Source organism: Lottia gigantea, assembly GCF_000327385.1.
Source record: "Lottia gigantea unplaced genomic scaffold LOTGIsca_54, whole genome shotgun sequence".
In the NCBI taxonomy this organism is placed as follows: domain Eukaryota; kingdom Metazoa; phylum Mollusca; class Gastropoda; family Lottiidae; genus Lottia; species Lottia gigantea.
Window position 1 is genome coordinate 173,887 of NW_008709848.1, and position 71,362 is coordinate 245,248.

The 71,362-nt window shown below is 33.1% G+C and overlaps 6 protein-coding genes across 6 annotated transcripts in view; 3 read left to right on the forward strand and 3 right to left on the reverse strand.

Annotated features, from left to right (window-relative positions):
• Positions 1-11,605, forward strand: part of LOTGIDRAFT_234674 (hypothetical protein) — a gene marked incomplete at its 3' end in the record, with an annotated part of 12,586 nt that extends 981 nt beyond the window's left edge. Inside the window, exons 2-12 of the mRNA XM_009062877.1 lie at positions 3,951-3,998; positions 4,452-4,579; positions 5,335-5,463; positions 5,685-6,038; positions 6,379-6,449; positions 7,016-7,175; positions 8,012-8,117; positions 10,277-10,460; positions 10,777-10,822; positions 11,078-11,249; positions 11,450-11,605. Of these exons, the coding sequence (XP_009061125.1) occupies positions 3,951-3,998; positions 4,452-4,579; positions 5,335-5,463; positions 5,685-6,038; positions 6,379-6,449; positions 7,016-7,175; positions 8,012-8,117; positions 10,277-10,460; positions 10,777-10,822; positions 11,078-11,249; positions 11,450-11,605 (1,554 nt within the window). The remainder of the gene's footprint in view (positions 1-3,950; positions 3,999-4,451; positions 4,580-5,334; positions 5,464-5,684; positions 6,039-6,378; positions 6,450-7,015; positions 7,176-8,011; positions 8,118-10,276; positions 10,461-10,776; positions 10,823-11,077; positions 11,250-11,449) is intronic.
• A 7,370-nt stretch (positions 11,606-18,975) lies between these two features.
• On the reverse strand, positions 18,976-22,158 carry LOTGIDRAFT_165833 (hypothetical protein; the record flags this gene model as incomplete). Its single annotated transcript, XM_009062878.1, has 3 exons — positions 18,976-20,066; positions 21,652-21,753; positions 22,143-22,158. The coding sequence occupies 3 exons, from the start codon at positions 22,156-22,158 to the stop codon at positions 18,976-18,978; spliced, it is 1,209 nt and encodes a 402-aa protein (XP_009061126.1).
• Positions 22,159-27,316: 5,158 nt separating this feature from the next.
• LOTGIDRAFT_126485 (hypothetical protein) lies at positions 27,317-28,312 on the reverse strand (the record flags this gene model as incomplete). Its single annotated transcript, XM_009062879.1, has 1 exon — positions 27,317-28,312. The coding sequence occupies one exon, from the start codon at positions 28,310-28,312 to the stop codon at positions 27,317-27,319; it is 996 nt and encodes a 331-aa protein (XP_009061127.1).
• A 9,094-nt stretch (positions 28,313-37,406) lies between these two features.
• On the reverse strand, positions 37,407-38,205 carry LOTGIDRAFT_77329 (hypothetical protein; the record flags this gene model as incomplete). The annotated part of the gene is made up of 2 exons (XM_009062864.1): positions 37,407-37,536; positions 37,838-38,205. Coding segments are annotated over 2 exons (498 nt in total), but the record flags the coding sequence as incomplete, so codon positions are not given.
• Positions 38,206-41,674: 3,469 nt separating this feature from the next.
• Positions 41,675-43,474, forward strand: LOTGIDRAFT_193681 (hypothetical protein; the record flags this gene model as incomplete). The annotated part of the gene is made up of 3 exons (XM_009062880.1): positions 41,675-41,826; positions 42,110-42,315; positions 42,766-43,474. 3 exons carry the CDS (start codon positions 41,675-41,677, stop codon positions 42,873-42,875), a joined length of 468 nt encoding a protein of 155 aa, XP_009061128.1. The 3' UTR covers positions 42,876-43,474.
• Positions 43,475-44,386: 912 nt separating this feature from the next.
• Positions 44,387-52,227, forward strand: LOTGIDRAFT_219481 (hypothetical protein; the record flags this gene model as incomplete). Its single annotated transcript, XM_009062881.1, has 16 exons — positions 44,387-44,536; positions 47,206-47,271; positions 47,547-47,677; positions 47,883-47,985; positions 48,369-48,471; positions 48,690-48,952; positions 49,080-49,205; positions 49,631-49,739; positions 49,898-50,017; positions 50,121-50,221; positions 50,344-50,430; positions 50,540-50,605; positions 50,871-50,987; positions 51,228-51,339; positions 51,780-51,832; positions 52,018-52,227. The coding sequence occupies exons 1-16, from the start codon at positions 44,423-44,425 to the stop codon at positions 52,225-52,227; spliced, it is 1,881 nt and encodes a 626-aa protein (XP_009061129.1). The 5' UTR covers positions 44,387-44,422.
• Positions 52,228-71,362: the final 19,135 nt, after the last annotated feature.

Here is a 71,362-nt window from a genome sequence, read left to right on the forward strand (position 1 = left end):
CTTTCCCTTTTAATACCGAATCTTAATCGTTACAATATTAGGCCTATACGCTTATAAGCTTATTTTAGATTGTAACAGCATTTTCTATGGGAAATTTGGCTGAACATTCTCCGCTTCACACTATTACAATAAATTACTCCCATGAAATTTTGAGTAACGGACAATTTTAGTGATAGGAGTGGTACCATGTATTATACGGTATGCTGTTTCTTATTTTTGCATGTTTGAATTGATTTGAAATCTTTCTCTCTAAAGTATAATCTTAAGATTTGGCAACATGGAAAAAATTCTTACGAGGAAATCAAATTTATTGTGTAAGCCTAGTTCACGATAGAGACAAGGTTCAAAATGGCGTTCAAATCTTATAGAAACAGCTTTCAGCTTATTCTAATCCAATCCTCGATATTGACTTGTCTGGATTGAAATGTATCCTATCTCAGTGAATCAGGTGAGAAAGGAAGTCATGTTATTTGTATGTTTTTCTTAGACAAATTGTCTTAGTGGTTACTTCAAATAATGGTAGAGTTGGACAGTATCTGATTGATGACCAGCTGTTGACTATTATAGGTGACATGAGTTTGACCTATGTATGACTGAATCATGTTATCTTTCAGTCACTTGCAGTATTGGTGTGCTCAATTCATGATAACCACTGAGTGAATTATGGTCGTAAAAACCAGTCACTGCTGTCAAGCTCATTTTCACAGATTAATTAATTACTTTTTAGGAGGGATTAATAATCCCATTTTCTCCTAATGGATTATTGAGGTCATTATGGATTAATGATTAATTGTTATCATTCCATTGATGTCATTTCTTGTTGTTTGATAATAAAACCTAAGTAAGCTTATGTGAATTTAAATATTTGTTTAAAAAAAATTGACCTGATTTGTCATATCAGTGTTAAGTCAAAGACCTATTACTGTGAACTTAAAAATCTCTTGGTGTTAGTCGGTAATAGTTGGTAAAATTGGTATTAGGAATGGAAAGAAAGCTTGATAATTCTTTAAGTATCATTACATTAGTAATCTGTAGGGACATATTACCCTTATATAGGTCGATTTCGATATCTGTCAATTGTAATAAGTAGGTATAATTTTTATAGACAATCAGATCAAATTGATACAAAACCTGTCTGAATTATAAAAAAAAATTATATCAGTCTATTGTATTTTTATTTATGTTTTGTGGAGTAAATGGTTGGTTACTTATCAATATTTCCTTGTTAAATCAAATAATGTAACTCTACCCTAAATGACAATATCACTTTTGTGTTTTTTGAATTATAAAAGTAGGTAAAAAGTGAAAAATGGTTAAATTAATCTATCTTGACAATATAGGATGGTAACATTCAGTGACAGTGTGACAGTAAACTTATAACTTATTGGATTATTTATCAAACACATCAGCCATCTTTTCTCTAGTTTTTGCATCAAATAATTTATGGCTGTATTCTCCTTTTAGCATACAAAATGAAAGAATAGAGTGCATAATCTTAATGTAAGTAAATAGCTAGCTGGGAATGTGATTTTATCATGATACAGTATATACTATATAGGTCACCTAAATCAAAATATTATTGAGTAACTATTTGATGATATATTATGATGAAAGATGTTATTATATTGACTTGGTTGATAGTTTGTGGTTTTGAGAATAATACATAGACCTAGGGAATGAATGGGTTGGTTGACAGTGGATAGAATGTGCATTCACAGGTATTATTTGTCAGTTAAAAGGTGAAGAGACCCATAAATACCCACAAGTATTATGACGACTTTAACCTCATTAATAATCATGTTCGATATTTTAATACGAGGGAAAGATTAAATGCAATATGAAAATGTCCAAGGGGCAAAAAAAATTAAGTTTTATAGGTGAAGAGTTCATTTGGTTTAGCCCCCATGGTTAATTTCCTGCCAAAGTTCACCTTTTGCAGATGTTGTATAATACCATCTTGATATTGTTTATTTCAATCACCTTCTTTGCATGGATGCAGTTAGGCTGGGTCTTTAACCAAATTGAGATGGATTATCGACGGCAGGCTAAAGATCAATAAATGATTAACAATCAAATTATTTTAAGTGAGAAATCTAGATGTTTGATAATCAAATTTTTTAATTCCTGGCAACGATAATCGATTATTACCCAGCCTTAGATATAGTCCCAGGAGGCAACAACTAAGTTGCTAGAAAAATAAGCGGTTTGGATATATAGAATTAGTTGTCAAATAAAATTGATTATTGTACATGATACCTAATGCAATTATGCTAGACGGGTTCATTCAGTAGAAAACCCCATTAATTGGTGATTAAGGGAAAAAACATAAAAATCCTATCAAGCTTTCATTCCAACATGTTCCATGAACAACAGCTGTAGATTTTGCCTAATGATCCTTAAAAAGTCAGTATTCTATCATGTCCTCTTAAATATTCTTCAAAACTACTGACCTTATATCTTGACAGTAATGTTAAATAATATGTTAAGTAAGAGCTATTATAGTTTGTTTGTGTTGTTATACATTGATTGTCTTGTGTAGATTAGCCCATTGTTTAATATTGTATCAGTAAGATTTGCCATGTACAATAAACTTTCTATTGTCATATGCTATCATTTGATCATTTAATTCTATAGATGGTCATAAACTCTATTGTTGAGTTTCTTAATTGTAATAGATTTCTTTTATGTAGATGGCATTAGATATATTTAAGAGAAATCCAGAGAAAAGAATTATAGAAATCACAATAAGATTAAACTGTGTGAAGCTTATTTTGTTAAAAAGTCAAGAAAGACATTTGTAATTGAAAATGAAAAATGATAGAAGAGTGGCATTGAACTAGGTTATACTTAGTTGTTTTTTGTACATGAAAATTGTTTCTCAGAACTTGTTATTTGGACCTATATTAGGTCTTATAAGAGATTCTCTCATATAGAAACACTGGCCTGTATCATAAGAATCCAGGCTATGGAAAGGCATAATAACAGATCAATTTGATAAGAAATTACTTTCTTCTGGTGAGATTTTAATAACCAATGATGCAAATTTTACTTGTAATTCTCAATATCAGCTTGTAGGCCTTTATCATTGAATCAAGTTTCCGGGAAGTTTGGGTCTAAAATAGACTGTCAGTAATTAAAATATTCTATAATTAGTTATTTGGGGAGACAACAGTTATCTATAGAACATGATTATCTCTACCTATTTCCTGTGAGCTCGAGTTAAACTGATAATGATTCTCTCATTCTTTCTGTCTCCTTATCAGCCATGTAGTGGGAACAGCAGCTAATTTTAACTCTAGCGTCTGACTATGACAGTTGGTATTGATTGCGACAGTAAAATTATCAATTGATATTCTATGTCCTGTGATAAAAACCTATCCCTGTTCATTAAAGATTTATGTAGATACAATTGGAATATGATGTAAGCTCACGTATACTCCAGTCTTTAGAGTTTAAGGTTTATTGTACCATGACTTGTGCTTTCAAAAGTTTGTTCCTGGGTCATCTTCAGCTGTCTGCCTCCAAACCCTTCAGGTAGTGGACTGATTGTATTACGGTCATTGAAGTCTGTTTACCTCGCTTGACGTCCCTGCATGATTATTAATTTAGCCATACAGTTGAAAACCTTACATATGGAGATAGATATATGGCAGGTATATATATCAGTGTTAATCTTTTCCAAATTTAAAGTAGGGTAAATTATATTACAAACAAAGCAAATATATTTATATCAGGTACTAATATGACACCAACACATCTTCGACATCCTATGTCGATACTCCGAGTAGACTGGGACTAGTTGATAAGTATAAATAAGCTAGACAATTTAGATTTATGATGTCTCGTCAGTTCTGAAGATGCAGGTCCCTGGTTTAGCTTCCCTTTTCACCGGTAAATCAGTTAAGAAAAGATTGGGCAATGATTAATCCTGGCTGTTATTTTTATTTCAGGTAGGAACCAATAGAAGACCAACCATTCAATTCAATGGCAAAAAAGGAGTAAGTAAATTTTATCTTTTATCAAAATGATAAATAATTATATTTAAGCTTCTGTCTCTTGGTGCAAAACAGTCCTAAAAACAGTGTTAGATATTAAAACCCTAGGACATCCTAGCTCTAAGATCGTTTCGAGAATACAGGGCCTGAATTCTCAACTACAAGATTCAATATAAGCAGTGTGTTGATTCAGGATTATGTTACTGTTATGAAGAAGTGGTAAAACTTCCGTGTGGATTGAACTTTTCTCAATACAAATATCGCTTTTCTTTAATTCAGAAAAATTTGTATTTGTAATTATTGCATTTTTTATTTTAGTCCAATATAATTTGATTATTATGCTTACCATTTACGATTTTCTTCTTTGAAATCTCGAACCACAATATTTTTGAACAAGTTTTGTAGCTGTTGAATTTAGTACCTTTGTAATGAAAATTTGCTTTTACATTATTTCAGGTGCTACAATTTCCATGCAGATCAACATCAGAAGATCCAAAACCAGTCAACTCATTCCATTTCTTTATATCTGAAACTCCCAAAGATCCAAATGGAAGCTTTGACTGCATTGAACAATCCAATTTGAAGTGAGTATATTTTTGTAAGCCAATGACTTGTAAGAGTTCCCAAAAAATGCCCTTGTTGATGAATGCCTTATAATGAAAATAGCTAAGTAGAGTTTAAAAACAGTCCAACTGGATTTTCGCAATATTCTTAATCTTGTTCCTACTCAAACTATTTTATGAAAGATCTGCCTAAAATAATATTTTACCACAAAAAAAGATAACAGTAAGCTACCTATAATATTTGTTATCATTGTGATTTGGCCTTTTGATAACATAGAGGATAACTGGTGATTGAACTGATTATGGTTTATCATTATAAATAATAGCATGTGTGGTTTATTTTGAAATCAAACCTTAAAAGCTGGATTAATCATGACCTATATGTGTTTGAAATCTAAAGGATATAATATATAAGCTTTTCAAAAAGTAGGTAAAAGGACCACTTGTGTTCTGTGATACATTTTACTAATGGCCACTTTATATATAGATTTGTTTCTTAGTTCTATTATGAAAAGGTATATTTCTGACCCTATATTGATAAATCGTCAGAAATCATCAATAAGCTTAATATTGTGAATTTTATAACATGGCCTCCCTGCTTTGAGTGATGTAGATCTGAGTGAGGGACAGCTATTTGGCACAGTGTACTACAGGCTGTGCATCCTAATCCGTCACCAGTATGAATTGGAAAAGAGTAAGCTACTGTTTCTATCCTTGAAATATTAATTTTCATTATTTGTGTTTCGATTTGAACATTTTTCTTGATGCTATTTCAGAAATAAAGGTAAATTGGAGAAACTAGCAGGTAGTATGCAGTATAAAATGGGTATTCGAGCCACTGATGATGTTTATAAAGCAACTCGTGAACGAATGACCATTGCTGAAGAAGAAAATAAAAAAATATGGTAAGTTAACATGACTTTTGCTACAAAAATTACACAAGAACAGGAATAAAGATCTCAAAATAATCATCATAGATCTAAAAGTAATCAACAAGCTCTTGTGGGAAGATCCCGGAGACGATCTTATTCCTGTCATAGAATGTATGACTAATGTCTTATTTTGTAAGTTGGTACATCAGTAAATTGACTGTTATTGCAGCAACATCGTGGTTTTATTTTTTTAGTGCCAAAGAAATCAAACCAAGTGGTCGTCACATCAGTAAAAAAGTGAAAAAAGTGTTGCCAAATACCAGTGTCAGTACCCAAAAAGTGCAAGCTGCAAAACCATCATGTGCTGTTAGACCAGTACAGAAACCTAGTAGCAATCATAGTGTCTCGAATTCATCCAATCATAGACTCTCTGGTTCAAATGTAACCAATGGGAGTTCATCTCATTCCCCAAATAGACCTTCTAGTTTAACTCACTCACCGCCCAGTGCGAATACATCTTCAAATGTGTCATCTGGAGCAAAACCAAGTCAAACATCCAATGCTGCTAACTCCAAAGTGAATTCAGCTGTAATGGCGTTACCTTACAGGTACATAATTCTCTTCCAATTCTTTTCTTTCCGCTGTTATCTAGGTTCTCAATCAGCTGGTTCTTCAAATATTAACAAAGTTGTTATAAGTATATTTTGAGGATCAAAGTGCTATAATAAGCTCATGTTTAAAATAAGAATATTGACATGTGAATATATTTATCGAAGAAGGTCTTTCTCTTGCTGATGATTTGAACACAATTATTACAGTCATTTACTCTGGTACCTGTCTGTTTTGATGTATTCTCAGAACATTTTCATACATTATATTAAGTACCAAACAAGCTTTTTAAATATCTAACCTTCTTTCAGAGTATTAAATTGGGATTTCTGTTTTCAGAGATAGGATAATCCATTTATTAGCTGTTCGACCTTACAAAAAACCTGAATTATATCTTCGATTACAGAAAGGTAAGAATATAGTTAATTTTATAATCCTTACAAGTCAAAACAGATTTTTTTTAAGAATTATTCTTTATTGATATCCTTTACGATTTGTTTTTTGACAATGTATTCAAAATGAAAAGCAGGAAATTGGTAAACTTCCCTCCCGGCTTGTATATGACAAACTGTCTGTTTAGAATGTACAGAAAACATGACGAACTCTATCCATGTATTATTTATCAGCTTATATATGTTGCATAATTTTTGTGTTATTTATGAAGATTACTGTACAATATATATTAACTTTTTTTCTTCTTGCCCCGAGCTAAAGTGAACTATGATGTTAATTTACATCAAATTCCATTTTCTTTTCTAAAAAATTATTTCAGGTTATCACTTTATCTATAAATGTTTCATGATTGGTTTCTTATATTCCCCTGATGCTTAAAACACAGAATAAATCATATCATTATTTCAAACATAGCTTGTAAATAAAAGAGTGATTATATCATGTGCTTCATGAATATTAATCAATTTAAATTGCCCATGGGTGTACTTGTTTTGATAGCTCTACTTACATTTTCTATTTGTAGATGGAATTAAGGATAAAGATAAAAATTCATTGGGCCATGTTTTACAACAAGTGGGAGTTATGAATAAAGACCAAAGTTATAGTTTAGCTAAACATGTGTATATGGATGTACGACAAGATTGGCCCCATTATACTCAGTTAGATAAACAATTGTTGAAAAGGTACATTATGGTTAAAATCTTGCAACTTGCTTTCGTGACATTTATTAAGATTGTAAATGACAATGACATCTCAAATCTTAGTTAAGCTTAATATAACCTTTCATTGGAGACGATTGCATCACCTATTTAGAGCAGAGCTTCATAGGTTTCCTATAGATACACTTAGTTTAAATGATTTATTATCAAATCTTACTGTATGTGATTGATTTACAGTTTACATTTCTGAGACAATAGCACGTCAATCTGCACCAAGTTATTTGTCCTCTCGTGTCTTAGGATAATTCTTGATGTTTATTTGCTTTGGTTATGTGAATCATAATTGGACAAATGAAAGCTACAAATCTGTCCATGGCTCAGTGAGTTAGACGCTTGATCTCTAATCCAAGGGTCCAGCTTTCAATCCTGACATAGGTCAAGATAATATCTTTAGATTGTTCAATGGCTGACATGGAAAAAGCATCTTGTTGTTCAGATGGTAAAATAAGCCAAGGCTGCCTGTGCTACAGGCTGTAAAGATCTCTTGACAGTTGAAAATCAAAAAAGAGTTGGCAAAATTCCATGTAAAAAACTCCATTCAAATCATTTCATTTCATTCAAATCTAACCATTTATTGCTCAAGTATCTGTATTATATATCAGTAAATGCCTATTTGTACCTAATATGTAATATAAAGATGAAATTTGATGAATATGGTTACAATCAATTCAATCTTTGACAGATGTATGAATTACTGCATCACTTTCTATACCAGCTTTATACAATCAATCCCTAGCTTACTTTCTATTTATAGATGATAATTTATTCATAATTATTCTGAAATGAATTTTGTATTTCAGAAATTTACAGACAATTCAACAAGGTGAAAATCGAAGTGCCTCCAATTCTCCAGCCCCATCTCCTGCTAGTGTAACCAGTAATCCAGAAAGTCCTACATCATCGCAGGTAAATTTTATACCCATTTGATACCAGTTAATGTCTGCTCTGACTATAATTGTCATCGTTACTATATAGTTAGTTTTTATTTCCTTATCAACATGAATAACTATTGACACTTCCTTGAGAGATATGAATATAAGGCAACAAAGTACATTTGACTCAGAAAGGATATTAACTGTACTTGGCTAACATTCAATGTAATTAAAAAGCAATCTTGCTTTAAAGGAATTTTAAAGAGTTTCCTAAAAAGATTTAGGTGTATAGCATCGATTTGTGTCGTTCTATTTTTAAATCAAAAGTCTGTGTTTCCTGCAGTTCCATTTAAACTATGCCTTTACTAACGTCTCTAACGCAAAGGTGTTTATATATCAATAGGATCTTTTGCGATAGTGACGTAATAAAACACTTACTTTTGGTGTAATTGCAAGATGTCTGACTGTAAATTTGAATGATACAATTTGCTTGTATCAGTGTCCCCAATACACATACAAATTTATGGGAACCTCTTTACATTCCCTTTAATATTTTCTATGTGGTTGGTAGTTTATTCAGATTGTCATGGTTGAATAAATGCCAAATTCAATATCACAATATTAGCATACTAACTCTACCGTGGTTAGCATATCACTAGTGATATATTAATCAAGGTTGAATCACTGTTTAAAATATTGTATTAGAATATGTAGGTATATTATTACATAATCTGCTACCTTACTAGACTACTACCTAATTTGGAGGGGTAATTAGCCAGTAATATTACATTAGGTTATATAATGTTACATTAGTGTCAGTTATTACAACCTATTACCTTTTATTTATTAGTATTACTTTCCTTTCATTTTTCATCTCACAATGGTCCAAAATTGGTTGATTTTCATATTTTTAACCTCAATATTTTATATATTAACACTATGGCATCTTGCTATGCTTAAATACACCTTTTTCGGTTATCAGTAATATAAGTTAAATGTAAAATTGATAAACACCTTTTTATTACAGGCTGGAATTGATAAAATAGATTATAGTGTTACTTTCTCTTTGTGATATTTTAATGAGTTTTCTGAAAATAGCTTAAAGGGCTAAAAATGAATTCATTACAATAAGTGGCTACCTTGTCATGCTCTGATACCCTTCTATCATAACAAACTGTATGATTATATATCACTGACAAACACAGCTTGTCGGCACTATAAAATATTGACTTCGAAATATGCAAATAAATAGGTAAATATGTATGTTGATACATAAAAACCATATTTAGAAAGAAAAATTGTCATATTCAGATTTTAAGTACATATTGCCTATAGCTCGGTACAAAAATAATCCTCTTAATCAAAATGAAGTCATATTATAATAAAAGTAATCCAACTACTCAAAATAATCTTTAGATGACATTTATATATTTAGTAGATAGAACATGAATTTTGAAAATTGGAGTCAACTAAAACCTGTGTTATTGTTAAATTTATCTGATTGAGACTTTAGTAAAATATGATTTCAAATATAAATCATTTTCAGAGATATTTTAAAAATTTTGATATAATCTTGGTGAATCTTGTTACTTATACAAGACTAGTATGGTAACTAATCTGTAAGTAAATCATTCAAGGTTGAGTATCATTACATAGTCACATACTTTTCATGTCTCTAATAGTTTGTCATATTTTACTATTTCTGAACTAAGTTTTTAAATATTGATGATAAAATGTCCAAGCTGTTGTAATTGATATATCTGAACAGGGAAACAGCATGACGTTATGTATAACATAAACATTTTACATAGATCAAGGTGTTCACTATGCCATGCTGTACAGTTCCTAGATTGTTGATACACAATGCTGAAATTTATTTTTAAATTCTTCAGCATGTGGTATTTTTCTTGTGAATTTAGATAAAGCCTTTTCAAAAAAATGTAAATAGTAATAGAGAATATATCTATATTGCTATACAATTGATGTATTGAGCACTATTTTAACAGTAAAAATATTTTGTCACTGTAAATATAAATTTACAATATGTTCAGATACCTAAGCTAATATGCTTGTCTGCCCACTATAATGAATGGCCAAATTATTCTCTTTATACAAGGCATGATATATCAGCTAATAATAAGTTAAACAGTGAAATATGGAATACCATTTCATTGTCACCTATTCTATTTTCAGAAACGTCAAAATGAAGATAATGTGGAGGGGCAGCAACCCAACAAAAAGATCCGTATTTCACATCATAAGAAGAAGAAAGGAGATCGTGAGGAGTTGAAGCCTATTAATGGCATCAATAATGTTGTTAGTGTACCTAAACCAGATAAAGTTTCCCCTGATTCTACTTCTGACACTAAACTAGATGGTAATATATTTATATTCACTGGATAGGATGTGTAAAATATTTGCAAGATTCACTACAAATGTCCAACTGAAAATTGAAATGATGCAACAGATGCTATAATTTCCCCCCTATACGCTTTATAAGTTTACTAAACCTCTTAACAAACCGTTTAAAGTAGCTTTAGCCCCTTGTCATACTGTGCATGATTGATATTACCCACCATAACACCATACCCTTTCTTGCCATTGTTTCTGTAATTGTTCACCATTTATTTCATGCTCATTCCCTCCCTTTATTTATCCCATGTGCGGAAATGAATATTTGAATTGTTTTGTAGATAATGCCAATCAAGTAGCTGCTGATTCCCTTCCTAAATATCTTGGGTAAGAAATCTTTGTTGTTCAGAAGATAGAAATCTAGTAGGATGAGCATGCTGTGTCTTTATGATTAGTGAAAATGAGCCTTTGAACAAGAGAAGACTAAACCCATAGCACAAATACTTAACCAAGAATTTGACAAACACTACACCAAGAAATTATTGTACTCAATGGTAGTTATGGATTAACACCAGAGTATTAAAGTGAAAGTATTAATTGTACAAAGGGACTTAATAGATATTTATATATTTTCTTTTTCAGTTCATATACTAATATTACCAACACTGACCAAAGATTGCAATATAAAAAAGATTTCAATACCCAATATGAAGAGTATAAACAACTATATTCCAAAATAGAGTCTGTGGTTGCTAAATTTGAGGAGATGAAATCACAAATGAAGTTAAGACAGCAGGGGACCAAGGATTTTGAGGTTAGTAAGGTTAAAAGTTGTACCATAACTGGTAACTTTGTCATAGGACTCCTGTAAAGTAGAAAATAGCTTGCCATGTATTGAAGGACAACATACATTTACATATTTTGTTTGAGACTTGATGAAATAGTTGCCTGAAGATCTCACAGTGTGAAACTTGTCAACAAATATTGGTTATATATATTTTTTGCTATTTGTAGGAACTAAAGAATAGAATAGTAAAGGAGTATGAAGCTCAGAAAACAGATCCTAAATATGTTGAACAAAAGAAACGCTATGACTACCTGCATAAGAAATTAGGCCATATTAAACGCCTTATTATTGAATATGACAATGCCCAGTCGGTTTGTAGCTAGCAGTGAAAGGATGATATCTGGACGGATGAATGAATGGAAGAACGGATATAAAGAGATTTTTGAGTGCCTGATACTTCTAAATGGATCTGGATAAGTGGATTATGAGATCTTAAATTTGGTCAATACAGTATTCCCACATCTTGTTTTGAGATGTTAAAAGAAAGTCCTACTTTAATTTTGGCAGTGTGTTGTTATTAATGCTTTGTTATTGAAGACAGATATCGCTGTTAGAAGTGTGGAACCCTCAGTGGTAGACGTCAATTCCTGTTTTAGAAGAGTGTCATCTTCTCAAAGTAGCGTTAGTGATTTGATTGGCTAGTAGTGATGCAATCAATTTAAATTTGAGCCAATCAAAAAGAATCAATTGATATGAGAGAAGTGTACAGTCGATCTTTCTTTTTACGTAATTTATTTATTTGGCCGATGCTAATTGTAAATATATTTACTAATATGCATTAATTATTAATTAATAAGCTAAAAGTAATATTAATTTTCATTGGTGTCACCGTACGCAGTAATTTTGTTGTAATATTTGATTCACTCTAAGGGTCATCAATGAATGATAAAACCTTTATCATTGCATCTTTGACTTGAGAAATTGCAAGTAGTAATGTACCATTGATATACCAGCTTGTAAAACCTACAAGAACATCAACATAGATTAGTTGTCTTATTTATTTATTGATGACCCTAAAGAAAAGATTCAGAATATAAGTTCTAGTCATAATCTTTGAAAACGGTAAAGTTTGAGTTAATTTGAAAATTTCGAGACCATAATGTGTTTCGAAGCCAGGGTAATTGCCTGTTGTCATCACTAAATTAAGGGGAGTTGTATTAAGGGGAGGTAAATAGGGCCTGAGTTTTGATATGTGAAGTATGGAGTACATTCTTCTCCAATCTATAGAATGGCCTGTATGAGCTCAGTAATCAGTTATTCCCTATTTATTACCTGAAATATTTAAATATTGATATACTGGCCATGTAGTATTTGATAATGTTATAATTTGCTAGAAAAATAAATGCCCCTACTCTGTATTAGAGTTAAGAGAACAGTTGAAGTGATCATTACGATGATTACTCACCATTAATTTGATAATGAAGTTTTAATGGTATAAATTGAAAAAGAAATTCCTAAAAAGTTGAAATCCTGTGAGGCAGGAAGAAGAGTTGAAAAGAAGAAAAAAAACCAAAATAACAAAAAAATAGTAACGGTTCTGGGCAGAAAAATATAAAAAAAAGGAACAAATTTTTTGATGTTTTATTTATGTATTTATAATCTATTTATGATAGGTGACTGTTTTCAATTCTTACATAAACTCTTTCTCTTTCAACTATTTATACAAATTTTAAGGTTACTTCAAAGTTTATCTTACGTAATAAAAAATAATGATTTTCTTAGTCTCTTAACTTTATTTAATAAAATAGATGAAGACATGTCTAATGTGAAATTGAATAGTTAGTTTGTATTAGTCAAAATATATATATATGTATATTTAGGACCATCAAAACAATTTGGAGATAGCATAAATGGTAATAGTGAATTTAACATGTTTAGTTTCACACGTTAATCAGTGAAATTAAGAGAACTGGTTGTTTTGAAAAGCTCCCAAATGCTCATAAATATGTTGGACTGAATGCAATAATACAAGATTCTTTTATAATGTTTTATGAATATTTGTGCTTGAAATTTACCTGAAAATTTGTAATGTACTAGATATATATTGAAAAGAAAATACCTTGGCACAGGAACTAAGAATAATGTGATGCTTTGGATAGTGATAGTGAACTGATAGTATAAATATATGTAACAATATAACCACAGTCAAAGCTATTAAAGGGATTGTAAAGAGGTTTTCTAAGCTGTTATGTGTATTGGGGACACTGATTGAATCAATTGGCACCATTCCCTTTTTCATTCAAATGCTCAGTTTTAGTGGAATTGCAGGTACTACAAATGTCCTTCTGGAATTTGAAATGGTGAAAATGATGCTATTAGTGTTCCTGATACACATATAAAGTTTTTAAAAACCTGTTAACAATCCATTTAATAGCCATAAAACCTCAATCTCAAATGGTGAAAAATATGTGTGCTAATTAGTCTATGAATTCGTTTGGGTTGTCATATACTGACAGACCATGATTCACTGCATATTCCTAGATTAGAATAATAACACTGACATAATGACTAATATATACCTCCTCCCATGTATTATAGGGCTCAAATACATTAATATCAAAATTGACTTTACTGTGGTCAGGTACGAAGTTAACCTAACCTGGGGTCTCAAAAACTGAACATAAAATCTTCCTGTAATCTGATTGGTCAAGCACTAAAATTAAGTTTTATTACCCAATCAGATCACTGTATTTCTTAAAATGTGGATTTTATCCATGTAATCAACATCGAATAATCTACAAAATGTGGGAAACATTATTTAAAATTTATTTTTTGAATTTCATATTAGAATAGTGTAATGTCCACCGTTCTACTGAAGGTATTCAAGAAGAGGGGTGTTAAAAACTAGNGAATCCCTTAATATGGCATTGACTCTTTAACCAAAATAGTTATAAAAACTGTCGTAAACATATATAATTTGCTTATTTATTTGATATATCTAGCCCTTTTGATCTTGCTAACACTAAATTTCTACTACTACTAAGTCTGACCACAGTAAAGTCCATGCTTAAATCTGATTAATATACTCAAAATCATTAAAATTCAAACTTCGTTGTACTTTCATTGAAACTATCAAAATATGTTACTTAAATAGTTTGTGTTCTTTGAAACCAACCAGGACAAGAACTGTGATAGAATGATGTGCATTTCCATGATAACAGTAATGAATATCATGGTAAGAATATATTATATTGTGAATATTGGGATACTTCTATGAAGATAAAGCTCCGACCACATCCATGAGAAAATTTCATCATATTTGTGCATTATATTTTGTGATAATACAAAAATACGATAAAAGGATAAATTTTATGTTTATAGTTGAAAACTTTATGTGCTGAACATTACTCAATACATAAAAACTGCTAAACAATATTTGCCTCCAGCTTTATAATTTTTTTTTTTTCATTTATTTTGTGAATTAGCAATTTAAAAAGACAAAAGTCACTTGTCTTTATTTGATCTCCCATAGATATGTTGTATGATTTCTGTATTTAAGGGTTTGTTTTGGCATTGTAATCAACATTGAAAGGTTGCAAGCTTTTTTCTGATACATATATTTGTTTCTTATTCTTATGAAACAAAATTAAAACTGTTTGACAGCTTAAATCTGTGGTAAAAATTTTCATGTATGGAAAGAAGTGATCTAAATATTGATGACTATCTTGCCAAACCCTCATATTGTGCTTTTATTCTCATATTGCCATAATATAGTTTATGTTGTAACTTGGATTCTGATGCATAAATTTGCCACCATTTCATTACAATTTTATAGTGACAGGATTGTCTAGCAATAGTTTTAGTTTAATACCAAATTACTTTCAGAATCAACCATTAAAACTCTACATCTTGCTACTCAAAACTGAAGATTGTTTCAAAGTTTTTATTGACATCAATCCAACATCATAGACTGATCTTGCTTATGGTCTATAGGGAACAGCCCTATAGCTTTTCTGACTTAATTAATGTATCTGCCAAGTAGGCTTATTATGTGTACATGATGTATGTAATTTGAAACCCAATTTGGGCTCGAGATAAGTTGAATTTGAAAAAAGTTGATTCTGAAAATTCAATATGGTATGAACTAGTACTTTTGCGATATGCTGAACACTGGAAATAATCTCAGAATGTGGTGAAAGTTGAAAGCTATCTGAGTCAGATAATCAGAGAACTGACATCAAACTGATATTCTGATAACAAATAGTAAGGGTATTCTATAATTCAAGCAGAAGAGTTTTATTTTTTAAAGTTTTCCATTAGCTAAAAGTCAACAAAGCGTTGACACCATCTTTCATACTTCATGTTTTAACTGTCTAAAATCAGTCTTACTGATCACCAACTGATAAAGAGGATATTGTGGTAAAGTTAGAAAATATTAGTGCCTCTGGTTGTATTTTAAAGCACAAGCGTACAATTTATACAGTTATTCGCTGTATTTTCTTCATCTCAAAAAGTAAGGAATTCTCAAGAATTTAAACCATGATCTTAATAAAAAATGTTTTGATGTTTCACCTTAATGTTAAAGAAATATCTATAGGTAAAGAGTTGATGATTATCAATTGAATATGTTGGTGGCTAGTACAGGCAGGTGGTGACATTGAAAGACGTAAAATCTGTGATATAAAGTGCCATGTAGAGTTTTGATAAGATGGTGTTTTTTCCGATATTAGCTGAAGCTTTGATTGATGTTTGCTTAACTGTGCTTTGTTTTGCAATTTCCTTCTGTATATTATGAAATACTTGCTTTGAATATATGATACCCCTGCAAATTACAGAGTTCAGTTGATCTTGAGTCAAAGAATTAAAAGGTAATGTCCAAAGATGAAAAAAATCAAAGATTTGTGTTTTTCAAGTGACTTGTTTGATATCAGTTCTGAACTTAAAGGTGATATTAAGACTTACTTTATTATTTTGTAGCTGTATAAATGCATTTCCACCTGTCTGAGAATTGGGATTCAAAGATATCTTGACAGCAAAATATCATATGAGAGCTGAAAACAGATTTCATGATGCTTAAATTATAGAATCTGTCTTAATATCACTTTTAATTTTTTTTCAAAACCACCTTGAAGATAAAAGGATTTATTTTGTATATTGATGTGTTAATTGTTTATTGAAATCAGCCTCCCTGTAATGACACTGGTACCTTGCCACTATGATATCAGTTATTTTATTCCTTTCTGTCTATAACTGGTAAATATTTGTCACCATGGGGCCTTATCTTGAATGAAGGCCATGTATTCTAACAAATTTTATTTTTGAATCTAGAATTAGAAAAATAGAGAAATATATTTGTGATAAATATTTTGCACAAAATGTAAATAGCAAATGAATTTAAAACATTCCTGTATTCTAGTGAAGCCATATATAGTACAAACAATTATCAGCAAAATTTGTACAGCTGTTCTGACATTTTTCCTTTTTTTAAACAAGACTACAATATCTCAAATATTATTATGAGCTAATACATATGTTCATATCAATAAATTACTATTTAAGTTTGGAATGTTATTCAATAGATCTGATATTTTCCATGACAAAACTCAATTTACAGATTAGTTTTATCACAGGTATGACAAAAAAAAGCCAAAATTTTCAAATTTGCTGGTACAAGTACACCTGTTATTTGTCTAGTGACATAAGTTTTTTTTTTTTAAATATAGACACATAGTACTATTTATGGCTTCTAAAAGGTGATCAAATTATGATGAAAAGTGCAAAGAAATGACCAGAGTATTTTAAAATGAGAAGGAATCTTTTTGAAATGTTTTTAATCTTATATTTTGGGGTTGTTTTAAAATGTTTATTTAATTTGTCAACAGATTAGAAGGATTTTCTATACTGACTGAAAAATATGGAATTATTTATTAAAATTATATTAATTAAAATTATTTGCTTGCATCGTTATTTGCATCAATGTCTATTTCCTGCTTATTTATTCCCATAGTCTTGATTTGATAAGAATTTAGTTTTTGATGTAGTCTTGATTTACTAAGTCTTTAATTTTGCTTCAAGTAAACGCACTTATGTCAACAATGCCCAAAAGATGCTTGGCCTATTCACTTGTGTTTATGGCAAATTTATATATTCCGAAGCATCATCTCTCTTCAGCAAGCTATTTTATTAATTTTCAAACACATTTGTATACTATGACTGTAAGTTTTCTTTATACATTATGAAACCAGTATCAAAATCTAAATTTACTAATAAATCAAGACTACAAATTCTAAAATAGAAACTTTTGTTGGCATCATGAGAATGTATGATAGTCAGTCACGTGACCAAGTGATATGTGTGATTATACCAGTCTTTAACGGACATTTGGAGGATTTGCTGGAAACATCATTGTAAGATGAATGCTGTTAATGATGCCAATTTGGCTGTGGTTTCAGTTCATAGCTGAATAATGAATTTAAGACATTCACATGGTTCTTGTCTCCAGTAGAACAAAAATTACTATAAAATTGTATTTGAAAATTATTACCCTGCAGTGCTGTGCTGCCTGCAATAAATGTACAAAGTTTATGCAAACCTTTATAATGCAGATTATGGGGCATGTTTCTAAATGAAATAAACTTGTTTATGTAAAATATTAGTTATTCTGCTGCTGTATTAAAAACAATTCCTTTAGGGTGTGAATGGACATTCACAGGACCTGCTCCTTACATGTCACTTATTGATGGTGAGAGTTGAATTTAATTGGATTCTTTATAGGATCATGTATATATTTATACCACTGAAAAGTATCATCTAAAGACAGCAACTCGTTACATTTGAGAGGATGCTCATTGGTCAAATTATCTCCACATATCCAATCATTTCAACTCCCTCTTCAATGATGTGATTACTGCATCAAGAGCAGAGTGACATGTAATGGCAATGGATGAATTGCTTGGTTATTCATGTTTTCAAGGGATGTCCATTGCATAGGTAATGTTCGTAAAAGAGTGAGAAGGCACCATTGGCATCATTTTTCCAGCTTGTTATTTGTGTCTTGCTTCAAAGTTGGACTTGCAGTTTGTACTTAACAGTAGGCTAGGCTAGTTGTTCCTTTTGCATTGATTTGTTAGCAGCTGCCTCCTTCGAACAAAGACCAGATGTTATTCATTACAATGGGGGATAAAGGAAATTAATTATTCCGTTTGCATAAATAAGTGTATTCAAAAAATCATTAACAATATGCAACACTCAAGGTTACTGATACAGAATTACAATATGACTTGCATTTAAAAGTAGAATGCATTTTAATTGGAGAACAGACTAGAAATGGAGGAGACCCATCTCCGAGATGATAACATTTATTTTTCTATCTATGGCTGATATTAATGCATATCTGAGGAGAGATGCAAGAACCACTTACTTCAATTTGAAATATAATAGGCCTACAAATGATATACCCAATGCTATTTAAACATGTAATATAACTGCATTTTCAAAGCCTAAAACTCATCTTGTTCGTGCATAAAAGCGCCCAACTTAGATTATGACTTGACCAAACGACTTAGTTCATGTCTTAAAGACATTGCTTCGTCATGCCAAGACGTGTGTCACATGGAAACTATTGCACATGCATGACTTGATAAAAGAAAGTTTTGGACAACCCAGATACATCCCAGAAAACAACCACCATATTTAGTGTGATAATATATATCTATCTGAATTAGCCCGTATCACAGGAAAACTATTGTCAATATCAACGACGCGACAGTCGTGTACACGAAGAACTTCGTGTTCGTGTTGAACTGGGTCCAATATGTTCCGTTTTGGCACAAATAATTCCAAAATTAGACAGTTTAGACGCAAGACCAGCTTCATCCCGAGGCGTGAACGAGAAAGTGGTAAGAATGCCATCATCGACCTCCTTCACCTTTATCGGAGGGGAAGCTCGGTATTCTCTGTATTGTTGATGAGTTCGGAACATATCTTCAACATTACTTTCATCTTTGGCCTGTTGTAGAGATTTACTATGTTCTACTAGATTGGCACTGCGTGATTTTAATAGTTTTATCTTTTCGTGGATCTTGCTCTTTTCTTTAGACACTTCACTGTCTGCCATATCGCACATTTCCCTCTCCCTTTCGGCTATACTCAACCGTATTTTGTTAAATGCTTGATGAATCTGCTGAAGAAGGTCGACCTTGGTGCGATCCAGCCTTCTCAGAGAATCTTCCAAAGCAACGCGCTTTTCATCCAGAGATTTAGACTCTGATTGCATCTCAGACAACGCACGGTTTAGAATGGGTGTGTATTTTTGCATCGCTTGTTCGAGATCCATGACTAGATGCCCACCATTTTCTCGGTGGTCTATCACAGTACAATCACGACACACTGGTTTTATACACGGTTCACAGAAGAAGTTCAGAGGTTGCATGTCGTGCTTAGAACAGAATGTAACTGTATATCGGTCCGTATTCTTCACAAAGTCCATCAACTGAACAATACGATGATCTGTAGGAAGCTGTTTCAGATTGTCCTCCGTTGATATGAAACTGTGCCTACATGTTGGACAATGCAATGTAACAGCCGTAGGCATACCACGTAAGGAAGGGGTGAGAGTGTGACGGTATTCACATTCGGTTTTGAATAACTGCAACAAACAGGCCAAGCAGAATGAATGGTGGCAATTCAGAATCTTGGGAGATTTGTCCGGTTCAGAAAAGCGATCTTTACAAACATTACATCGGAGAAATACGTCTTCAAAGTTTTCTTCGTCCAAAACCATGCTCCGTTTATTGAGAGCCGTTAGTGAAGAGTATATTCCTTCATTCTTCTTCAAACCATGATCTGAAAAAAATGAACATAAAAAGTTAAAATAGTACGAATGCCAAGCACTGTACGCTTTTGTACCAGTCAGCTATCATCATTGGTTACGTATTGGTTTCTTTCGCTATTTTTAGTTTGGCGGGAAAACGTCATCACAACGACGCGATTGTGTTCTTCCATTGACGGTGATTGGGTTGGTGAGTTACTTTCTGCTATTAAAATACGTTAGTTCGATAGCTACTATTAATCTTCCTGAGCAGATTGCTGTTCTCCCTGCATGCGTGGTTACCATATTATACCTTACTCTTATAACGCCTAGCTATGGCGCTTTCGTCGCAGGTTACAACAGAGGCTTATGTCCCTTGTTTGATGGTGCATTATCTGGGCAATCTGAGCACCATGATTCAAACCCTTACAGAAAGTCTAGGCTTTCATAATTAAGTTTTCCATTTGGAAGGTGCATAAGATACACCCGCCTTATTATTATTAACAATTGATTGAATTCGGAGCACAACTACACCTTATATGACATAGAAAAACAATCCGGATAAAGTTTTTGTACGAAAGAAACCAATGCATCAGCAGAATGAAAAAACTTTGAATTTACTGAAAAATGAGTATATGTAATCACTTACCACCATTACCACAAGCCATTATAAACAATGAAACGATTTAACACAATTTGAACATACACAAAAGTATCCAGTGAGTCGTACTGATACGTAAAAATGATATAATTTAGCAAATTGCCAGATGATACAGTTCATAAAATTTTTATGTCAAATTCACTTAAAACTGACTCATCATATTCGCTGCTACCACAAACCTATCCATGTCTAAAATATTTAGATGCATTTCAGATAAAAACCTACTAATATTCTATTGAAGTTCAAAACACTGTTTTTATCTAAACGATAAAATTAAATCGTAATATACAAAGCATCACAACACAAATCAACACATGCACAGCTGTTGACAAACCAAAAATAGGTCATATTCAATATGAATACCTACCCATACAATGGCTTTTAAAAAATCGATCAAACTTGTGACAAGTATATCTATATTTTATTCGATCAAAGTAATTCGGTGTATTTATATCGTCAAAATAATTTTTCCAACGTTTTCATGTACCAATTGAAAGTTGAAGTGGGGTTAATAAAAACAAACTGTGCACTGTGCATGGAAAACGCACACAAAGTGAAACAAATGACACAAAAAATAAAAAGAATTTGAATGATTTCACAACAGCATAAACAAATTTTAGTCAATATCTTCTTACCTTTTATCAAATTGCGAACTACAAGTTTATAAAAGAATTCATTTGTGATGAAATATTTGTGTGAGAAAAAACAAATGCTTTAAAGAGATTTTGTATATAAAAAGAAGTTAATGAGGATAGTGATCATCCTGATCACACCAAAACTGCTATTTGACCAGAACAGATGCATGGATACATTAGGTTACGGCTATGGTATACCCCGACAGATCAATAGTTTTTCAACTTCAATAGATTGACAGCAGTGAGAACAAAAGAGAACGTAATAGTAGAATCTATTTACAGGTTATTTCCAGATAAACTCGACTAATATTAACCAATACTTACTGGATTCTTTAGCAGCCAGCTCTTCCTTCATAGCAGCTTCTTCCCGCTCATAATATGCTGCCTTAGCCATTCTCGGTAATGTGTTTGGCCTACTTTTACACACTGAAAATAAATTCATAAAAAATATATAAAATATATGTCATATCACACCCAACATAACAAGCTGACATAGAATTAATTCATTACACGACCCAAAACTAAATCAAAACAGGTGAGTTTCACATTTCAAAACTCATTCTTTTTTGGACTATTTAAAAGGTAACTGACTCAATCCTAAAATGACATTCCTAGTTCACCTAGTCCGGTATGTTACCGTTTTGTATCAGTAGGTTAATACACCGTAAACTATTTGTATCCTGGTAAAACTAGTAGTTTGTTTGTCCAAAGATCAAATTTTCAGTTGGTCATTGTTGGGGTAGAATTAATCACATGGCCTCAAATTCACCGAGAAAAGTTTTCAACATACGATCACAAAAATATAGAGGTCATACCTTTTGAACGCAACATCTCGTGCAATTGAGTTGTGAGTTCGATATTCCTAACAACTTTCTCAACCATACGCCTATGGTGTGAGGGCACCTTTACTTTGATAATTCTTTTTTTTATAATTAATAACTAATTAAGATGAATATTTCATATACAATCCTTGCCTAGAATGTGAAACGAATATCCCAATCCTAAATGAATGCACAACTGACACACATTTGTAACCAGGTGCTCCGACATGGTAAAAACTATCTCGTCAAGAATTCATTCAATACCATGTGATTTGGGCGTGATTTTAACAGTTCTTGTTCCTTGAAACCCAAATAAGTAAACTGTGTAGAGTAAAAGTGAACAAAGGAAGTGTAACCGTATAAAACAGAAGTAATATTATATTATTCAACCCACGTTAAGTATTTACTTTGATATTTTATATATAGCGTGCTCGTTTGATTAACGCAAAACGATCGTACAAAGTAGCATGTAACATTTGACAGACTTGAAAGATTTAATGATATGCATTGATTTAAGATTCGAAAATGGAATGTGTGACAAATATACTTTGCCATTGACGGAAGCCAACCCAATGCTTATTCAAATGGAATTGAGATTTGTGACATTGTTAAGCTTAAAGTGTTTGAATCCTCCCCAGTTAATCAATAGGTTTTTGCCAGGTGTTAGGTTTTCAGTTAGTCTGCAATCCATCTGTAGTGGGTTGTGCTTTTTTCAGAAACGTTGTGGTTCTGTTTACCAAAATTAAGTCAAATATCATTTTCTCAAGAGATTTGACTAATTGACTTGACAACCAAGTTCTCTATTTGTTAAAGCTGAAAGATATCCCCACATTAACTTGAACCCATCCCATTTTATTTTCAAGGTTGAAAACTGGTCAATCGTTAAATCGAACTCGTTATCATTTTCTTCACAATATTGTTTTATTTCAAGAATGTTTTTGTCAAAATTGATAAATTTCGATAATGACCATAAAAATGGCTGGTTTGGCTAATCACAGAGCCTTGGGCAAGTTTATATCTACACGTCTCATGTTTGGTAACATCTTTTATGTTGACAGACACTTGACCAAACCTGCTGCTTCATAAAAAACTGAATCACAAACTCTAAAGATATCATCATACACAGTTTAGTTCATTTTCGTTGCCAAACATGGTTGACATTGACATTTTGCGTTAAACTATAACGAGTAATTTTAAAAAATAGTCAAATTTTCAAGATATTTCTGAATTGAAATGACGTTTTATGAACCGAATTTCTATCTTAAAATTCAGTTTTAACTCTGTCTTTTAGACTATTATAATAGATGTTTCAAAATTTACCACGTTAATCGGCGCATATACTCCCACTCACTCTTCATTATTGAGCTTAATTCGTGTAAAACCGTCAGTTTGAGGGTACCCGGGCTATTCAAGGACTAATTGAATCGACTGTTGCTTTAACCTGTTTAGTAAAGCATTGCATGTGCATACGAAAGCCTTATTACGAATATCAATAACATGTTGATATACTAATACAATGGATTAAGTATAACGGACTATATGCTTCATATATTTAACATAATACAGGTAATGTCAAGCTTGCATACACCGCAAGTAGAAAGTCAATTAAACAGTTTATTAATAGGTCATATTACGAATATGCTTCACATGATTGATCTGTAACAGTAACTTTAATACAGTTAAAAAGTTTTAAATCACAATTTGAATAAAAACAAAATGTTATCAATGTTAAGCATGATCAATTGAGGTTTATATCAAAGCGTCTGTACAAACGTATACTAAGTAATTGTAGTATGAAAAGTAATAATGTACCAGTTATATACATGTTGCTCGGAATCTTTTTGGTCTCATACTTCCTAGTTGCATGCACTGTGATAATATTTATGTGGATTAGACAAAAGCTTGATGTGCAGATTATGTCATAGTGTTATCCTATCTAGATCTGTCTTTCAATTCGATAAAGAAGTAAACCAACATTCGATATATAAAAAATCTTTGTTTAACCTCGCTATCAAAATAATATGGCGTATTGTGTGATCTGTCCCTTAACCACCTGCATTATATGCCGCCGTTTAGGAAACGAAGATGTTTCTTTGTGTTCAAAGAGTTAGCATGGCGTACAAGTGGTGATCTTCTAGTTAATAATATGTATGATATTTAAATTGTTATTTCATGACATAATGAAAATGGTATGCAACAGTTGCGTTCACAACACAACACATATCTACATATTGTGTATCCAATGAAATGACAATACATGAAGGTGTATACTTACATGCTCCCTGCCAGGTCCGCACAATATATAAACACCAATTAAAAAACCCGTATAGAGGATAATTTATTTGTCCAGCTCCTGTTTTCCTCATAGATTTACTGTTTACTATAGTCAATATTCAAACGTTCCATCTCGTCTGCGCATGACTACATTAATAAAATACACCTAATATGACCCCAAAAGGTTAATAAACCTTCGGTTAACCAGTGCGTTAGTTGATCCCAATGTAGTCATTGGAGAACGTTGCTGTGTCTTGGTTATCCAGTTACTCTACTGAAACGTTCAGACAAATCGGATTAAGTTGATATTCAGTATCGTATAGTTTGAATGACTGGGCTGTTCATTTGTAGTCGTTATGGATTAACTCTTGTACAACAGCCTATACAATATAAGCTTACTTATCTTGCCTCAAGATAATATCTAGCCATTTCATTATAAAGTCTATGGTCCAATGGCGGTAATGTATAAGCCCTTCTTGAAATGAATATTCGACATTTAAAGATATTCTTACCTCAAGGAAGTTACAATCTGCGCCCATTCTTACTTTTCAGAAACAAGCAGGCTTAAGCTTTTACCTTTCTCCAGGTTATCTCCCTTTGACCGAACAGATCGGTATCAACCTTTTTGACCGATCAGTTGCTTTCGCTCTCATAGTACCCGTTTCATGTACCTTGAGAAATATAAAGAACCAAACCGCTCGTATGCAAGATTTTTACAGAAAATGATATGTACAAAATTGGTGAATTGTAGGATAGTCGACCGATGTATCTGAATAAGATCTAGATTAATATCATTTATGCACTAACGGTGCTCTTCATCATAGATTCAGCTTTACGGAAACTATCGAGAGTTTTTTTCCAGAACTTCCCATGGTGTTTTATAGTAGCCATATCCTATGTTGGGTATTTCTATTTTCCTAAATATTTGTATTTGTTGATATGTTAAAGTATCACTTAAGAACAAAAGAATATTCAACCGAAATGCCTACGCTCTGACACAACAGAATGCTTTTCATTGGTTTAGGGCTTGTTGCTTGAAGGTGGCAACTAATTTGTATTCAGTAAAGTGATTATAATGACGATCGTTAATCGTCAAAAGTTCCTTCTTTTAGGTCGATTGAATTGCCCGAATGCAAGCATTAAATCTATTTCGGTTTCTGAAAATTTATTTGACCCTAGAACTCCAATTCACTGCCAATGTAGATACTTCTCTGATACAGTTGTACTAATCAAGGGAATTGTCGATTAATCATCACAAAAACGGTTTGATACAGTTCTTTCAGTGTGTATCTGTCTTGGAACTGTAAGAAACCTTTACACTGTAACCAGTAGGACAATATACAATCACATCGTCTTAAGGAACTCTTGAGGATAATTATTTCAACATAAAGCAATTGACTTGAGGTAAAATAATATATTCTACTTTAATACAATACAACATAAATGTACCGACACATTACATGGACAGAAGTAAAATAAATAATAAGCTAGATATAGGCAATAAGTACGAGAAGAAACTGCTTTCAGTTTACAGAAAAAGTAGAATTTTTCTGAAGACGTTGAGATATATCGGCGTCAAAGTCATCCGAGCTGAATTTAAGTCTGATCCTGAAGCTATAAGAACCATATCCATAATATCCTTTATTGGTAAAATAATTCTCAATTAAAATAAAGCTGTAGTATTAGAACTATGCCTTTATGAAATTGGGGTTTTATTCTATTACTTTGTTTGCTCTCTGCGCTCTAACTTCTTCGCATACGGAATATTTCCTTTGTCAACTTTTAAGGCAAACCTTCTTAGTACACAAAAAATTGCTACGAAAATGTTACGAGCCTAACTTACATATTATTATGCTAATGATTTTCGATTCACATAAATCTACAATAATGTACAAAAAACAATAATAAAACTTATGAGGTATACCATTTAGGAATATTTATCAGGCTTTTATATAAGTTTATCACAATGAAAGATATCGAAACGGACCGGAAACTACTATTGCACATAAAGAGCTCCTAGAAGGCAATATTTGATAGGGAAAAATAATTTTGTGGAATGAATTTTAAGCGGTAACCGCTTATATTTGTAAGTTACATTTTATTTAAATAGTAAGATTACAACCCATTAGACAGACGATGTTTGGGACAAACAGCAAAGACAGTATTTTCATGAAGACATCAAATACTCGAATGCTGATGAGACCAACAGTCAAAACGCCATTGAAAGCATACAATGTAGAGTATACTTTCATTATTATAATCAGTATATTTCCATTAATATGATATATAATACTTGAAATGTGATATAAATGTATCTAGAAGATTTTGATATATCTTGATTAATTTAAGACATTTGAAGGCTATATCTTAAATGCCATTATTGTATTGTACTTGGATTATTGGGTTTGATATCCTATTAAGTTATAACTTATAATAATAATCTATTCATAAAGTCTATATTATTTGGGAAATTCGCAATAAATCATAAGAAAACGTTGTTACATTATTTGTAACCTTTAAAAATAATATGGGATATCCTTCCAACAGTTTGCAGAACATTTGATTGTAAAAAAACTTAATCCCTGTTTTTTTTTAATATGCCTGGTTTTCTCCAAAAATAAAAGTTCCCCATAGCTAGTAGAAACAATTTTAACTTATTTTCAGTGTCTAAGAACACAGCACTTCTCTAATCCTGTCTTCCTGCTGACTGTCATTTTCTTACTCCATATGTGCATGTTCTCTTCATAGCTCATTAAAACGATATTTATAGCACCAACTTGGATCATTGGATCATATATACACCGAAAGCATACAAATGCATAAGTACCAAATCCACAGTTTAAATAATTGTTAACCATTCTTGCTGAATAGTTTCTTATTTAAGCTGATTTCATTCACGATGTAAACACTATTTCACCAAAGTTTTGAAGCTGTTGTCTAACGTTCAGTTCCTGACGACTATTAAACTGGAACGAAACACTGAATTCATTGGTGGTATCAGGAGGTATATAAACTGTCTTATCCAGGATCTTTTTAGATTTCTTGTGACCAGTGAACAAAAATCCAATATCTTTTTCTTGTAAGGCTGTTTCTAAACCCTTCAGTTCAGCGGCCAGTTCCGTTTCTCTGCTAGCTAATGCTTCTCGTCTTCGTTCCAGCTGATCAGCCTTCTTCTGGATTTCATTCTCTGTTGAATCAAACAGTTCTTTTTCACGTTCAGCCAAAGTTTCTCTGATACGATCAAACGTCGACTGTATTTGACGATTCAGCTCAGATTGTATTTGTTCAAGACCTTCATTAGACTTGGCAATAGCATCTTGTTTTGTGACCAGCTCGTCGATATCAGTTTTAAGGAGATCTATGGTTTCTTCTACTTTCGGTGTGTATTTCTTCATGGCTTCATCCACATTGACTACATAATGTCCTGACTTTTCCTTGTGGTCTATCACAGTACAATCACAGCAAACAGGCTGGATACAAGGCTCACAGAAAAAGTTTAGAGGTTGAAGCTGATGTTTGGAACAGTATTGAACATCAGTTTTACCAGTAGATTTGACAAAACACACTAGTTCCATGATTGTGTGATCACTGGGTAGACGACGCAACTCTGGTTCAGATACTATGATGCCATCTCGGCAAGATGGACACTGGATCTTGACGGCTGTAGGCATTCCACGGAAGGCTGATGTCAACGTTTGACGGAATTCTCCTTCAACACGAAACATTTGTTGCAGACAATCGAGACAAAAGGTATGATGACAAGGCAACATTTTCGGTAACTTGTCAAAATCATTGAAATTTTCACGACATATCATACATTTTAAGAATGTTTCCTCGAATCTCTCCTCGTCAAAAATTAGATTCCGTCTTCTCTTCTCGAGTTGAGACATAGTCTCTTTAACACTGACTGGCGTTTGATCTGGAAAAAAGAAAAATAATAGAATGTTATGACATAATTTGCATAAACATACACATTTGAAATTCGGATGTATAATGTCCTGTTATCATCATAATTATGAACTTCACCAATTTTATACCTAACGTAAATGTGTGAAAAATTCAAAATATGAATTTTGAAATGAAAATTTCAGCATGTATTATAACATGTTTAAATGTGGTTTGACTTGAATTGTTACTATTTCTGCGTTGACTAGCATGTGTGTTGAATTTTAAATAACTTTTCAAGAATATTCTACAACAAATCACACTAAAAGAAAGGTCTGTCTGAAACTGTAGTGCTATTCTATTTCTTATCATTGGGTTCTTAATGATGCATGGTGCCATGATCTCCTGTTGACAATTCTATGGCCCCTACTGCCACCCCTACCCCTATACACACACCCGATGATTCCTGAACGTCACTGTGCACAAGCATGGAAATTCTTGCTGTGACCTACCTTTGTTCTCCTCGGCATCCTTTTTGAATTGTGCCAGTTTTTCTTCCAGTCGTGGGGTCTCATCGTTGTTTTCACCCATGGCTGTGGTAGTAGTCGCAGTGGTGGTGGTGGTTGTAGTTGTTGATGCTGTACTCTCTGGGAGAGTTTCTTCTGGAGTTTCAGTATCTTCGTCCTCTTGCAGTCCGAAATGTTCTGAAATGATAGAAAAAGACAATGAAAATCTAGATTTTGATGACTTATGTATCTCATTCATGTTCTTTAAACTAGCACTCTTATACCGACAACATAATTATGCGATCTTCTTTATTTAGCTAAAGTCAACAATGAAAATTTGTCAAAAAACATTCATATCATGTGAATAAGGAAAAAACAAAGACGAAAAATACATCCCTGAAAATGAAAGATATTAATATAATTATGGTAAAACCAAGAAAAAAAAGATGTGTTTAAGCGAGTCAAATGTCGACATAAAACCACTGGACCTGATAACCCAAATATTACAAACAATGAGCATAACATTTAATGGTGATTTAAGAGGTTTTTTTATCGTGTAATCTTGTAAGATATATCTCCAAAGAAAAAGGCATAGCTTGTTGAGATAAAAATGAACATATATTATGGATGCCCCATCTCAAATTCTCTAGGGGTACACATTGGAAATTCATTTGAGATAATAACTTAAATGTATTGATCAATAAATGGGTTTTAATCGTGATTATTAGACGAGGTCCCACCAAATTCAAAGCAGCACATTGATCACAGTGTGTTGGTGAAAACATTTTACACCCAAATTGATATTTCTCATGCGAGTTACAAAGTCACCATTTTATCTGAACATCAAATATAACAAGTTACACATCTTCGGACAAAAGTTTGCATTGAGTTTAGGTTTGTGGTCCGAAAGGTCCACACCAGAGTCACCTGCATAATTTGTTTAAATGTACAATCTAACAGAACTTTTGTTGTCACAAATAGTCTATTAGAACTTTCTATAGATATACAGCTATTGTCATATACCATTTAATTGTAACGTATAAATTTATTTCTAATGATTATTCAATCTTACTTTCCAACCAACCCATGATATGACTCATCCTCTAGACCGTACAAACGTATACACCATTTATTTGCATAGCTGATATGGAGGGCCATAAACAATTTTGAACCTCTCAGAAGCACAAGTTTATAAAAATTGTCTTCACTGAAGTAAAATTGTATTAATTGAAACCGATCACATTCCTTTCGAGTCTTATTATATTAGTAGTAAAGTGCATAATAGTACAACTACAATGTTAAAAATGTAGATTACTAAATGCAATATATTGAATATCTATTTAAAAATAAAATACCACTTTGTTTAAGGGCATAGTAGTTGTCAAATACAAGTTCAAACTCAACAATTTATATTGCCCGGGGCAGATAATATGAAAAAGTTCAAAAACAATAAATCACACGAATCCACACCGAATTTAAGATATGAAGTCTCACCGTCATTGTCCTCTATATCAACTCTTATATTGCTGAGAAACTCCATGGTAAAATATAAGTCCACGACACATGTAAGAAGGATAAAGATATAAACGATACCCTTTTAAAGATCCTTTAAGAGATCAAATACAAATGATGTCACAAAAAATATATAAATTGTCATTCTTGATTATCCAGGAGGGCTTACATACATGAATTCGGCCTTGTGATAATCGAGAAGTAAGCTATCCTACAATAATGACGTATGGGGTAAAGAGAAAAGAATGGGTGGATATATATTAAAGTATATAAACATATATTGGCTAGAGCTATTCGTTCATGAATTAAAAACGCTCGGGTATTTATTGTACTCTAAAAGTGAGGACCTATTGAAATGTCTCTCAATAGATATATATCATTTTAATTATGAAGACTAATACATTCAACTTACAAATAGCCTGTGACTTTTTTCTCTAACAATGGACACCTAATTTAGGACTTAACTGTGGCTTTATTCGCTTCACTTGAACGAATTACCAAATCCTTACTCCGTTCCACAACTTGGTTGCCATTGACCAAAGTCCGATGTCTATAGAAGATATCAGCGGGTCGAAAAATTAGGACCCACCAACACTTTGTCACCTGGTGAATATAATCCAGCGTAGGATAAGTAGATAACCATTGCAATGAAAGAAAATTTCAAATCAATATTTCAGAACTTATGAGAAAGTACATGTCCATGGCAATTTTACAAGAGGTGGTCACTTTCTGTTTGGAATATCATACAACCAACCTTTGATCACGAGTATGAGTTCGAAGTATCAAGACACTGATCATTCATCTTCATATGAACGAAATTACTACGATTATGGCACATTATCAAAAGCCGCCACTAAAGCTTCCCCAAATGATACGGATTAGTCTTGTTAACGGTCACTTACCAAGATCCTCACTATCATCATTATGTCTCAAGGTGACTGACTGACCCCAGTGCGTATTAACATGGGTCATCTAGTGTATGACCAATTTCGAACCTTTTAAACCTTTCGTGCCCCTTTCTCTTAACTAAAACAATGGGACAACGAAGAAAGAGACAAGCACTTCAAATACGGTGCAATGCAAAACCCTTCTGAAATCGTTCCTAAATAATTACTATAAACCACTTTTTTCTTTGCGGAGATGTCTTTTTTTCTAGCTGATTTCTGACAAGTTGTAACCGATATGCCTACCGAAAACTAGTGAATATTTAATTGCTGTCTAATGATCTATGTATAAAAGTGTCACCAGGTCGATTGCTATAAGGTAGATTTACCTTTCGAGTAAATAAACTTGTTAATCTTTGACATTTATCTTAGTCGGGTAAAAACACATATATATATAAGATAAATAAATAATATTTACTTATCAATAATTTCGTGAATACTTTCAGAATAGCACTGGCTAGAAGATTTTAGGAAGCACAGAATCAGGTTTTCTCTGGTAAACATCGAGAAATTTTTCTAGATGTATTTAACATTGGTAGAAATAGAAGAATGATGAACTCAATACCGGAATTTGAAACACCATCAAAGACAACATTACATAACAACTGAAGCCGCAACCACACAAGAAGTTCTCTGTTAATGATAGCCTAAATGTTCAGAATCTTACGTTACATCCCTTGTTGAGAGACTATGCATTCATCCAACAAATCTACCGGGCTATATATCTACCAAACAACTGTTGATGTGTTAACCAAAACCAAAGCACGAGAAAATGAGGATCATTTTTCTTGACGGTTTAATGAAGTTACAAACACTTACCCATTTTGAATAATTCCAGAAAAACAATGCAGTGATAAAAATTAGTCCTTTAAAACTAAATAGTCTCCTTTAACTGTGAACCGGGCTTCAGGCGCACCTGTATAGATGTGGATCACATGACCGTCTGAACTCCATCATAAAAGAAATGTAATCCACGACGTATTTCAAATATAAACTGAGGTGTGACAAGACACGTTCTGAATTCTTTTATAAATAAAAACAAAGATAAATTTACATTTTAAATGTCACTAAAGGTTACGTTAGTATAACCTGAATTGCATTTCTCTCCGCGGTTTCATCAAGATTCGTTCAATTTTACTCTTTAAAATGGAGTGAACCAAACCAAACCAAACTAGAAGCAGTAATTAAGTACCACTGCAAAATCATATACTGCGAACACAAAAACAATAGTCACTAACAATGTTCATCACCAACAGTGAAAAAAGGGAAAAAAAACAGAGATCAAGGATCAGCAACTTCATACCATATACCCAACTTAGATCTGAACCAATGCAATGGAGAAAATCTATAAACTACACAATGTATGCAACTGTCAAAGAATTCGGATAATTAAATGAGAATAAACATTTAAACATTAAAAACGAGACAAACCCGTCTGGGGCAACATTAACAATATCAAATAACCTTAAATTAAATACCTGGCCTAATATCCACAAAAGGATCAACTTTACAAACTAAATCTACAATAAAATGGTCTGTCGGAGATCTTTCCTATGATCATCGAGGACGTTACGTAGGTCACAGACATTGATGTTCTTCCAACCGATATTTTCACAAGGTTCTCCGAGTATGACTCTCACATGAAACATCTAGCTAAATTAACGATATGGCTCGAAAAGTCGTTCTTCCAACCATAATATTCAAAAATACGAAAAAATCGAGTTCAACTAGCTCACAGATTGTGATTGGCTTCATGGTAGTTTTTTGTGGTAAGACTCGTTCGACGTTGAAAACTGATTTCTACATTAAAACCATGCAGTACATATAGGCTCCAATGAAACAACATATCAAATCAGGCAATCCGTGTTATATTCACAGAATTCTCCTAAAAAGTGTCTTGGAGAATCACCACGACACTTCTATAAGCCAAAAAGCTTTAAATATTACAAGACAACCTAACAACCAAAGATAACTTCCTCAAATTGAATCATTGTCAATAAATATGCTCTAACATGTAAAAGAGACTAGAACGGGTTTAAAATTCAAACTTTCAATCTTACCCATTTTGTTTTCCTGTACTTGATCAAATCTCTTCTGTTTGCTTTGATGCAATACAGACAGCAAATATCTCAACTTATAAATACGAAAATCGTATGAGCGAGAATTAATGTTGAATTTACTTCAATAAAATGCTCTAGTGATTAAGTATAATATATAGGTACGTATGCCATTTATCTTGACCTATATATCTTATAATATCATATGCCTATTTAGTTATAATGATACTCGTTGTCAATTTGTTTAATAGCCCTTAATGTAACTTCATTTGAAACATAATAAGAGTGGGGTCAAATGATCACTCACTACACAAATTAATAAAAACTTCTGAACCCATTCAGAGGGTTTATGCCATGGTATATTCAGCCTTTCATAACATAATAAATGATAATTCAGGAGTGTCATCGAGGCCAAATATTTCCCTTTGTGACGTATACGTCTTGTCGGTGGAAATTTCCAAACTGACAGTAGGTTTCGCATATAACAATGAGAACATTCAATAACACTGATAGCTATGCACAACAACTCATATCAACTGAAAATATATTGACAATTAAGTATTGCTGATTAATGAAAGATTGTTTGATACTCCCCAATATAGCCAATTATATTGCTCAGTTCATCTAGAGTAGACTCTTTAATTAAATTATGTTAGTTAAATTCAAATCCAGTTCATGGTGCACACACATATAGACTTATATGCCATTTTATGGAACATGTCTTCGAATTGCGGTTTTTATTAGGTTAGGTATGTCAGTTTTGTTCATTGTTAAGTAAATGACAGTTATAAGGTTACTATTGAAGATTATAAAAGAGCATATAGTAGTCACAAAAGGGTGTAAATTCGAAATGTAAATAATGTTAGTTTCTTGACAAAAACTAGCCATTGATGTTACATATTTACTTAATACTTAATAGTGGATACTGTCGGATAAAACTACCTCGAAAATCACGTAAACCAGTAGTACCCTTCAATATCCATGAAAGCAATTCCAGTGTTGTTAAGAGAAAGAAATCGACTAATCAACAGATAACTTCAAAGTTGTTGAAGTGATATTGTGGTTGATGAACTCAAATGAATTCAAATTTGTACCCAATGTCAAATGTAGCACAAGGAAAGATAATCTACCATTAGCAATAAGATAATAATCCACAACCGACGACTTTAATTCGATCAGGTGCCTACTTTTAGTTTTCTGAAAATCAAAAGTACTAGATGCCACCACAATTAGATCAACAAAATCAGAAAGCATGAAGTAATTAATTCATTGACCTAATTTCATATCGAGTCAACATCTGTGATGAAAATGCACACGCATTTTGAATCCAAGCCATCAAATAGAGAAAAACTTCAAAAATATAAATATTTTAATACTCACAGGAAAGAGATAACCAACAAGAAACTGGATGTTGAAAACCGACAAGAATAATGAAGAAATTTGAAAGGAGTGTCGTCGAAGACCTATAAATCATAAACAAGTCATGCGGCTAAAAGTGAGACCTGTATTATAATACTGTATATATGATAGATATAACAAAAGAAGATATAATCCGTGAATGTAGTTATTAAGTCCGGCCTACTCAAGATTATCATATGATTTGTTATGACACATATAACATGTTGTAATGCAAGATTTTAATGGATGATATGAAAATTTGTCACACCCACTCCACACCTATTATACACAAACCAAGAGTCTTCACCTCAAGGATATACGGCCCACGCACGTGTGTCCTTCTAAGTATTCACCAATGGACAGTCAGTGGCTCAATCAGATCGAGTTGGAATCAACTGGGTTTAAACGGTTAAAACCCTACGAAGTCTAGAGAAAAAGACATGACTTCTTTCCAAAGTCGCTATTTCATCAACTCCAGTGCGTATTTGCTGAATCATACGCTCATATATAACTGAATATGTGACCTAAAACATCATAGTAAGAAAGAGACAATATAAACTGAACATACCCATTAAATCTGTCAACCTCTTTCAAGTTCGAAGCAATACGCTTCCAAGTTTTCAGATGAAAATCGCGCACAGGATTTGAAAAGAAGAGCAAGGAAGTTGAATACTAGTTGAGATATTTACTATAGTATACTCGCTGTTAACAAAGTAAATTATCAAGATTTGTTTTTAGGGTGGGACTGGACATTGAGTCAACATTTAACACCATGTATCTCAACAATTAAACCTACTCGGCTTGTTTTAACACAGATTGAATAATTCTTTTAAATAATTCTACTTTCTTATTCTAGTCATACTTGGTGATTGGTGAGCCTAAAGATGTATGTTGACAAAATAACGCCAGCCTTCGTGCATATGACAATGCATATAGGTCAATGGGCTAAGGATGTTTGTGCACATACACAGACTGTTATACGTATACAGTTTCAATAACTGCTTATTCTGGTTCTTAGGCAGATGTACATAAAATATCTTTGTACAGTATGATAAACGTAAAGAAAGTACCATTTTGGGATGCCGACATCACGTATAACAGTATAAACGAGGTACAATAATACTGATAGGAATTTAAGTTTGGTTCAAACGAACTTGTTTCACATTTATTCTCCTCAAATGACAGTTTATTTTATAAATGTCAATTCTGGCTACTCCATGTACCTATTTAAACTAAACGTTGATATTTTTTGGGAATAAATAAAAGAAATAAGAACTGAATAACTGTGCAATATGTCACACATATTATGGTTACATCACGTTTTATGTGCACGTAGAACTGTAAACAAATAATTTGTATGTATAAACACGAAACAATTATCCCTTGTTTGATAGGATTACAAGATTGGAAGAAGGGAATTTCCATCAGATACTACCATGCAATGTGACCATAAACCATAAGTAGTAAACGGAAGTGCAATATAACTATAATAGTAAATGTACGTTAACATATATATTTGAAATATTGGTTTCAATCAGATGGCACTGATAAAGTTTAGTTAAAGAATGTATCCTTTACACCAAACCTCTATGGTTTAAGCAACGTGATAATGAATCGGCCAAAGATTTCCCATAATCCTACAGCAATATTGAGGTACAAAAGGAAGTAAGAAGGCTACTTCCTGCAATAGGTTAAACAGTTTAACCGTTAACATAACAGACAGTTGAAAGTTAATGAGGAAAATATGTCAATTTTGTAAAGATTTTAATATTATGTCAATGTGTACATGTGCTTAATTTAAATGTTTATGTGGCTTAAATAATTTACATAAAACTACCAGAGCAGTATTAATAGAAGGTGGTAAACCTTTGAGAACAGGTCGGACGAGACGAACAGGATATAAAACAACCTCTATAAACTTACGATAATAAGACTCCTCGATCTGGTACTCGTTGGTTTACATACCTCTTTCATTAATAACTGTCCTGTGTTAAATCTGACCGATCATGTCCAAAGATGGTCAAGTCAGTCAGAGAGGATAAGATGTCAAAGATATTTTCAGTTCCTTTCAAAATCCTTTCAAAAGACATCCATCTTGAAGACAAGTCCAATCAATGGTGGAAATATGCTAACAAACGTTAAAGCAACCAAGATGGTACGCTTTCTCACAGGACAAGACAAGCGCCGACTTTGTGTCAAAACTCAAACATATATACAAGAAATTCAAGCCATTTAATAAATAAAAGGCATAGAATTGTTGTTTTGTGTTCAAAGAATGTATAGGGCAAAAAATGGCCTTCGTGGGCTTTGAATAATATCCAGATCACAATGCAATGACATTGAACAAGATATAATATTATTGTGGTTGAATAATATTATTCAGAGTAAAAAGGGATGGGTCATCAGTCACTGATTTTCTGCCCACCCAAGAGCATTATTGGTAAACCACAAAGAATATAAACAAACACAACGATTGTATCCTCCTAAGGACATTGGATCGGAGAAAATCGCCAGCATGACAGACTGTAGATAAGATAATGAAGGAATGAGAGACAGTAGATAAGATAATAAAGGAATGGGAGACTGTGGATAAGATAATGAATGAACAGATGACCGTAGATAAGAAAATGCCAATATAAACAAGATAAAGAAAAAAAAAAAATACCCACTGTGTCCATGAAGGAATGGGAGACTGTAGATAAGATAATGAAGGAATGGGAGACTGTAGATAAGATAATGAAGGAATGAGAGGCAGTAGATAAGGTAATGAAGGAATGGGGGACTGTAGATAAGATAATGAAGGAATGGGAGACTGTGGATAAGATAATGAAGGAATGAGAGACTGTAGATAAGATAATGAATGAATGAGAGGCAGTAGATAAGATAATGAAGGAATGGGAGACTGTGGATAAGATAATGAAGGAATGAGAGACTGTAGATAAGATAATGAAGGAATGAGAGACTGTAGATAAGATAATGAATGAATGAGAGGCAGTAGATAAGATAATGAATGAATGAGAGGCAGTAGATAAGGTAATGAATGAATGGGAGACTGTGGATAAGATAATGAAGGAATGGGAGACTGTGGATAAGATAATGAAGGAATGAGAGACTAGATAAGATAATGAATGAATGAGAGGCAGTAGATAAGATAATGAAGGAATGGGAGACTGTGGATAAGATAATGAAGGAATGAGAGGCAGTAGATAAGATAATGAAGGAATGGGAGACTGTGGATAAGATAATGAAGGAATGAGAGGCAGTAGATAAGGTAATGAAGGAATGGGGGACTGTAGATAAGATAATGAAGGAATGGGAGACTGTGGATAAGATAATGAAGGAATGGGAGGCAGTAGATAAGATAATGAATGAATGAGAGGCAGTAGATAAGATAATGAAGGAATGGGAGACTGTGGATAAGATAATGAAGGAATGAGAGGCAGTAGATAAGGTAATGAAGGAATGGGGGACTGTAGATAAGACAATGAAGCTGATAATGTAGCTGAGACAATGATTGTGAGATAATAATCAATATGCACCTACAGCAGGTGTGGCATTTAAAATCATATATTCTGTGGTACCTGCAACAGTTAATTTAACTATCAAAGCCCATATTTTATAATTCAATTGGAATTATGTCAAATAACTTGTTAAAGCCTGTGACAAGCAACACGTTCTACATTATAATATTCAGTTTAATATATCTATTTATTGATTTTTAAGGGAAATAATAGTAACAGTGTGACAAATATAGAAATATCAAAGAGCTTAACCTAAATTAATTTGATACATACATCCGTTAATGCTAAGATCTGCTTCCATAATCGGTTCTTATGTAGTAGATGTACTACAATAGGCAATATCGTGCACGACGTTATTAACAGCACAACATGAGATATTGGACATTAAACAAAGAACTGTGTACAACGACACCAATGATGTCCTGCTTTGTTATACAATGACAATCGTTGTTTTACTCTAAAAAGTAAAGTATATATAAATTTGCATTCCGAAAATTAACTCTACATCATATCACACTGTATAGGGTTACACGGTCTTAGTAATATATATGACACAGCCCAGAATATGCCTTAGTAAAGACATGCTGCTAGTATAACATAATACCAACAACATAGATAAAGGAAGCTCACCTGTAAATCCCGAGCTGATGAAGATAATCCTCAGATAATCCTAACACAGGATTAACATTCAGGTTCTTAGCAAACAGTGTGTAAATCGAAACACTACAAGATTTAAAAGTTGGTTGATAAAACTGAGACCCGTTATTTTCGTGTCGGTTCAGTTAACAACAGTAAAATATGGCTTGAATCTAGACATTTGATTGGCTACCTTATGAGTTTACAGGTTAATATGTCCCGAAGGAAAATGAGGTCACATTTTCAAACATCAATTTGAATAGCACAAAAAGTAATGTTCGTGTCATTTTCATGTTCGTTTGACGGATATGTCCTTTTAAGGTAATAATCGGAAATTTCCGAATCAAAGGTAAACCTCTCGTGTGAAATTGTCTTACTCACGTCTTTACAGTTTAATGCTTAGTTACTTTAAATCACAACCATGTATTGGTTATACATACTGTATAGGACTTTTTTTTCGATGTGTTTCAGAAAAGATATGTCATAGGTCATAACAAACTTATCGAAGTGCAGCTCAATATATATTTTCTCATCTTGCAAGGAAAAGAATACAAGACATTACTGTAATTAGCGTAATAACATGATCTACGTTCATATTTTCATTGCAAGAGTGAAAAAACCATTATTTTTCTAAACACCTTTTTCTTAAATTGAAATTTCCTCCTTGTGTCACAAAATCTTCTATTTGCAAATCATAATGATTTTGCTTTTACATCTGAAACAGGTCTCTGTACCATACAATGAGTTTTTGTCGAAGAAGTTAACGATTTTATACTTACGTCTGACTCTCATTCGGAGAAAGGCTCCTGACAGCATTGGAAAGCATGGTGTGTGCTGTACCCGCAAAGTTCTATTGTCGTCATCATCTTGGTATCGACGTCTGTAGTTCGCCAGCTTGAAAGATAATCCTGGAATACTTCCTTCACTAAATGTTATAGGAACAGGTGCATGTATTATCAGTAAGCTATATGGAATATATTAATCAATGTCTCGTTCCATTCCATACTATATCTCCATAGCAACGAAACCGTTCCATATATAGAATACCATGACTCACAAATAACTAGCTGATGTTGGTCATTCGGGTGAGGTTGACACAGGCATCACATAAAACACTGAAAGTATTGTTTACATCTTTGAAACAAGCGAAACCAACATTAAAATCAGTTAGACCATCTTGAGATGATTAAGATAAAGATGTTTGTTGTCTTGATATTGATCGATCAGAATTCCATTGCTGTGGTCGAGACTTGAGATACTAATATTGATCTTTAACCATTTCATCAACACATTCCTGGTGATTCGAACACACAGCACTCAATGGCTTGCAGCTCGGCTTAGGTCAACAAAGTTGTTTTTGTCTCACTATCGATTGATCAGCTGATCATATCAAAAAAGTAAAAACACAATAGCACTGACCGTTAGATCACCTTCTAACCTTGAGAAAAATTCGAAAGATAGCACCTTGTCGCCAAGAGGATAACCGTTAATGTAACCGTGTAGGTATGTTTGATTATGTCCAGAAATGAAATGTGCTATGTGTTGACCTAAAACTTCTATTAATCCATAGATACATAGCTTATCATATTATCATAATATTACACTTAAACCTTATTACACCTCGCAATCTCAAGATATCAGTAATGGCGATGTAAAAACATTGGTCTACTGATATTAACCTACATTTACCGGTCACTAATAGTCTATGCGTTTAAAACTAAAAATCCGAGAGATCTGCGAAACAAATCATTATCCAGGATCCAGCTAAATATATCAACATTCACTATGAAGATCGTCTAGGACTTCTACTATATCTTTAACTCTGGGTAAATAAATCCGTATATTTATTAATATTATCTTTTATACAGATATTTTTGATTAAGAAAGGCTATCCAAATTTGTATATTGTGAGATGCTTACGAAGTGGGCTCGAGGCGACTGGCAACTTACAACAACTCATCGGATCCTCAGTCTATAGCCGAAACAAAACGATCATATCTAAATATTGACCGACTACGAACAATTGCGACCAACTAGATGATCGTAGATAATGACAGCTCGGGTCGAATCCAAGGTCCAATATTTTTTATGAAGTAGCCAAGAACAAGAGAAACTGATTGCAGCTGGCGGGAATCGTAATTTTCTTGTCTTCAGTGCCCCAGGCTCGACTTAATCCAGAGGTTGTTCTCCAACTTGCTGTTAGTCGTTAGAAGTCGTTGAAACATCCAATTGCTCTACAGTTCTGCAAGTCGCACTTCAAATCCCTTTCTTATAAGCTTATTCTGATTCTCATTTGTCTTGGACAAAAAAGCACCCATGAGAACTTATTTTTGAAAATACCACATCATCAGTTCATTAGCCATTCTTGTCGTGCATTATCTCATAATGACAATGAAAAGTTATATTAAAGTAAACGAGCAATTGATTTCATTATGAAAGTTTTAGATGGCGTCCAAAGAATATGTCCAAGAACACAGAGTTTTTGACTGAATGATGTAGATATTAAGGGAAAGATTTCTCAGCAAATGTTTGTCCTAACCAATACAAGAATGACACTGAAAGAGAAAACTTGGCTTATAGACTATACAGCATCATCTGATATATTTGGTATATATACTGAAGATTTCTAAAATTTGAATAATAAAATATTTCTTGGTTTGCCTACTATACAGGAGTTAGCTCCCATCTTTACAAAATGAAAGAAAGCTCCGTGTTTGCGCAATTTACATGTCATATTCTATTTTAGGATGATATTTCGACCAATCAGTACTATGCTAATAGTAAATAACGAATATGGCGGCTGTAGAAACACATGTTCGCCCTAAAGTTGGTGTTGGAGTCTTTGTAACCCATCCATATCACCCAAATAAAATTTTAATGGGAATCAGAACAGGTTCAACTGGTGAAGGACTTTATGCCTTGCCAGGAGGTCATTTAGAATTCGGGTAAGAGATGATATTATTGTCCTACATTTAATGCTGACTATGTGGATTTCCTTCCCCTTAATTGTGTTTCAATCGTACATAAGTACTCATTGGCCCACAGCTAAATTGGGTCACAATCTAATACCATAAATACATCTTTGTCCATTTAACGTAGTTACACTTCGGAACACCCTACATGTTTTAGTTAGAATATTTAAATTGGATTTATTGAGATAGAATTATGTAGCATGCCATTTTCTGTCCCTAGCTTTCAACTGAGTATCATACATGCACTGTATTTCAGAGAAGAATGGGAAGATTGCGGTGCTAGAGAAGCACTAGAAGAAGCTGATCTGAAGTTGAAGAATGTATTCTATGCTACTGTAGTGAACGCTATTAATTTAGATGAAAAAGTAGAAAAGTATCATTATGTAACTATATTTGTACAAGGTGAAGTTGATACCAGTTATAAATCAGAACCAGAAAATCTAGAACCCGACCGTTGTTTAGGTAATTATTGTTGCAAAAGACAGGTTAATCCTGTCCGTTCTGCCAGTTCAGACCCACTTGAAAATTTGAATCTTTACTTATGGACCTAAGCACCTGACGTCGTTTGGTCCATTGGATGATGCTCTGATTTACTTTATCACCTTGTGAATATAATTTGGTTGAGGGTATGTTACCTCCCTTGAAGTGTAAAATTAATATTTTATTTTTACCCCATGAACTCGATATAATTTTTTTAATTTTATTTTTCGTCTGACGAAATTGAAGTTTACTTTACCAGCCGCTACAAAAGAGGTTTTTTGATAGGATATAGTGTTATTTACATTGCAGTTATTGTAATTTTCTCTTGAGTAATCCATAACAACAAGATTGAACAATGTTCCCTTCTCTCGAGATTACCAGATAACATGTATAGAGTTCAAAGATCAAAGTGATTCCATGTTATATTTGCAGGCTGGCACTGGGTAGATTGGAACCAACTTCCACCAACTGACAAACTCTTCTGTGCTTTGAAGATTTTAGTTGAATCTAATTGTTATAACCCGTTTGATCACAAAAAATGAAATGGTTTAATTGTATTGTAAGAAATTATGTTCTGAAATATTTTGTTTATATCCGACGGTGAATCACATGAGAAACATTCAGTGCTTTTCATTTTCAAATTTTACCTTCGGCTCGCTTAGTCTTCAGATTCAAACTTTGGCCTTAGAAAATGACACCAGTTGAAATACGATGTATGATTATAATAATCTTTTGTATACATATCATCTTTTGTAAATAGCCACATTATAATTAATTAGTGTCAGAAATAGATTATGTTATATAGATTTCATATAAGCATAGGCGCACCTGACAGCGAACTTAATGAATGAAAAATGTTATGGGTATTTTATTTGAAGCTGTACATTTTGAAAATAAAACTCCATAAAGACGATTAAATTTTTACTTCCTAGCAAATACTGGTGTGTACGTGACGTTTTTAAAAATATTATTATTATTATTATTATTATTATTATTGCTATTTACAGTGCTAACGCCTAACGAACAAATTCCTGTGCATTTGCAACGAATAAGTCAATGCTTGTACAAAGAATCAAGTTGAAAAGCAGACATGTTAGCTTAATGTAATCGACACTTGACCACCAAAAGGTTTTTCTGATTGCCGCCGATTACTAAGACAATCTTGAATAAGCATAATGCGGACATGGCCATAAAAATGAGTTAACCTTAAAATGATAAAGATTTTAATACTTATGATTAAAATATTTGTATGTATTATTTGTTATCAATGTATTTATATTCTTTAGACAAAAATATGTAATCAACAATGCACGATATTGTATAGTTCAGAAACAAGCTTCTTTGAAAAAACAAAAATCTTCCATGAAATTATACTTGGGAATGCGACGATCTGTCAATGTTTTGAGTAGTGGGGTTAGTTGAGAACTTGGCTGGTCCTGTTCAATGTGTTTCAGACACTTCAAAGTCACAAATCAGCTCTCCAACTATTCCTCTCTTGCACGCTAGACGTCAAGGCAAAATCGTTTAGTTAGGTAACGCCTCTGCCGAAGCCCTCAGCTTTTCAGAACAAAATACACTGCTTGATGAATTATTGTCATCAGAGATGTCTGTAACACCCTCTGACTATTGGAAAACACTACATTATAATATGTAATGGTAAACATAAATCCCCCCCCCCCCCCCCCCACAGCAACATAAACCCTAATGTGTTTTTAAAAAAAAAATTAGAAAATAATTAACAAATTATATTTCAGTATTAGTCATTACGACAAACTATGATGCCTTAAAAATTAACCTATAAATTGAATCATCATGAATATAATAGAGTCTCCCCTCTCACGGCCCCTAAATTACAATGCTATAGGTGTAATTGACGTCACAAATGATGATATTTGAATATCAGTATTGGGAAAAATCACTCTGATCTCATATAACGTGTAGATGACTGGTTAGTTGTTACTATAAATAAAACGGACCAGCCCCTTTATCACAATACTCACTACTAATGTATAAGAAAAGTCATTTATTACCTGTACATTTCAACTCAAGACATACTCGTGTTAACAAGAGACAATAACAAAAACAAAAGATGGAAGAACGACCTCAAATAGGATGTGTCGAGGATTTAGCCACATTGACCAAACTGGATGAACAGATTTTATTAGAAGAACTACAAGAGAGATACAACAGAGATTTAATCTATGTAAGTTGATTTAAATATATTTTCGAGTCATTGATGAGACAACCCTATACATTGGTATCATGTTATACAAGGCGAAATATACGATGTTCTACATTTTATGTTGTCAAATCTGTATGGCCACAGGGGTACAATATATTTGGGAAATGACTCCATGTGTGCGAACCGGACAAGATGTAAAAAGTACATCCAGCTTGAGAATGATTTTCAGAAATATTGAATAGAAAATATATCCACGCCCATTGAAATATATTTCCCGTTTACATAAAGTTGTTATGAATACATAATGTATGAAAGATTTATATGCAATGAATATAGTGGATTTGTTTATGTATATTGAAAGCCTGTCGATCATATTAAAGAACTGAGTTTATGATATATTTAAGTGCTCTTAAACCTGTTTTAACATCACAATTTTAAATATAGATGCTATTACCAGACATTCCTAAAATAATATTTTCCTTGGTTTTAGCAATAAATCACCGATCGGAAAAATAATTCCAATAAAAGGGGCATTCTGGTTTTTTCGTAGGTCGAAAAACATTTTGGCTCAAATTTATCAAAACTATATTCCAAAATCAAGAAAAAGAGTTCCTGAATTCTTTAAATGGCATTTAGCAATTGTAAAAACAATATATAGGCACAGCTTTATTGAACAACATTCACTGGTTTAAGTTCCTAGATTTATCTGAAAGTTTAACTAAGAAAAACCTGCCATTAATTTTAACACCAAAATTATTTAAATGGCTTACGTATTATGCATGCTTCTTTAAACAGGTACATGTATTTATATGCAACAGGATCTACTAGGCTTTAAATCAAAGATAGAATACCATTATGTATTGAATTCCATTCTGGAAAGTTTATACAGAGTGAAAATAATACTGGTCTTAACCAGGAAGTCTTAGTACAGATTTTGTACAGCCAATAAATGAATAATAAAATGTGGTTGGATAGGACAATCCACTATTACTTAATCCTTCTGTATTCAAACATGGTCGATAAAACAGTTGATTTGGTTACCTCTGATTAAAAACCCCACGTAGAGATTTCATTATGAAAGAAGGTCATCATTTTCATTTTAAATAAACCCCCTCTCTTACAGTATAGCAAACTCTTCAATATGAAACAGAACATCATTTTCATTTTTCCTGCCTCCTTTTCTTGCAGATGGCTAACCCTTATTATAAAAGAGGGACAAAATTTCAGTTTTGGTTACCACCCCTCTCCATTGCAGACCCTATGAAGAATTTCCATAATGTAACATGGAAGTCGGCATGATAGAAGTAAAATATGGAGTAATGTTTTTCATAAATAGAAATTACTTGTTAATTGTTATGTGAATACGATATGTCTTGTTCTACCAAACTAACAAATTAACGATAACGCGTCATTATTGATAATGCGACAAAGTCTTAAAATCTACATCATAAGAATGTCTTAACATATTAAGTCGTGTTTTATGTACACAATTATTTACCAATAGTAACATTAACAATCATTCAGATTGATTACACAAGCCTTGAGGATATAACTTTCTATTGACGGGTTTAATGTCTTTTAACTTATACAGGGTACATTTCCTTATAAATTCTCACTCGGTAATATTAATATTCTTATAATGAACATTGAGATTTTCAAGCTTGGTAAATATGTTTTTAAAACCATCTTCAGACTTACCCGGTGGTACTAAACAACAGAATCTCCCTATATTCTGATACAACCATAAAACTAAATAATAATATTTATGACACTAGGTAAATCTACTGATGAATATTTGCTCTTTTTGGCCATGTTTAAATTGTCTGAGAATTCTAAGAGGTAGTATCTCTTTAAAGAGTAAAACCAGTACATTTCCTCAAGGTTTTTTTCCCCAAATATTTTGGTTTGAATTTCTCAGTTGATATAAGTGATTTAAGTGTTATTCAAATAAAACCTTATATACACACGGTAAATCAATTGAAAAAAAATAGTTTATATATAGCAGATCATATATAATATATATCATATAACGGGAGGTTTATTTAAAGTAAAAAAAATCCAAACAAGAGCTTGAAGCTAAACACACCTAGATTTCAAACCAGACTTCTGGGTCTTGTTGCAAAAGTCGTAAAAACTCATGACCAAGTCAGTGGGCATTATAATAAGAACTAAATGATTAGATTTTATATAATTTAGTATTGATTCTCACTAGTTTTGAGACATATGTTACGTATATTGGTAATAAGTACACATTAGAAGGTACATTATACACTCGTTACAACAGTTTAGATATAATAATTATGTGGTTCGTTTGTATGACAACAAGACGTCTGATTTTAATTCTGTTTAAAATGCTATGGATAGTTGACGTTGACGTTAAGTTCTACTAGCTGGAAAATAGAGACGGTGGTATCCTTTGAACATCCCTGTTGGTAGTTGTGCAGCGTAACCAAACAATTGTTATATTCATTAGCTTATTTATGTTGTGCAAAATACAATTTTACACCAGCTATTAAATTACCTAATATATTTGACAATGAAACGCAACAAGTTTGAATTGTAAGCAAGGGGATCGTCATTACATAAGTAAATTATCAGTTCATTTGCAATACAAAATATATTTAAATATGTTGATATCACATTATATGACCGAAATACCAGTCTATCTGTTTTCTTGTTCTATTTTGTAGACGTATGTTGGTGATATTTTGATTGCAGTAAACCCTTTTAAAGATATTGGTATTTATGGTAAAAAGGTGAATATCAATGTTGTAGCATTCATCGTATAATCAATATTTCCAAGTAGATGTATGTGCATAGCTACATTAACAAGTAGGACCTATAATTCCATAAAAGGGCCTGTAATTCATCCAAAGGTCTTGCCCTTGTGGTCCCAGTATTTCATGTTATAGGTCTCACAGACAAGGATAGACAATTTTGAACATTGTAAAGTAAAGATATAAATGATAAAACAGATTCCCGTAAGGTACACATGTTATCCAATCATACATACATTTTCCATTTCAAACAGGAAACAGAAAAGTATAAAAATGCTAAGAAAAGTTCCAATCCACCCCACATATTTGCTGTTTCTGACATGGCGTTTCAATCTATTTCTGGATATGGTGGTTTACTTCCTAAAGATCAATGTATTTTAATCAGGTATATATGTGTTTCATAATATGTAATATAAAAGTCACCTCTAATTGTAATTGACGAAACTGACAGAAAGCCGTTGTATTTATGGACAATGACGAACGTATAAATTATTATTCTTTGATTCTTAGCGTATATGGACAATTACTGTTGCAAGTTTTCTTTGAGCATCTTACATGTACATGTATGTAATATTTTTATTTTCTAACAGCGGAGAAAGTGGAGCCGGTAAAACAGAAAGTACCAAATTGATAATAAAACAATTGATAGAACTAAGCCATGGCAATAGTCAAATAGAACAACAAATTTTACAGGTAAGATAACATTGCAGTGATTACCATTATCAACAATATCAACTCACTGACAAGTACTCCGTCTAATGTCTAACATCATTAGGCGCTTTTCTTGAATAAAGTGTCTAATTTCAACGTTTTGATTGGATTGCACGCTAGCGAATAAGCTAATCAAACCCCTCGCTTACATACGTAGAAATATTGTTTACAGTCTTTCTGTCGATGAAATTTTATTGCATTAACAAACTTACTCTTTGATACCAGAAAAGTTTTTAATGATAAGGTATTAGACGGAGGTTGTAATTCCCTTACAATGTGAAGATGTATTCTGTTATCATTTACTGATTGTTTTTGCAGTTTGATTTTTAAGTACATTTGAATAATCTCAACACAAATTTTTTTAGGTAAATCCATTATTAGAAGCATTTGGTAACGCCCAAACTCTGATGAATGATAATTCCAGTAGATTTGGTAAATATATACAGCTTCGATTCCTCGATGGACAAGGTAAAATACTTATTCTAGTCATAATTCGACTGTTTCCTAACTAAATCCGATATTAAGTCAATCAGATCTTTTGTAAGTGTTAGATAACAATTTAGGTTCTTAATCGGTCTATTCACCAGCTGGCCAAACCTCTAGGCATTGATCTTTTCCGGATTATCCTTACCCAAGGCAGATCTAATACCAGATTTTCTGTATGGCTTTTTCTATTTGTTTTCCAGTCAAAGGTGCCAAAATATCCGAGTATTTACTCGAGAAATCCAGAGTCGTTGGTCAACATGAAAAAGAAGAAAATTTCCACATATTTTATTATTTATTCGCTGGTCAGAGAGAAAACACTACCACCAATTTACACCTGAAGGATCCAAATAAATTTCGATATTTAACAAATGGTGCCGAGCATTTCAACTCCGATTTACCACATCTAGCCAAAGAGTACAGGGAATTGCTAAATTCTATGGATTTGGTTGGATTTACCGATTCGGTACGTCCCATTTACACCTTCATTGTTTAAAATCTTAATTTTAGTTATCACCAAAAGATTCTATCTCTTTGTCACTTTTTAAAAAAAATATTCATTCGAAATAATCATTTTTCTCTTCTGTTAACAGGAACAAGAAACACTGTTTACAATGATAGCTGGTATTTTACATCTTGGTAACATCAAGTTTGAAACAAATGAAGAAAATGATGAAACTTTAGTATCAAATCCTGGTGATGATCTACAGACAGCCGCTGTAAGTTTTAAAGTCGTGTCTTCTGCACCGGGCAGCATGCCGTAGTGTTTTTTGGTTGTTGTAACTGGAAATGAATTTTATTAGGAACAATCCTATATTCTGATTCAGCATGAGTTTCGTATTTGTTTTTTTCTAAATAAACTCACGATTCAAAAAATTTGTGTAATTTCGTAAATTATTTATATAGAATACCACGTAAATTCACCTCAGTAATTGTTTCAAAGAGTGTTTAATATGACAGATTTTATATTGACTGTTATTCGAATACAGATTTTTACCCTAATATTTCTTATTAAAGAGTGTTTATCACACGGGTTAGTTTTGAATCATTGGTATCACATTACCAGATATTAAAAGTGGATTTTGGCAAATGATTTTTCAAGTATCAAAATACATAATGCTTGTATATTCCTTTTCAATTATAGAGTCTGTTAAATATAGATGCTGATGAATTACAGAGCTGTTTGACTTCTATGATTGCAGTGGCAGGTGGAGAGTACATGAAAATCAACTACAGCAAATCGAAAGCTGCAGGTATGTCATCAAAAATGTAACAAAAACACAGGTGATCATAAAGGACTAGGACTAGAACCCCCCTCAGTGACCATGGTGTCATGGAGGTATCTAACTTTGCGCTTACTGTATGATTAAATAAATTAGATGATTTATACTAAACATGATATTTATTTCAGATTGTCGTGATGCCTTATCTAAAGCAATATATGGACGATTATTTGGTTGGATAGTTAATAAAATAAACCAGCTATTGGCTCCGGAACAACTTTCATATAGACAAGAATACCGAGAAATAGGTAATAAATAGTTACAAAAAAATTTTCGTTCGTTTAAAAAAAATTTATGCGGAACACTTTTTTATCATCAAAGGTATTTATATATTTGTTTTTTTTATTTCAGGTATTCTTGATATATTTGGTTTTGAACATTTTGAGAAGAACAGTTTTGAGCAAGCCTGTATCAACTTGGCCAATGAACAACTTCAGTTCTTTTTCAACCAGGTAGCTTTTTTGTGTAATATTATTTTATAGACTGCATTCAAATCTTGACAAGATCAGTAAAATTCTCATATTTTTGTTAATTTAACAATAATTGCCTATAATTATTACAAAACTATTTTCAGCATATATTTAAAATGGAGCAAGAAGAATACATGAAAGAAGGAATTGATTGGACAGAAATTGAATTTGTAGATAACAAACCTCTACTGGTAAGTATAATTTGTATTTTTTTCATACTTATATAAACTTATTTATAATTCATATCAATCAAAACTCTAAATGATTAAAACTTTTACTCACTCTTTCTTTGTTTTTCAGGATATGTTTTTGATCAAGCCAGTCGGGATTATATCACTATTAGATGAGGAATGTCAATTTCCTAAGGTAAAAAAAACTTCAAAACACTGCAATTGAACTTATATAGTAAAAGAATTTCCACGAAAATGCACCAGAGTAATTGTTGAACAGAAGTATTAATAACAGATTTTATATTGACCTTTATTCGATGATTGTCTTTTATTTTGTCTAAACTTTAACCTTATTGTGCTTCAGTATTTATCAACCGTTTGAAATATTGATATCACATATCTAGATATTAAAAGCGGTTATTTGCAATTGATTTTCTCATGCATCAAATTTAATTTTTCAGGCCACCAACAAAACATTTGTAGAAAAATTAAATCAAAACTTTCATAAACATCCAAACTTTCAAAAATCTCATCAGAGCACGTCACCGTTATTTACCATACATCATTACGCTGGAAAGGTAAGAACTTTTATACTCAGGGGCAGATCTATCTCAAATTTCAAGTTTTCTTATAGTGGCTTTTGAATTTCACGTTCAGTACAGTGACCTTCGGTTTGATTATGTGGTCTATAATGCAATATCATAAGAGCTTTCCATATACTTCTGTAATGAATGGGTGCTTGTGTCGAATAACATATGGCACTGCTTGTTACTTACACAGAGTAAAGAGATTACATTATTCTCTCCTTCATTTACCAGGTAACCTACGACACAAATCAATGGTTAGAGAAGAATAGAGACACTCTACCAGAAGGAATTTCAGATATTATGAAAAGTAGTAAAAATAAACTCATCAAGACTTTGTTTCAAGGTAAATAGTGTAGTACGTATGCTCTTGGCAAATGCTTTTGACTGCACTTTCTCGTGCTTGAGTTTCGTAACACAAGCAATATCTAATACATTGCCAAATCTGTGTGATTTAATAGAGTCTTGTCTACCATGTGTCATGAGTTTATGGACTTTTATGAAGATACAATTGGATACGAATACTCTTTCCTTTTTTAACATCTTTTTATTATCTTTTTCAGCCGAAATTTCCAGGACTGGTACGTTAGCTCTTCAAGGAAGAAAATCTACGAGATCTAATAACACAAGGGTGAGAGTCAAGCGATATGAATATAAGCGAAAAAAGTATTCAATTATAACAAACTCTTCCTTTTTCTCTCTGAGTCATAATCTTATTATAATCATTTAGATCTAACAATGTCTTAAATGATGAATTTTTATGATTTCAGAATCGTAAAGGTCCAGTGAAAGTTAGTCAAGACGCCAAACGAAAAGCAACAGTTGGAACCAAGTTTAAGGTATGTCTTTCAAATTTGAAATTATCACTCTTTGCAGTTGTATAAAAATGTGTCCTGTATATAACTCCTATTTTCCATTTACTCTTCGATACACTGAATTCAACACTTCCGAACTATCAAGTCCTGCTACGCGCTTGCAGAAAACGTTTTACAGAAGGTTTAATGCATAATTTTACTAATTTCAGAGATCATTGCACATGTTAATGGAGAAAATGACCAGATCCTCCCCAATCTTTGTCCGATGTTTAAAACCAAACCACAATAAACGAGCCGGGGAGTTTAACAATGCCTATATACAGGCCCAGTTACTCTATACCGGTATGTTAGAAACTACCAAAATCAGAAGAGAAGGTTTCGCTATTAGACCACCTTTTTCGGAGTTCGTAGAGAGGTAAGGCTCGTACGTTAACCATGAACCCTAAATAAACCTACTATTTAATGCATCATAGCCAATCAACTTCAGGGATATCCACACTTTGACATTTTTCAAAATATTACTTTCATTATTCTTATAATCGATCTGAAATAATCGATTTGTATTTTAAGGTACAAAATTCTTATCCACAAACACAAATTGAAAGGAACGTCCACTAACTGTATAGACATACTGAAATCTACTGGACTTACTGGTTGGCATATTGGAAAGACAAAGGTGTTCCTTAAATACTGGCACATAGAAAGAATGGCAGATCTTCTGGCTACATTTGGAAAAGCAGCCACACAGCTTCAACGAGGTTAGCATATTAATCTTTCAAGTAAAATATGAAGTTTGAAACCATAATTATGGTTAATGCTCTTTTGTGGATACATAAAAGCGAAAAATTGATTTCAACGATCTCAATCTTTGGTGGTTTCGTCTGAAATCTTGAAGCTTTCTGAGAATGATCAGTAAATAAAATGGAAACTACAGTTAACCTAGCCTAGTTCACTTGAATAACACATCTCCATCAGTAGATATCCTTGAAACAAGTGGATACATTCGATATGTATGTGAAACTTAACTCTTCCCTTTACTGAACTCTTATTTACTTCCTTTTCATATATTTAACAATTTTAAACACGTAGACTTCTGTCTATGTACTTACATTACATACTATACGTTGGATATGTACAGCTTTATCGTTAAATGATAATCTAAAAAACTATGTAATATCATGGTTATATCAAATGTGTACTTAGTGATATCTGATACTATTTGTTATTTAATTTTCTAGTGGTACGAGGATTTTTAGCTAGAAAAGAATTTTCGAGGAGGAAGGCTGAACGTAAAGCAGAATTAGCCAGATTAGAACGAATCAAGGAACAACAAAATGCAGCTAAAGCAGCAGAACTGGCCAAACAACTTGATATGAATAAAATGAAGTCTAAAGGTAAATTATTTCACCAGTTACATTTTATATACTTTTTCTCAGTTTGGACAATCGATTTGACCTAAATATAGCCAGTAGTATAACATGACATCTTAAATTTGTCTCTAAATTGTTTCATAAGGTCAAGTTATGTAAATGTGTACATGGTTTGCTTCTCTTGGTTTGATGGCTGGTTTTATTGTATTTCAACGAGGAACTGTATTTTATTTCATAACTATTCAATTGGACTCTTTCTTTGTCACGAGTTTGCTTCATACTTTACACAGGTGATCAAATTACATAGCTATATAGCTTAATAGCATGAATTAAAATTGTCATTTTACTCTGGTTAAACGTATGATGGCGCCTTTTACAGATATGAAATATGGCGGACACGGAGTAGTTCCTCGTGGCTTTCCAGATGAAGTAACTATTGGTAAACATAACCTATCTATTGGTACTCAGAGTGATATGAATTCCAGATTTATGTGTACACAGGGAACCCAGGTAATACTTTCTATTCATTTTTTTTAACTTTCCTCCTTGTAGTAATAGGAACCTCTTGTTAACTCGTGATTGTGTCTCTATCGTTTTACTTCCCTCGCGCAAATCCAAGCAATTAAAAGAGACCTACACACTCTTTTGTCAAACAGAAAATAGAAAAATAGAATAGCTTTCTGAGCAATACAGTGATATTGAATTTGTCTTTATCTGGTTGAATAGATGGAAGATATAGACAGCTCCGACTCAGATGATGTTCTGCAGGATATATTCGTGGCTCTAGAGGAGAACAATAAATATGGTACACCAGGAACAAAAGAAGCCACTCTTGGGTGGTTCGCTGAAACACAAACTGAACAGGTTTATGACCATGATGCCGGTATGTTTGCTGAATGGTTTCATGGTATCATATCCAGAAGGTATGTTCTCTTTTAAAGGGCGTAGTCTTTTTTTCTTAGTAGGTTGAGAAAATTGGGTGCTCGTATTAATGAAAACTATTAATTTAAACAAATATTTCCCTTACTATATCTGAAGATTTTAACGAAAGTATCTTATCTTAAAAGATACATGTTTTAAAGTTGCTGTGAGTTTGATTGGTAATCTAACCGGAAACCTCAAATGTTATGTATTCCAAGTCATTGTGACTGATGTGCGAACCAAAAACATCAGATACCCAATTATCCTAGCTTAAAGTCTTGATAACGGCTAGTTTCTTTAAACTTACATGGTAAATCAGTTTATATGGTATATGCTTCTCAACCTCAGTGGGATCATTTAGAAACGTATTTAACGATTGACTATATATGAATTGATTTAAAATTATACTGCACACATTGAGCTAGTTAAATGTGACCCATGAGCAAATATCCTTTGACGAATTTCTGAATATCCGAGGTGTATTACGTCAATTGCAGTCGTAGATTACCTTGCCTTCCATTTCCTTCCTAGTCCGACAATTCCTTCCCATTTCCCCCCTTGGCAATAATTCCTCCCAATGGTCTTCCAATTCTTCCGTTGGGAAGGAATGTCTCCGCAGATGAGACGCTCTGGCTTAAGGTTTATTGAAGGAAAGTATTCTCGGTTATGCTTGGGCGCATATCTCTTACAGTTTTAGGGTTATTCATGACCAGCATTGTATACAGGGTGTCACGTAGCCGCACACTGAACCTTGGTGTAAGATAACATAGTTTTAACACAGTTTTAACTAAATTATGTTTTCAGGGATTCTGAAAATCTTTTAAAGAATAAGCCTATTGGTTGTTTTCTTATCCGGGTTAGTGAAAGTCGATTTGGATACTCCCTATCTTTTAAGTAAGTGAATATGTTCCATTTTCATCCTTCCCTCAGAATTTCATTTTGTAACCTTAGTTTAGCATTGACTGAGGAGAACCACTGAACGATTCACAAACACGTTGTTGAACGAAAAACATTTTTTGTCACTTCGAATTTTTTGGAAAATATAATAGCCTTAGTCCATTAAGAAAATTGGGTAAAGATAAGTCTTAGTAGTAATGTCCTCACATTAGTTGGATTGGGCATTTGGGCGAGGTTCTAGCAAAATATTTATATTAAAGGAGTACATATATTAAATATATGTTTGTATTCATTAGAATATAGACACAATAATTTCACACTTAACTTTCTGGTTGTGAACGCCCTGAAGCAAGACTAGGGTAGGGTGACATAGAACAATGTATATCCATACATGTCACTTGTCATTTTAAAGATTGATTATATTTTACTTTAGAGTCGATAATAGATGTCGTCATTACATGATTGACCAATTAAAAAATGGTAAATTTGTTATTTGTGGTGAAAATAAAGTCCATCGATCATTACAGAATATGGTGGAATATTACCAAAAGGTGCGTAACATGAATTTACACATTCATCATTCATTCGAATTAACACGTGAAAATTCTGCGTTCATCAATCAATGAACGCAAAAAAAATCAATCGTTATATTATGAGTGTCAATAATGAATAATTATGACAGAGTAATAAGTGCTTGTGCGTACAGTTTAAATTTGTGTAAATTTAGTGCCATGCAGAGTTTTATGCGCAATAATTTTCAAATTTCAGATCATCTTTTTCTCTGGTTTTTTTTTTTTGCTAAACAGGATTTTGGGGTAAATTTGATTAAAAGTTGTTTGCTGCATTTTGATGAAAATAATCTTACTACATCGAATACACTATTAAATCTGCAATATCGGCTTATGTTAATGTATCCTCATTTCTGTATTTTCAGAATAAGATATCGAATTACGCTGGTTATTTAACAGAACCTTGTGGTCAGGTAGGTCTTGTTTAGCCACATAAGAATCCCCTACAAAACTAGTACATGATAGGCCTCCATCTTCGCGTAGTGCATTGAAACCCTTTGATAGAGACCTGTCTGCCTGAAACACTTTCTGAAAAAAGGTCAAAATAATGCATTACTAATTCTCCCACAATTTTCCACTAGAGTACTGATACGATTCTGATATCTTTTTGCAACTATAAAAGGATTGTCATCACATTCCTCAGATAAACAGAGTTTAAAATTTGTTCTTGTAATATTATAGGCTCATGGTGAGTGTGATTACACAGAATTACTCAATGATCAAGTCTACCATGTCCTGGAAGAAAGTGCTAAACAGGTGAGACAATCAACTGGTCTGGTCCAGAGTAATACATATACAGAACATCAATCCGAACATCAAAGCGGTTATTAATTGTCGTTAATCAAATTTAATATTACCCAGATGAATAAGCTAGTATTTTTTTTGCTCAATATCCATAATATGCAGTGCCGAAAGCGCGCCAGATTTTCGTGGTTGACTTCGTTTTGTACTATGAAGTGATGGGTGTCAAAAGTTTTTTCTGTAACTAAAAGATCAGTAAATGTAGACGTGTTAAATTCTTCAATCGATTTAATGTTACCAATAAAGAAATAGACCTTTTGAACGTTCAGAGAAGTTCCTCCTATCATAACTAAACCATAAATCCCAATTTTTAATTACAGTATTATAAAGTTCCACCAAAGAGAAAAGAGAAATCGAGCGACCAAGCTCCTCCTGCACTCCCACCTCCAAGACGGAGTACTAATCTGACAACTGAATACAAATTAGCAACAAATTCTGACGAGTCCAGGAAAAGACTCATCTTAAACCAGGTAATAAGGCGAATTTAATATTTTTCCATGTTTTGTTCTATCTAGATATAAACTTCGTAGTCTCTTGCTGGCTCTCAAAATGTTATTTATCAACAAAATCACAGTAATACCTGTATCAATGTGGTATAACCAAAGGCGTTATAACAATGCCGTTTCTTCTGGGCTGTCTCGACTTTGCCCCCCCCCCCCCCCCTCCCCCCTTAAAAATTTTACAAATTGACAAAAAATTAAATTCTATGTAATGATTGTTTCAATTTTCTTTTTAGAGTCAACAGCATGCTCAAGATTCCGGCATATATTCTACAAGTAACAGACATCGCTGAAAATAAAGCTAATTGATGATTTTGAACAGTTCTAAATAATTATGATTTTGGTGTGGAAATATGTGTTTCCAAATCAGTGATATTACGCCGAAAAAAGCAGTATTAAAGATATAAGTATGCAATTGGATTGAACTTTCATACTATTACTTATTAAGTTATCAATGTAGCGAAAACAGAATGTTAAATCAGAACTTGAAAATTTTACAAATATGCCACAGCGTTAAGCATTTTGTTTCATGTATCTAGGCTTATTTCAAGGCCTTTAAATGTAAATATTTACACCTTGTAGATATACTAATTCAAGTTCATTTTTCATATAAATTCCACTATTTTATTACCATTAGTTCATTTTAACAATCAATTTATATATCTGATCCATTAATTTTTTGTATTACATTGATTCTCAGATTGTTTAAAATACGAAAACGTACTTCTTGAGTCTCGTGCCATAACATTAAAATCAAATTCATCAATGTGATAATATAATTATATCGTAACAACAAAAAAGAGATTGTACATTTACTGTTGAATTTGATAAATAAATATTATCTTTTTTAAAGAATGAAACGTTCATTTTTATCTAGTGGTCCAACACTATACTTGCCCGACCCATTACAACTGCGACAGATATGCTCCATAGCATAGGGGAAGGCGTCTAGTCGTTCGGATGGGACAATAATCCAATATTCTACTTACATAATGTCCTCAGACTCAACACCGCACCACATTATCCTAAACAAGCGAAGAAACGGGGATCTCCATTTCATTTGATATTTAAGTGTGGACATAGAGTTAATCTATGTGTGTGACAGCCATTGGTCTCCATGCGCTTTTGTGTGGTGGATAATCGAATCAGTCGTACGTATCGTACCAAATAAAGTACTTGTTGTCTGTTCTTATTCTTATTGCTTCCCTTTATTTGACAATTCATTCAGCTTTCTGGGAAAAGGTCTCTGATCCAGTAAGGCCACATTCGCGTCACTAAATTTGATTAGTTGAAAGTATAGTTTTAGACCGGTTGTATTCATTCGGATACATTATTGCATAAAATAAGGTCTCTTTTTAATAGCGTTGGACAGGATAACATTACGAAGATTGTGCTGATGGATCAAAACCACAAACCATCACCTACATTGCATCAATTCAATAATGGAATTTATGTTATTAAAAACCGAATCTCAGTTGTACATTTATTGCATCCAGATAAAGATAACATTTATCAGTGGTATCAAGATCGGGATACTCAAAATTACCTTTTGATTTACCAAGACGTAACTTGTAAGGTCGGAAGGAGCAATTTATATTTATGGCCAGTGGTCAAGGTCTTAAACCTTCTCGTTTGAAAAGATATATTTGTAACAGATTGGGAACCAGAGATGTACAAAATGAAACGAACAAATAACGAAAAATTTCTTCTAATGGAAGTTTATTCAAAGTAATTTGAATATGACGTCATAATAACGTTACTTCACAATAACGTTACTTCATAATTAGTCTTGACAATTTCACTGAAATTCCAAGACGCATTTTTGCATACTTCTGCAAATCTTTCAAGTTTTTCAGCATTTAACCTGTAAAGAGTGTTTATCTACTGGTAAAACTTGGTAAGTTAGAGCTATTCCTCAATAATTAACAACTTTTAATCAACTTAAATTATGATCGAAGTAATTTTTTCTGTAATCTGAAATCGAAATTGATGAATGCATTTGATTATTCCTTTGGTGTTTTTTTTCCAGGCATGATGAATATGGCCAATATTCAGGATAAATTGATGAAGCATGGGTGGTTTAAGAAACCACTTGGAATAGCAGCTCCCGTTGTCCATAATGGAACAGCTATTCCAAAGATTGATGGAGGCGTGAAGTTGGATCTTGGTGGCAAAGTATTGGAAACCAACGATCAAGCAACTAATGACATTGTAGCTGCACTTGATCTACTGGAACCCAAGAGACAAGCTTCCCAGTCCACTAAGCTTCGAGGTAAGACATTCTGTAATTTTCGGTTTTCGCTACATCAAGAATGTAGTTCCAACGCAAGCCGCAATAGTCATCGGGACTTTATTGTGTGTCATTTTTATCGTAAATGATGCAAAAACGACGAATCAATACAAATGTAATTCATACAATGACATACCAGTGTCGGGGCACCAAAACAGAATTAGCAGATATGACGGATATAGTTTAAAGGCTGTGTTCAAATTAGCGATTGTTCACCAATATATCATTGTGTTTCAGATATTTTTAGTAAGAGAACCATTCAAGATGGCTTATTGAAGGTTGGGTGGAGTAAAAAGAATGATGAAGTCGTCATCTATGGTCTACCATCCATTGATAAGGTTGAGCCAGTTACTGAAGGTACTGCCAACCTTGATTTGTGGCATAATAATTACCATGGAAGTAAATTGAGCGAATTGACTGAAATGAAATGTGCAGTAGCTGATGATGTGGCAGGAATATTGGAGTGGATACAAAGAAAGGAAGAGTCTGTTTCGCCAGGAAAACAGCAACACGGTAATTGATAGAATTCTAAAATTGACCTCAAAGAACGTCTTCTCCTCTTGTTTTGGTCCAAAAGCAATTGACTTTAACAAAGCCTCTGATAGCTATTGATATACAGGCCACCTCATCTGATTGACCTCTGTCGATATAATCGATCAAATGAAATCGCCAAATTTTAGGACTAATATTGTTCATGCTATAACTCTGACTGCTATACTTAGTGCCGTAAGCTTAAGCTAAAGCAGCAATATTTAATATTTTAGGAATGGTTGACAAAGCAGAGCTTCAAAAGAATCTGCTGTCTAAAGGCTGGTATCCTGCCACCGGTAATTTGGATGTTAAATCCGACCCAGATGTATCTCTCATGGGGGAACATCCTGCATCTCCAATGGCTACTAACATCGACATTGGTCAGCATGACATCCCTAAACTTGATGATGATATGAACGGCAAACCCGAGGGTATTGAACATATATTGAACATGGTTTCAACAAAGAAACGATTAAGTCGTCCAGCCATACATCGAGGTAAGAACTAGGGTTGGTTTGATATATTTTTAGAAATAAATATGAATGGTATATTAGATTAGAATAGAAGCCAAGTATATGAACATACAATAGTATCCAGAAACACAGTGACCATCATCAGTTTTGTACCTTTTACATTTCAAACTTTAATATTCAATCAAGCGATTTTAATTGTAAAAGAATTGTATAGGAATATTTTCCAATTTCTTTCAATGCAGTTCCAGTCGGTCTGGTGACTATTTACAGAATTACCCTTTACCAAAATTTGTATTTGGTTTGAAATTTGTTAATCATCCATGTAATTCAAATAACAACTGGAGTCTTCCATTTTCCAGGAGCAGTGAGTAAAACCGAACTACGTGAACATCTTCTAGAAAAAGGCTGGTATAGAAAGTCTAACAATTGCCCATCAAAATCAGATGAAGATATAAGTGTTAAACTCAATCCTGATAGTTTAGAGGAAGAACACTTTGCTGATCCTGAAGGAAAACAGGCCGAGAAGAAGGAAAACATTATCTGTTCAGAAGGAGAGAAAGATGAAAGGAACAAACACATTGATCATAACTACAATATTGCTGATCAAGAAGGAATGTCTGTCGGTGATATTGACCATATTGCTGAACAAAAAGCAACATCTACCAATACTAATGACATCAATTCTAATATAGAGGGTACATCTGCTAGTGATATTGATATCAAAGTAACAAACACAACTGACAAAGAGAGTTCTCCTGATCCAGAGCGTAAATCAGTCGATATCAAAGATAATAATGCTCCAAAACAACTGACGAATTATGATGTTCGAATGTTTTTTCAAGAAGGAGAATTTGATAGATTTGGAGACAGAATAAAGAAACTTCCAGAAGCTCTGCCAAATCCATCAAACAACAAAACTACTCCAGTTGATAAACCTGCTGAGATAAGTGAGAACAATGGTAATTTCTTCTTTTTTTAGTTGTTTTGTTTTTGTTTTGCCTAAAATTGCAATGCCCAAGAAGAACACTGCTATAACGATTTGACAGTACATGTATAGTAATGTACAAAGTCTAGTTTTAAACCATTTTGTTTACTCATAACTTATGATTATTATTTTCAGAGACAGCTACCAAAACTACCACAGTTGATAAACCCAAAGAGAACACTGGTAATATTTTGATTGAAGGTCAAAGAAAGAGGCAAAACAAATCAGAAAGTAAATATCAAGGTATGCTATTGATAATCAAAGCATGTTTTACTTCAATTGATCATTATACTGTTGTTTTTCACCAAAATGCTATGCCACTTGACGTTTTAGATTACTGCTATGATTTGATTTGACAGCACATGTATAGTAATGTACAAAGTCTTGTTTTCAGCTCTGTTTGTGACAAACAAATACTGCTTGTTTCTTACATCAAATAATTTACTCATAATTGTTATTTTCAGGTAAAAAGTCTAAGAAATCGAAGCCTCATGAAAAGGAAATTAATAATTTGTTACAAGAAGGTTGGACAATGGTGAACCGTTCTCGATACCAAGTGACAATGGTCAAGCTGCCAGACAGAGAACCCCCCAAGACTAGCATCACTGAATCACTGGCTACAAGTGATGGAACTAAAATCGAGATGCAAACAAAAAATATGCAGCCTGAAAATTCTGATGTAGAAACTAACGTTATTGGTGGGTATATATTATATGGTTTTGCTTTTCTCGAACATGTTTACAAGCTGAAACACTGTTTTTTGTTTCTGGGTTTCGATATACCTGACTTTTTGTGCGATAATTTCTAGCATGATGTCTAAGAACAGAACGCTTTATTTTGTAGTGATTTGTTTCTGTCATTTATGTCCAGAATTTAGCTACAGAAACATTCAGCTATCAAAAGACAAAAAGACAGAAAAGCAATTGTCATTTTTGTCATATCGTCTACACTTTATCATATTTTTCAATCTTTATTTTTACAGATCCCTCCAACAATAGGACACCTCTTCGTAGATTCTTACGAAGATCTAGAAAAATGTTGAGAAGAATGTTCACATGTGGAAGGAGTGAGGAGTAAAAACGCTCCAGATTTAGAATTCTTATAAATGACTCTTATTTTTGTTTATATCATGAGTGTCTTGTGGAAAGGCTTCGCAAGTCAATGCTGTTTTTGCATAACATCATTTTGATATATCATCATATAAATTATTATTATTACATACGTATATCTTTGTAAAGATATGATATAGATATACATTGTTATAAGTTCAATGAAGTTGCAATTTTCATTATACTAAACTTCTATAATTATCAAATAGTTTTCCTACACCTACACGTGTGGGTCATGTGTCAGAATGCCGAAAAACACTCCACAAGATAGACTGAAAACCTCACTTGTAAATCAGAATGTTATAGACTGAATACCTCACTTGTAAATCAGAATGTTATAGACTGAATACCCCACTTGAAACTCAGAATGTTATAGACTGAATACCTCACTTGTAACTCAGAATGTTATAGATTGAATACCTCACTTGTAACTCAGAATGTTATAGATTGAATACCTCACTTGTAACTCAAACTGTTATAGACTGAAAACCCCACTTGTAACTCAGACTGTTATAGACTGAAAACCCCACTTGTAACACAGAATGTTATAGACTGAATACCCCACTTATAACTCAGAATGTTTAGACTGAATACCTCACTTGTAACACAGAATGTTATAGACTGAAAACCCCACTTGTAAATCAGAATGTTATAGACTGAATACCCCACTTGTAACGCAGAATGTTATAGACTGAATACCTCACTTGTAACACAGAATGTTATAGACTGAATACCCTACTTGTAAATCAGAATGTTATAGACTGAATACCCCACTTGTAACACAGAAAGTTATAGAATGAATACCCTACTTGTAAATCAGAATGTTATAGACTGAATACCTCACTTGAAACTCAGAATGTTATAGACTGAATACCTCACTTGAAAATCAGAATGTTATAGTTGAATACCTCACTTGTAACTCAGAATGTTATAGATTGAATACCCCACTTGAAACTCAGAATGTTATAGACTGAATACCTCACTTGTAACTCAGAATGTTATAGACTGAATACCCTACTTGTAAATCAGAATGTTATAGACTGAATACCCCACTTGTAACACAGAAAGTTATAGACTGAATACCCTACTTGTAAATCAGAATGTTATAGACTGAATACCTCACTTGAAACTCAGAATGTTATAGACTGAATACCTCACTTGTAAATCAGAATGTTATAGACTGAATACCCCACTTGAAACTCAGAATGTTATAGACTGAATACCTCACTTGTAACTCAGAATGTTTAGACTGAATACCCCGCTTGTAACTCAGAATGTTATAGACTGAATACCTCACTTATAACTCAGAATGTTATAGACTGAATACCCCACTTGTAACACAGAATGTTATAGACTGAAAACCCCACTTGTAAATCAGAATGTTATAGACTGAATACCCCACTTGTAACTCAGAATGTTATAGACTGAATACCTCACTTGTAACTTAGAATGTTATAGACTGAATACCCTACTTGTAACTCAGAATGTTTAGACTGAATACCCCACTTGTAACTCAGAATGTTATAGACTGAATACCTCACTTGTAACTCAGAATGTTATAGATTGAATACCCCACTTGAAACTCAGAATGTTATAGACTGAATACCTCACGTGTAACTCAGAATGTTATAGACTGAATACCCTACTTTTAACACAGAATGTTATAGACTGAATACCTCACTTGTAATTCAGAATGTTATAGATTGAATACCTCTCTTGTAACTCAGAATGTTATAGACTGAATACCTCACTTGTAATTCAGAATGTTATAGACTGAATACCTCACTTGTAATTCAGAATGTTATAGACTGAATACCTCACTGTAGAAACAAGGATAATTTTATCTATACAGATATCTGTAACAGATTGGGAAATAAACAAACCACGAAAAATTTGTACTTTTTTTTCAAATGGAAGTTTATTAGTAAGATTAAAAGAAATCTATTGCCTATGACGTCATAATAACGTTACTTCACAATAACGTTACTTCATAATTAGTCTTGACAATTTCACTGAAATTCCAAGACGCATTTTTGCATACTTCTGCAAATCTTTCAAGTTCTTCAGCATTTAACCTGTAAAGAGTGTTTAACTACTGGTAAAACTTGGTAAGTTAACAATTTAGAGCTATTCCTCAATAATTAACAACTTTTAATCAACTTAAAGTACGATGGAAGTTATTGTCTTTGTGTAATATGAAATCGAAATTGATGAATGCATTTGATTATTCCTTGGGTGTTTTTTTTTTCAGGCATGATGAATATGACCAATATTCAGGATAAATTGGTGAAGCATGGGTGGTTTAAGAAACCACTTGGAATAGCGGCTCCCGTTGTTCATAATGGAACAGCTACTTCTAGTCCTTGTGCTTCGCCTTCAGTTCCAAAGATTGATGGAGGCGTGAAGTTGGATCTTGGTGACAAATTATTGGAAAACAACGACCAAGCTACTAATGACATTGTAGCTGCACTTGATCTACTGGCACCCAAGAAACAAGCTTTCCAGCCCACTAAGCGTCGGGGTAAGACATTCTGTAATTTTCGGCTTTCTCGCCGCAATCGTCATCGGAACTTTATTGTGTTTCATTTTCATCGTAAATGATACAAAAACGATGAACCAATATTATAGTTTAAAGGCTGTGTTCAAATTAGCGGTTGTTCACCAATAGATCATTGTATTTCAGGTATTTTTAATAAAACAACCATTCAAGATGGATTATTGAAGGTTGGATGGAGTAAAAAGAATGATGAAGTCGTCATCTATGGTCTACCATCCATTGATAAGGTTGAGCCAGTTACTAAAGACACTGCCAACCTTGATTTGTGGCATAATAATTACCATGGAGGTAAATTAAGTGAATTAACTGAAACCAAATGTGCAGTAGCTGATGATGTAGCAGGAATATTGGAGTGGATACAAAGAAAGGAGGAGGCTGTTTCGCCAGGAAGACGGCAACAAGGTAATCGATAGAATTCTAAAATTGACCTCAAAGAACGTCCTCTCCGCATGTTTTGGTCCAAAAGCAAATGACTTTAACAAAGACTCTGATAGCTATTGATATACAGACTACCTCTTCTGATTGACCTCTCGATATAATCGATCAAATGGAATCACCAAATTTAGAACTAATATTAGTCATGCTATAACTCTGACTGCTATGCTTAGTACTTTAAGCTTAAGCTTCAATATTTATTATTTTAGGAATGGTTGACAAAGCAGAGCTTCAAAAGAATCTGCTGTCCAAAGGCTGGTATCCTGCCACCGGTAATTTGGACGTTAAATCCGACCCAGATGTATCTCTTATGGGGGAACATCCTGCATCTCCAATGGTTACTAACATCGACATTGGTCCGCATGACATCCCTAAACTTGACGATATGAACGGCAATCCCGAGGGTGCTAAACACATATTGAATATGATTTCAACAAAGAAACGAACAAATCCTCCAGCCAAACATCGAGGTAAGAACTTGTGTTGGTTTGATATATGTTTAGAAATCTAAACAAAAACAATGGTTTCGCGAAGGAAGATGGCAACAAGTTAATAGATAGAATTCTAAAATAGACCTCAAAGAACCTCCTCTCCTCATATACTTGTCCAAAATGCTATGACTTTAACAAAGACTCTTATAGCTATTGATATACAGATCACCTCTTCTGATTGACCTATGTTGATATAATCAAATGGAATAATCAAATTTAGAACTTATATTAGTCATGCTAATACTGTGACTGCTATGCTTAGCATCGTAAACTTGCAAGCTAAAGCAGCAATATTTATTATTTTAGGAATGGTTGACAAAGCAGAGCTTCATAAGAATCTCCTGTCCAAAGGCTGGTATCCTGCCACCGGTAATTTGGATGTTAAATCTGATCCAGATGTAACTCTCAAGGGGGAACATTCCGCATCTCCACTGGCTACTAACATCGACATTGGTCCGCATGACATCCCTAAACTTGATGCTGATATGAACGGCAACCCCGAGGGTATTGAACATATATTGAACATGGTTTCAACAAAGAAACGATTAAGTCGTCCAGTCAAACATCGAGGTAAGAACTAGGGTTGGTTTGATATATGTTTAGAAATCTAAAACAAAAATATCAAGGGTATATTAGATGAGAATAGAAGCCAAGTACATGAACATACAATAATATCCAGAATTACAGTGACCATCATCAGTTTTGTATCTTTACATTTCCAAAGTTTAATATTCAATAAGGCAGATTCCAAATGTAAAAGAACACTTTTCCTTGTTTCCTATTGAGTCTAGTGCCCCATTACCTGTAGACTATTACACTTTACCAAACGTTTTTCTTTGGTTTGAATTGTAATAATTATTTATATAATGACTGGTGCCTTTCATTTTCCAGGATCATTGAGTAAAACCGAACTACTGGAACATCTTCTAGAAAAAGGCTGGTATAGAAAGACTGACAATTATCCATCAAAATCACATGAGGATATAAGTGCTGAACTCAATCCGGATAGTATATTTGATGAACACATTGCTGATCCTGAAGGAAAAGAGGTTGAGAAAAAAGAAAACATTATCTGTTCAGAAGGAGAGAAAGATGAAAACCACAATATTGCAGATATTGCTGCCGGTGATATTGACAACATTGCACAACCAAAAAGAACACCTTCCGATACTAAAGACATCAATTCAGATATAAAGGGTGCATCTACAGGTGATATTGATAACCATATAACAAAAACAACTGACAAAGAAAGTTCTCCTGATCCAGAGCGTAAATCAGTCGATATCAAAGATAATAATGCTACAAAACCACTGACGAATTACGATGTTTGGATTTTTTTTCAAGAAGGAGAATTTGATAGATTTGGAGACAGAATAAAGAAACTTCCAGAAGCTCTGCCAAATCCATCAAACTACAAAACTACTCCAGTTGATAAACCTGCTGAGATTAGTGAGAACAATGGTAATATCTTCTTTTCAGTTGTTTTGTTTTTGTTTTGCCTAAAAATGCAATGCCCAACAAGAACATAGAACACTGCTATAACGATTTGACAGTACATCTATAGTAATGCACAAAGTCTAGTTTTGAACTCAATTCATCATTTTGTTTACTCATAACTCATGATTAATATTTTCAGATACAATGGTGAACCAATCTCGATATCAAGAAACATTGGTCAAGCTGCCAGAAAGAGAACCTCCCAAGACTGGCATCACTGAATCACTGGCTACAAGTGATGAAACTAAAAACGAGAAGCAAACGATAAATATGCAGCCTGAAAATAGTGATGAAGAAGCTATCGTCACTGGTGGGTATTTTTGCTTTTCTGGAACATGGCAAGTTGACACTCCCCGGAGTTACTTTCTACCCGACTTTTATGGCCCATACTAACGGATTTTGTTTTGTCGTGATCTTATTTCTGTCATTTATGTTTTGAAAATTATTAAAATTAGTTACAGAAACATTCAGATATCAAAGGACAAGAAGGAAAGCAATACCACTTTTTCCATATAGTCAACATTTTACCATGTTTCATCGTCTTTCTTCTTACAGATCCATCTAACAACAGGACACCTTTACGTAGATTCTTACGAAGATCTAGGAAAATGTTAAGAAGAATGTTCACATGTGGTAGGAGCGAAGAGTAAAAAGCTCTAGAATTAACAGTGTCTCAAATGATTTGAATTTCACATGGGTGTCTTTTTAGAGAGGAGTAACTTAACTTTCATGTAATATTATTAATTATAATATTATGTATTACGAAAATATTTTGTAAAGATTAAATACATATATTTTGTTATAAGATACAATAAAATCTTCACTTTACTCCCGTGACTTTCTCATTGTCAAGCATGGAAATATTAGCTTAAAATTTGCAGCATATTATTCTAACACTGACATACATAAAACCATTACAAAATACAAAGTAGTACAAAGTAATACACAATGATACAAAGTTCAAATACTAGATGTTTTATATTGGGTATGGAAGTTGGCAAAGTGGCGAATTACAGACACTAATGTGAATGGCATATAACATGACCATATTTGGACTTGGGCTCATTAATATTCACGAAAAGCAAGCGGATTTGCCGCCATAAATGGCTTATACATATTAATGTGGGAAATAACGTAAACGTCTTACAAACATTCTCAATTCTATCAAGACAATAAATTGACTAAGTTCTCAAATAATTAACACTGTCAATACTTATTCTTATTATAAACATAAACATGGATGACTAATGCACATTTTGATACATGCTTAATACAAATAAAGTTTATCTTTATTTTACCTGTGGAAAAGAGAAATAACACTTTTTTTTTTTTACACAGCTTAAAATACGGAATGTATCTTCAAAGCAGAAGATTATTACCTCCCTTTACTTCACCATATGCTTCAGACCACAACAGTATACAGAAAATTAACCTGTACCCGGTTACAATCTAATGACTATGGAAGCCAGCTGCCATATCTAATCCCGACTTCTCGCCAATGAGAAAGCGAGGAAACTCGACTTCTCACCAACGAGATATTGACGATAAAGGCGAGGAAAAAGTCGAAATGAAATGAACTTTTCACGTCCTACTTTTCTGCGACATGTCGGCTAATCAAGATGGACAACGTCATGCAGAGTGTAATGAGGAAAATTTTGCCAGGAGAGCGACAATAGCTTGCTCTTTTTCGATTTCCAACTGTCGAGGGATCTTTAACATGCACAGCCTGTAGCACACGGGGCCATGGTTTATAGTCCCATTCGAAAGACTAGGCGCTTTTTCCATGTCAGCCCCTCTTAACTGAATCAATGACAGGGGGAAACCGGGATGAAAAATCTGAAGGCATTATCTCGACCTATGTCGTTATTGAAGAAAAAGTCGAGAAAGCGAGGGTAGAAAAAAGGCGAGGAAAAAGGCTAGAAACTAGCGAGCAAAAAAGGCAAGAAAGCAAGGAAAATTTTCACCTTTCTCGACTTTTGCCTTGCTTTCTCGACTTCTTAACTTTTTTACTCTTGCTTTCTCGCCTCATTCCTCGCCTTTTTTATTCTCGCTTTCTTGCTCTTTTCCTTACTTTCTCGCTTTTTTTCCTCACTTTTTTCCTCGCTTTTTACTCACTTTCTCGTCTTTGTCTCCCTTTTTCGACTTCTCGCCTTTTTTTTTTACTCTCGCCTTTTTCCTCGCTTTCTCAAGTAGACTGATTTTCTGGTAACATGAAGGAAACAACACTTGCTGATATTGTTGACCCCAGCATTGTCAACAAACAAATTTATTTTTATGGGATAAGAAGGTTTGGTTGGGCTCAGGTTGTACCTGTGGAAGAGAGAAATAACACAGTCAATTTCAATACATTTGACAATATTTACATAAGATTATTAAGTTTTAAAGTTGGCAAATTGGCGAATTACAGACACCAATGTGAATGACATAATACATAACAATATTTGGACTTGGGCTCATTAATATTCATTAAAAGCAAGAGGAATGGCCGCCAAAATGGCTTATACATATTAATGAGGGAAATAACCTAAACCTCTTACAAACATTCTCAATTCTATCAAGACAATAAATTGACTAAGTTCTCAAATAATTATCACTGCCAACACTTATTCTTCTAATGAAAATAAACATGGATGACTAATGCACATTTTGATACATCATTAATACAAATAAAAGTTAAACTTTACCTGTGGAAGAGAGAAATACACAGCATAAAATACGGAATGAATCTTCAAAGCAGAAGATTATTACCTCCCTTTACTTCACCATATGCTTCAGACCACAACAGTATACAGAAAATTAACCCAAAGCTGTGTATCAAACCCAATTATGTTTAGCTTAGGCCTAATAATGTGATTGTGGATCAGTGTTTTGGAAACAGAAATCGCCTCGGGAAATATCCAGATGTCCACACCCCCAGCTTATACGATGTTCCATTACTATTACTTTTACCATTAAGAATAGTTGCGTTGCACCCAGATAATTTTGATATGTTTCTGCTAACAAAACTATCATATATATAACCAAAATGACAATTTTCTTCAGCGAGTTATTCAAATTTTATTCGACTGGAGCAATACTTTTATCATATTACTAGTGGTGGAGAACTTGAATCTCCTCGATTAAAAAGTCTTAATTTCAATTGACGAATAGATATCAGGTCCGTACCTCAAGGGGGGAAGAGAGAAAGAGAGAGGAATTGGTGGAAACAAGGATATATCAATATAGATTTCTGTAACAGATTGGGAACCAGAAATTAACAAACCACGAAAAATTTGTACTTTTTTTTTCAAATGGAAGTAAATGGAAGTTTATTAATAAGATTAAAGGAGAGCTATTGCCTATGACGTCATAATAACGTTACTTCACAATAACGTTACTTCATAATTAGTCTTGACAATTTCACTGAAATTCCAAGACGCATTTTTGCATACTTCTGCAAATCTTTCAAGTTTTTCAGCATTTAACCTGTAAAGAGTGTTTATCTACTGGTAAAACTTGGTAAGTTAGAGCTATTTTTCAATAATTAACAACTTTTAATCAACTTAAATTATGATCGAAGTAATTTTTTCTGTAATCTGAAATCGAAATTGATGAATGCATTTGATTATTCCTTGGGTGTTTTTTTTCCAGGCATGATGAATATGAGCAATATTCAGGATAAATTGGTGAAGCACGGGTGGTTTAAGAAACCACTTGGAATAGCAGCTCCCGTTGTTCACAATGGAACAGCTACTTCTAGTCCTTATGCTTCGCCTACAATTCCAAAGATTGACGGGGGCGTGAAATTGGATCTTGGTGGCAAAGAAACCAACGATCAGGCTTCTAATGCCATCACAGCTGCACTTGATCTACTAGCACCCAAGGAACAAGCTTTCCAGCCCACTAAGCGTCGAGGTAAGACACTCTGTATTTTCGGCTTTCCCTACACCAAGAATGTAGTTCCAACGGAAGCTGCAATCGATCGTCATTGGAACTTTATTGTGTTTCATTTTCATCGTAAATGATACAAAAACGATGAACCAATACAAATGTAATTCATACAATGACATACTAATGTCGGGGCATTAAAACCGAATTAGCAAGAAAGAAATATTGAAGTAAAATTGCAGCCATAATCAATGACGGATA